At 47.6% G+C, this 72,089-nt stretch overlaps 2 protein-coding genes and 1 pseudogene across 2 annotated transcripts; 2 read left to right on the forward strand and 1 right to left on the reverse strand.

The window, feature by feature from the left end:
• The first annotated feature begins 3,073 nt into the window (after window positions 1-3,073).
• LOC136538901 (cortical cell-delineating protein-like) lies at window positions 3,074-3,807 on the forward strand. Its single transcript, XM_066530830.1, has one exon. The coding sequence runs from the start codon at window positions 3,117-3,119 to the stop codon at window positions 3,588-3,590; it is 474 nt and encodes a 157-aa protein (XP_066386927.1). The 5' UTR covers window positions 3,074-3,116; the 3' UTR covers window positions 3,591-3,807.
• Window positions 3,808-4,912: 1,105 nt separating this feature from the next.
• LOC136538902 (pentatricopeptide repeat-containing protein At4g21705, mitochondrial-like) lies at window positions 4,913-12,972 on the reverse strand (annotated as a pseudogene).
• A 155-nt stretch (window positions 12,973-13,127) lies between these two features.
• Window positions 13,128-14,175, forward strand: LOC136536596 (pentatricopeptide repeat-containing protein At2g20710, mitochondrial-like). Its single transcript, XM_066528837.1, has 2 exons — window positions 13,128-13,447; window positions 13,923-14,175. Exons 1-2 carry the CDS (start codon window positions 13,128-13,130, stop codon window positions 14,173-14,175), a joined length of 573 nt encoding a protein of 190 aa, XP_066384934.1.
• Window positions 14,176-72,089: the final 57,914 nt, after the last annotated feature.

Raw genomic sequence — 72,089 nt, forward strand, 5'->3', positions numbered from 1 at the left:
CGTGTTCAACATACTCTTCCTCCCAGTAACAGCCTGAACATCCAGTGCTATCCCACTGAAATTAAAATAAAAAATTAGAACTTTAATCACAATCAACATGAAATAAGTATAAATTAACCATAATCATCAAATGTGACAAAATAACTCACATTGCGATCCGGACACTTGTAGAAGATACGACCCTTGTTGGGACACTTCTTCCTCACCCGGTACTCCATCACAATCTTCTCCTCACACTTGCCGCATGCAATGAGAGGGAGGTCCGGCCTCAGTCGCTTTGGAACCCGATGAGAGGCCGAGGATCCGGAAGCAGTTGCCATCTACTCTCTATACTCATTTTTAATATAATATAATTTTCTCATTTTATAAATAGATAAAATTAAAAAAAAAACTCTAAAATTCTCTATATCTCTAAACCATGAAGTGTGCTATGCATGCTAGAAATGAAAGCTGAATACTAGTTTTGAATAACTACTTTAACCTTCCTTCATCCAAATATGCAAACTTTAAAGTGATTTTGAGCTTAAATGACTTACAAATAAAAAATTAAAATTTCACTATAAAAAACCACATATATCTAGTCCACAAAATAAGATATGCTACTGATGAAATATGAGAGTATAAAGTTGGTAACCTTTAGAACCAAAGAATCGATGGAGGAATCAAAGAAATTCTTGTGATTACCGGTGATGAGGAAGAAGAGAGGCCGGCGATGAAGCAAGAACACTAAGCTCGAAGTGGCTTGGACTCGGGGAGGAAGAAGGGCTATATATAGGAGGGGAACTATAGTCCCGGTTGGAGACAGCAACCGGGACTAAAGGTCCCTTTCTAGTCCCGGACGGAGCCTCCAGCCGGGAGTAGACTTTTACTCCCGGTTGGAGGGATCAACCGGGAGTAAAAGTTAACCTTTAGTCCCGGTTGGTAGCTCCAACTAGGACTAAAGGTCACCTACAGCAAAAGCCTGCCACAATAGCCGTTGGGCAGGGACCTTTAGTCCCGGTTAGAGCTAACAACCAGGACTAAAGGTCTCTCTAGTCCCGGGCGCGAAAAATACAGGGACTAAAGCCAAATTTCGAGGTGGGATCAAAGGTCGAGATGCCAATGAGTTAGCTGCTGCAAAGACTCTTCGGGAGAAAGAGCACATCCGTACGGCGAAACTAAGGGAAGAGTCCCTTAAAGTTGTGGCATACATTGCCCTGGCTTTCAAAACTCTCCAACAACACTCTACTATATGGCTACCATACAACTTTGAGTAAGTTCAACTCTATACTTAAAGCTTTGTTCCATATATTTTATTCGATGCAAAAGAGCTTATCTAGTTCTATGATTAAATCCATGCAGCAACCACTGGATTTGTATAGCCGTCGATGTCGCGAGGAGCATGGCATGGGTCTTTGATTCAATAGATAGGGACCCGGTGACATACAAAGACTTCATATCGATTCTCAAGACGTATACATATCGACAATCCTCATTAGCTTATATGTTTGTATACATACTTGTAATGTTCACTTTTGGATACTAATAAGTTGTATTTGCTAAAATAATTCGAACAGGGTATTTAGGTTCTATGTCACTAATCATCAAGGAAGGCATTATCCAGTAAGGAAGGAAAAGCTGGCTATAAAAACATTATGTGCGGTAAGTGTAACTTACTTCTTCAGTACTTCATTACATGGCTATCAAAAGCATTACTTAACATTTTCATATGTAAAACACAGTGCCCCAAGCAGAAGCCTGGGAGTGTACATTGTGGATACTATATATATTCTATGATGAGTAACACCGGTGCCTACAGGAGACACCGCTTAAGGGTAAGTTTGAACCTCTTCACCCGTAGTATAAAAACTTCGTACATGATATGAAATACTAAATCGAAACGTGTTCTCTTGTAGTGGAAAGAAGAGAAATGATTGAAAAGAGACCCATACAAGGATGACCAACTCTTAGAGCTCGTCGGGGACCTTTGCAACTTCATATTGGACCAGATTGTACACGTCAAAGGCGCCTACCATGACCGAGTCTGACTTAGGTAGAAATCCTTAGTACCAAAACCTTCGTGAGACTGAAAGGCTAGCTCTAGTACGTTGATAACAATGTTTATGGAATTTGTATATTTAATGACGGATTGTATATATTCTTGTGAATTGGACTTGTAATTGTAGTTTATATAATACTCTTGTGCTTGTAGTCTAAGGGGTTCGGAACGCTGGTCGTGGGGCGTTCGGCAACGCGAACGCGGTTCAGAACGCTGGTTGCGGGGCGTTCGGCAACACGAACGCGGTTTGGAACGTTGGTCGCGGGGATGGAATACGCGGAAACAAACAGTGTTTTGGTCGAATTTGAATTATAAATTTGAATTTTTTTGACGGAAAAACGTACTGTAGGGACGGTTCTAGATTGAACCGCCCCTACAAACAGGTATTATAGAGGCGGCTGGTACTACAGTCGCCTCTACAAATCGATTTGTAAGGGCGGAACCGCCCATACAAATGCATGATTTGTAGAGACGGTTGGGTAGGGGCGGCTGGCCAAACCGTCCCTACAAAAGGTTACAAGCCGCCCCTAAAAAGCGTTTATGCAGTAGTGGCTTTGAGTCTTATTTTTGGAAAATGTTTGATCAGAGGTCTATTTGTAAAAAAAGTTTTTAAAAAGGATCAAAATGCAAAATTTAAGCACGGTCACCAGCAAGTAGTACAACGATCCAAATAAATATCCATGCATATGCATATGCATAGCATGTGCATGCATGCAACTTGGTCATCACGCACGGTCACGGGCATGCAAAACTCCAAAACACCACAAAATATGCTAGATTCTTTGCTTCCCGTGAATCGATGTGTGGGCATGGAATGAAATTAAAATGTATAATGCATGCAGACATGCAGTGCAGTGCCAGCTCGATCGATTCCTAGCTCTCGTGGAACTGATCGAGAGCTCCTCTCATCCATGCATCGTAGCATTTCACGTGGTGTGGTGAGGCCCTCGTGTTCCTTCCTGGTTCGTTGAAATGCTTGCTTCCCCTGCAGCCAGCCAGCCACTACCTAGCTACCCTAGCCCCGGCCCCCTGATGTACTGTATATAGAGCGATCGATGTACCTCTCTCGAAAATATGTATGCCGGCCCAAAATAAGTGTGCACCAGCTGAGCATATAAGATATATAATGGCGGCGTCGGCGTCGAGAGGAGCGGCGGCGGCGGCGGCTCTGGTGGTGGTGCTCGCCGTAGTCAACTGCTTTGCGCTCTTAGCGTCGGCGCACTACACCAACTGCCCGCCGCCGCCTCCACCGCCATGCCCTCCGGCCCCAAGCAGCGGCGGCGGCGGGGTGGGGTGCCCCCGGGACGCGCTGAAGCTGGGCGTGTGCGCCAACGTGCTGGGCCTCATCAAGGCCAAGGTGGGGCTGCCGCCCACGGAGCCTTGCTGCCCGCTGCTGGACGGCCTCGTCGATCTGGAGGCCGCCGTCTGCCTCTGCACCGCTATCAAGGCTAACGTCCTGGGCATCCACCTCAACCTCCCCATCGACCTCACCCTCCTCCTCAACCACTGCGGCAAGACCGCCCCCAAAGCCTTCTACTGTGGCACCGCCTAATAATACTACATTACATGCATGCATGCTTCACTTCTAGGAGTACTTACATTCATCTCATCTATCGACGTCGACCAACCATGCATGCACACGCACGAATAACTCTGCAGCTTGCCCAATGCAATCGCATGCAATTCTTGTTTCTTTCTTTCTTTCATTCTTTTGTGTTTGTGTAAGTGTAGCTGATGGTCCTAGCCTGGCTAGCTTTATTATTACTACCCTATTATTGTTTGATAAAATCTGCTTCTCCAAATCAAATTGTTTTTCGTATATACCAACATAAATTATTTTTCACTAGCAAACGTGCCCATACGTTGCAACGGAACCCAATACATATTAGAATCGGACTCTATATCATCGCTAAACGCGAGTTGTTCCAACTTTTATGAGCATGGTTCATGAGTCCGGATCACATACATGGTCCAATAATACGTCAGACTCTGTATCGCGCTAGACGCGAACTGTTCTAACTCGTATGTGCACAGGTTATATATATAAGTCCGGGCGGAAGAAACTCTTCATTGTCTTGGTAGCTAGAGGGAGGTGGACGAAAAAATAGGAGGGGAGAAATTTTGCCTATTTAATATTAGGTATAGATGTGCTCATCGATCCATGTGGAACTTAATTTGTAGCTTGAAACAATTGATTTCAGGACTTAAATAAAGCACCAATCTAGGTGTCTTCTTAATTCGAACATTCGCTATCGTCCAAAATCAAGGTACTAAATAGCGTATAGCGGCGGATTGGTGTCGAGGTAGCAGATCGCGGATGGCGGGCGCTATTGCGGACGCTAAGTTCCAATAGCGACATATGATAATTACATTTAAATTTAAGTGTATATATCCGAATAATCGGTATAAATATACATTTAACTATACACAACTCAAAGAACTGATGTCTCACATACTTAAATTAAGAAAAAGCATAGTGTTCCACAACTTATATAAGTCATTGTATATCAGAGTTTATAAAAAAATAGATTATGATAGCCATAAATATTTTGAAGACCATTCGTTATCATTGTTAAAAAAGTAGCTTGTTATTCTCATGGTCACTTAATTAAACCATCTGTGCATCTTAAGTGAACTAGAATTATTTATTTATTGCATACCATACCATGCTATTACGGCTGCTACGAAGAATTGCGGAGTGCTATAGCGGCCCGCTAACTTAAATAGCGGCGGCTAAGTTCCAACTTGCTAAAATAATAATTAATAAAAACAACGAACTATCAAAGGAAGGGTTGTAGCTAACTACTAATTAATCTACTACTAGTATATAGGATCAGACAGCAGTCCAGAAACACCGTTTCATTAACAATCAGCTCAGGCAATATTATCCTCGTGAGGAGCTTCCGTTGCCTCTTCAGCTTTCTGTTCTCTCGAACGAGCCCTCGACAAAGCCTCGGTCATATCAGAGTTCAATGGCACAACAACTTTCAGCAGACTAATGAAAGCTTCTGTTAGATAATCCACTGAACACAGCAAGGGAAGACGGCGCCGAAAAGGCCCCCTGCTGTGATACTGTAGCCGCTGCAGGTGCAGATGCCGCATGGCTCACCTGCAGCACTGTAGGCACATGCAGTGGCCGGCGCAGAGTCAGCCCTTTATGTTATCTAGTTCCTGTTGCAGCATGCCAGCTGTACAAAGACTAGAAAGATAGAGTTGTATAAATAGGATACCACAGCAACTCGGTAAAAAGAGTTCAGATTTGCCATCTCACAGACAGGGCTTCGGCCAACGCTGGTGTCTTGTATTGTGCGTACTTGCTCTGTTCTCCCTTCTTCTAGCTCCAGCCATAGTGTGTGGGGACGGACAACGCTTGTTCGTGGTCGGCACGGCTAGTGGGTGCTCGGCAACACTAGCGGGTGCTCGGTAAGACCGGCGAGTGGTTCACTCGCCTAAGCCGGTGATCCTATGGGCCAACAAGTGGTATCAGAGCTATACAAGCGCCGTCGCCAGACTAACCGCTGGTGATGACGGATGGTTCGGAGATGGGCGACAGCAGTGCCACTACTATGGCTGCCCAGCCACGACCGGAGGTCGTTGTTCGTACGGTGCGGGAGGTCAGCGGCACCAGTTGGCCGACGCTGACTCGCACCAACTATGGAGAGTGGTCGATGACCATGAAGGTCTAGCTCAGAGCCCGATGGCTCTGGAATGCGGTTGACAAGGGCACCGACAATGAAGAAGATGACATGTCAGCGCTGGAGGCTATCCTCGCTGCTGTACCGACGGAGTACAGGGAGCCGTTAGGGGCGAAGAGCTCGGCTAAGGAGGCGTGGGAGGTTATTGCGGCGATGCGCGTCGGTTCCAACTACGCAAAGAAGGCAACGGCCCAGCTTCTGAAGCAGGAGTACGCCAACCTCAAGTTCAAAGATGGTAAAATGGTGGAGGACTTTACCCTCTGCCTGCAGACGCTCATCAGCAAGCTGAAGAGCCACGGCGTCACCATCGACGAAGAGGAGGCAGTCTCCAAGTACCTCCACTCCATGCCGACAAAGTGCATCCAGATCGCTCTCTCCATAGAGACGGTGCTGGACTTGTCCACCCTCACCATTGAGGATGTGACAGGCCGTCTGCGGACAGTGGACGAGCGCCTGGAGCAGGCGACAACAATGAAGGACAGCGGGAAACTCCTGCTGACGGAAGAGGAGTGTGCTGCTCGGAGGAACTCTAGGAAGGCAGCCTCCTCCAGCCGCGGTGGCGAAGGCAAGCGCCGCGGCAAGGCTTCTTCGGAGAAGAAGTAGGTCGACCCCAACGCCTGCCGACGTTGTGGGAAGATGGGCCATTGGACACGGGAGTGCCCAAACCGCAAGTAGGAGAAGAAGACTCAGACTCACTTGGCGCAAGCCGATGATGAGGATGAGGCCACTATCCTGATGGCGACGTTCTGTGCACTGCACGATGTCGAGGACGAGGAGAGGGAAGAGGCGACGATGGTGGAAGAACCTGGGAAGACCCTAAAGACTATCAACCTCGACGAACCACGCGCCCAAGTTCACCTCGGACGTGTGGGCGCCGACCATGAGCAGCGGTGATATCTGGACTCTGGTGCCAGTAACCACATGATGGGCTCCAAGGCATCCTTCTCCGAGTTCGACGGTGATGTTACCGGTACAGTGAAGTTTGGTGACGGCTCAAGGGTGGCTATCCAAGGACGTGGCACCATTATCTTCAGATGCCAGAACAGGGAGCACCGCGCGCTAACGGATGTATATTACATCCCGCAGCTGCGTTCCAGCATCATCAGCATTGGTTAGCTGGATGAGCGCGGTAGCGAGGTACTGATCAAGGACGGAGTCCTTAGGATCAGGGATTGGGAGCAACGACTTCTTGCCAAGGTGAAGAGGTCCCTGAACCGGTTGTACCTGCTTGACCTGAAGGTAGAGTAGCCGGTGTGCCTGGCGGCAAGGCACTCCGAGGAACCGTGGATGTGGCATGCCCGGTTCGAACATCTTAGCTTCGACTCGCTTGGTCGGCTGGAGAAGATGGTCCGAGGGCTACCCCATATCAAGCACGGAGGCAAGCTGTGTGACAGCTGCCTAGCCGGGAAGCAGAGGAGGCTACCTTTCCCAAAGGCGGCCAAGTATCACGCAAAGGAAGCTCTTGAACTCGTCCACGGCGACCTCTGCGGGCCGATCACGCCTGCTACATGCGGTGGTCGACAGTACTTCCTCCTACTCGTGGACGATTGCAGTCGCTACATGTGGCTGTAACTCTTGACGAGCAAGGATGAAGCGGCGGCGGCGATCAAGAAGTTCAAGACGCGCGCGGAGGCCGAGAGCGACAAGAAGCTCCGTGTGCTGAGGACTGATCGCGGCGGTGAATTCACTTCGGTCGAATTTGCCGCATATTGCGCGGATCAGGGTGTGGGGCAACACCACACCGTGCCATACTTGCCACAACAGAATGGCGTGGTGGAGCGACGGAACCAGACAGTGGTCGGCATGGCCCGATCCATGATGAAGGCCAAAGGCATGCCGGCAAGGTTCTGGGGGAGGCGGTGACCACGGCGGTGTTCATCCTCAACCGCGCTCCGACCAAGGCCCTGACGGGCAAGACGCCGTTCGAAGCTTGGTATAGGCGCAAGCCGAGCGTGTCCTTCCTTCGGACATTTAGCTGCATCGGCCACGTCAGGAAGACAAAGCCGAACCTCATCAAGCTGGAGGACAGGAGCACACCCAGGGTCCTCCTAGGCTACGCGGAGGGTACCAAGGCGTACCAGCTCTACGACCCACACAGAGACAAGGTCCTTGTCTCGCGCGACGTCGTGTTCGAAGAGGAGACGGCTTGGGACTAGAGCAGTCCGAGCACGGGGGAAGCTGGCAGCTTCACCAGCACCTTCGTCGTTGAACACTTGGTCATCCATGATGGTGGAGACGCTGGGGAACAGGTGCCGAGCACTCCGGGAGGAGTGCCAAGCACTCTGGCAGTAGAGTCGAGCACTCCTAGGGCAGTGTCGAGCACTTCAAGAGGGATGCCGAGCACTCCGAGAGGAGTGTCGTGCACTCCTGGAGGGATGCCGAGCACGCCAGGAGTGGTGCTAGGAGGTTCTGCAGTGGTCGCGACCACTCTAGGTCGGGTGCCAAGCACTCCCATGGCGGAGCCAAGATGTCTTACAGTGGTGTCCACCACTCTAAAACTAAGGCAGGACACTCCTACAGTGTGGCCAAACACTGTAGGAGTTATGACGAGCTATCCAGAAGTAGTGCCGAGCACTCAAGGTGCTATGCCAAGCACTCTAGCGGAACAGGGAACTCCATCGACGCCGATCGAGTTCGCCTGACCTCCCGGTGATATCACTGAGTTCGTGGATGCCTTCCACGAAGGTGAGGAGGTGCGGTTCCACAGGCTGGACGACATCGTCGGCGGCACAGGTCCCACGGGTCTGGCGGGCAGGCTGCTCAACGACGTAGAGCTGCTACTCATCAGTGTAGAGGAACCTTCCACGTTCCCACTAGCCGAGGGCGATGGAAACTGGCGACAGACGATGCTGGAGGAGATGAAGGCGATCGAGGAAAATGAGACGTGGCAGCTCGTCGATCCACCTCCAGGATGCCGTCCGATCAGCCTGAAGTGGGTGTACAAGGTCAAGCGGGACGAGCACGGCGCTGTTGTCAAGCACAAGGCGCGCCTCGTCGCCCGAGGTTTTGTACAGCGCGAGGGCATCGACTTCGAGGAGGTCTTTGCACCAGTAGCGCGCATGGAGTCGGTTCGTTTGCTACTAGCCTTGACAGTAGCAAAGGACTGGCGCGTCCATCACTTGGACGTTAAATCGGCCTTCCTCAACTGCGAACTGGCAGAAACAGTCTTCGTTAGGCAACCTCCAGGGTTCACTGTCAAGGGAGAGGAGCACAGGATGCTCCAACTGCGTAAGGCGCTCTACGGGCTGCGGCAGGCCCCTCGAGCATGGAACGCCAAGCTTGACGCCACGCTGGGCGAGCTTGGGTTTCAATGGTGCGCAACTGAGCACGCGCTCTACACGCGGCGACGGGGGAAGGAGGAGCTCATCGTCAGCGTGTATGTGGACGACTTGATCGTCGCCGGCGCGCGTGCGGAGGACATAAGCAGCTTCAAGCGTGAGATGGCGGCTCGTTTCCGAATAAGCGATCTCAGGGCGCTCACCTACTACCTTAGCATCGAGGTGAGACAGGGGAGGGAGGCACTTACGCTCGGGTAGAGCGCGTACGCCTCGAAGCTGTTGGAACGAAGCGGTATGGCTGAGTGGAAGCCATGCGTGACTCCGATGGAGGAGCGGCTGAAGCTTACGAAGGCCAGTACCGCGACGAAGGTGGATGCGACACTCTACCGATGCATCGTCGGCGGTCTGCGCTACCTAGTCCACACGAGGCCGGACATTTCGTTCGCCGTGGGCTACGTCAGTCGCTTCATGGAGGATCTCAGAGAGGATCACTAGGCTACGGTGAAGCGGCTACTACGCTACATCAAGGGGACGGTAGATCATGTGATCATCTTCCCAAAGACCAGCGAGAGTAGGCTGCAGCTCACTGTGTTCAGCAATGCAGACATGGCGGGGGACATTGATGGACGACGGAGCACCTCTGGTGTGCCTGTCTTCCTCGGGTCGGCCCTAATTTCATGGCTGTCGCTAAAACAAAAGGTGGTGGCGCTATCTACGTGCGAGACAGAGTACGTAGCGACGGCCACAGTGGCGTGCCAAGTTGTGTGGCTACGCTGGCTGCTGGGCGAGCTGACCGGCGTGGAAACTCACCCACCAGCACTGATGGTGGACAACCAGCCCGCCACCGCCCTCGTGAAGAATCCGGTTCTGCACGACCGGAGCAAGCACATCGACGTGAAGTTTCACTTTCTTAGGGACTATGTCGATGGAGGGCAAATCGTCATCAAGTTCGTCGAAACTGGTCGGCAACTCGCGGACGTCCTCACCAAGCTGCTCGGACGTCTTCGACTCACGGAGCTGAAGGAGATGATCGGCATAGAGGGGGTACAAGGGTTAGCAGTAGGATTAGGGGAAGATTGTTAGATAATCCACTGTTACCTTGTGTGAACACAGCAAGGGAAGACGGCGCCGAAAAGGCCCCCTGCTATGATACTGTGGCTGCTGCAGGTGCAGGCGCCGCACGGCTCACCTACAACACTGTAGGCACATGCAGTGGCCGGCGCAGAGTCAGCCTTGTATGTTATCTAGTTCCTGTAGCAGCATGGCAGCTGTACAAGGACTAGAAAGATAGAGTTGTATAAATAGGATACCATGTCAACTCAGTAAAGAGAGTTCAGATTTGCCATCTCACAAACAGGGCTTCAGCCACGCTGGTATCTTGTATTATGTGTACTTGCTCTGTTCTCCCTTCTTCTAGCTCCAGCCATAGTGTGTGGGGACGGACAATGCTTGTTTGTGGTCGGCACGGCTAGTGAGTGCTCGGCAACACTAGCGGGTGCTCAGCAAGACCGACGAGTGGTTCACTCGCCTGAGCCGGTGATCCTGTGGGCCAACAGCTTCGATATCCTTGACCTCCCATTCATCTCCAAGATACTTAAGTATCATCTCAATCATTGAAGGCCTAGGGATCCAGCCGGTATTGGGGACGTACATAGAGAGGGCATTTTTGGTCAGCTCATAAGCTTTCGCGACATCACCTTTCTCCGCATAGCCAATCGCCACAATCCCCCAGCTGGTTGAAGTAGGCATCTTTCCCTTTTTCAAGAAGCCATCGAGCAGCGTCTCAGCCTTGTCCGGCAAGCCCTTTTGGCGGTACCCTGTGAGCAGGGCATTTGGAACTTGGAAGTCAAATGCATTTTTGCTAGACTCCCACTCTTTCAGCAAGTCTTCAGCTTCTGTGATCTCATCAAGCTTCACAAGCACGGCAAGCATATTGGTGTAGTCCTTGTTTATATACCGCTTACAGTTCAACATTTGCAGCGCCCATAGCCTCTTGACTTCTGATTTGTCCCCAAGGTAGCCATACAAGGAAATCAAGTGGCCATAGGCACCCGCATCCTTTTTATCCATTTTTGCCTCTGCTTTCCTTAAGGCAGAGTATGCCTTCTCCCTTAGGTCACCCTTAATGTAGTTGCTTGCCACAACAGCATAGGTATTCCAGTCAACAACAATTTGAGGCTCACATTCCATCGCCTCCAGGGTGTTCTCCAACCCAAAAAAGTCAGCTCTTGTGCCATAAGAATTTATGCATATTCTGTAATCTAAAATTATCAGGAACAATCCCATCGCTCTTCATTTGTGCCATCACCGAAGGTACCCTCTCATGCTGCCCTATGTTGGTATAGAGGCCCATGAGGTTATTGTAGGGGAGCGTGGAGAACACAAAACCCAGCTCTTTCATATTCTGAAAATGGGCCAACGCTTTGTCAACCAAGAGTTCTCGTGTGTAGCAGTTGAGAAGTGCACCATAGGGTTTCTCTGTCTTATCTTTGTCAAACAGGTTATTGAAGTAGGTCTCTGCTGCTCCAACTCCATGGACTTGACCAATTAAATCCAGGTGAATAGCATGATCCTTTGGCAGAAATTTGACGTGATCCTTGAGATTCATCCACTCAGAGACCTGTGCAAAGTGAAAAAAGATAATGATCGATAAGGGATCCAAGAATACATACAAAACTGTGCATACAACGTCTGCGGCGCTAAGTCCTAGAACATATATGCTTCTAGAGGGTATGTATTCACTAATCATGTGCTATGAAGCAATGATGGCCAAACTTGTACTGAATCCTATATGTTGGCCAGCATTGCGGACACATACAGATTGGTCAGCAAATAAGTAGACCTATGACTGAAGAGCAGGCCAAAATCTCCTAGACTCCTCGATTCCTAACGATAACTCAAGTTGCCCTCTTTGTATCAATCCTATCCATGTTGCTCACAGAAGAAAAAGGTATTAACAAAAAATATTTCACGTGATCAGCATTGTACCGATAAGTTGCCCATTGCATTTCAGAAATTTCTGCATTACATCATACAGATACATCTCAAATGCAAATACGAAGACACAGATGATACGGACATGTACAGCATCAACAAGAAAAACATAACCATCCCCCCATATTATTTCATCGAACACCTTCCATGCGCAATCACAGCAAGCAACCTACTAGAATGAAAAGAGGGCATGAGGAGCGCCGTATCTACCTCGAGGGCCTGGTGGTGGCGGCGGCGCTTGCAGAGCTCCTTGACGATGTGTTGGAGCTCAACGGCTCGGAGGCAGTTTCTGGACCGCGCCGCCCACAGTTCGATCTCCGGCACAAGGAGTGTGCCCGGGTGGCCCAGCGGCCACAGCGTGGACTGCAGGCTCTGCGGCCGCGCCGGCGGCGGTCGCTCCTTCTTGCTGTTGCTGCGAGATGAGGTGGCAACGGCGCGAGAGGGGGGCACGGGGAGGAGTCCTCCGCGGCGGCCAAGGCTGAGCAGGCGGCGCGCCGCGACGAAGAGAGAGGCCATGGCGAAAGGCGTGGCCGTTGGCGGCTTGGCGCTGGCTTTGCCGTAGCCCGTGGGGCCTTTGGGCTTTTGGCCATTTCGGCCCAATTCTCGTCGGCTTCCCTTCTTCCCCTTCCCCCGAAACCCTCGCACTCTAGCGGCCCGCACAAAGCCGCCGGAGCGCCGCGCCACCATGTACCGGCTTCTCCTCCGCCGCTTCTCCACGGCTGCCGAGGGTGCTGCCACCGCCTCTCCCTCCCCCTCTCCCTCTCCCTCCCCCTCCACCTCCATGTCCCCGACCCTGCGGCAACCTCTGCCGGACGACCTGTACCGCCGCATCATGAATGTCGGGCGCCCATCCATCCCGCTATCCCCCGTCCTGGAGCAATGGGAACAAGAAGGCCATACCGTCAAGAAGTTCGTCATCCAGGCCATCGTCAAGAAGCTCGTCGGCCTCCGCCGCTTCGCCCACGCACTCGAGGTCCCAGGCAAACCCTCCTCCCCCAGTCCCCCTAAACGAATTGCTTCCTTTTTTTTTTTGTGTGCGTGTGTAGATTCTTGCTCATTTCCCATGCACATTCCGCTCGCTGAGTCAGGCGTTTCGTTGCGTTCTTGCAGCTATCGTTCTGGATGACCGACCGGAGGCACCTCCACCTGTCGGCCGGTGACGCCGCGTACCGGCTGGACCTAATCAGCAAGGTGCACGGTCTTGAGAAAGCTGTCGAGTACTTTGGCATGTTACCGAAGCAGCTGAGGAAACCGCAGTGCTATGGCTCCCTCCTGAAATGCTATGTGGAGGCGAAGGCCGTCGACAAGGATGAGGAGCACTTCGCTAAGATGCAGGAGATGGGGATGAAGAGTTCTTATGCATACACTTCGATGATGAAGCTTTACTTACAGACTGGGCAGCTTGAAAGGGTGCACGCCATGTTCCAGGACATGGAAGAGAGGTGTGAAACCTGATACGTTCAGTGTGGAGAGTATGTTAGCTGCGTACATTGCTGCTGAAGATGTCGAGGGGGTTGGTAAGGTGCTCGACAAGGCCAATCCACACGAGAAGCTTGTGAGTTGGCATGGACATGCTTTGGCAGCGAGCTTGTTCATGAAATCTGGGATGCAGGTGAGGGCTGTCATGGCTCTCCTGGAAGCCGAGAGGCGGATATCTCCAAAGAGTAGTAGGATTGCATACGCTTTCTTACTCAAGACCTATACTGATCTGGGGATGTATCCTGAGGTTGGACGCATTTGAAGTGTCTACAAATCCAAAGTGCCACCGTGCAACACGATGTACTTGTCGAGGATAAGTGCGTTACTCAAGATGAACGACATTGATGGGGTGGAGGCAACATTGAAAGAGTGGGAAACGGTCTGTCTTTGTTATCATGATTTCAGATTAATCAACTTGATGGTTGATGCTTATTGCAGAGACGGTCTTGTGGAGAAGGCAGTAGCTCTTGTGGATGACGCCATCAAGAAAGGGAGGACACCTTACGCTAATACTTGGTATAAGTTGGCTGGTGGATTTTTTAAAACTGGTGAGGTACCAAAAGCAGTGGACATGACAAGGGAGGCTCTTGATTCTGTGACTCCTCCATGGAAACCTTACCTTACAAATGTGCTAACGAGCCTGGAGCACTGTCGGGGACCAATACTAGGGTACCCGAAGAGGAGGGGCTGATGGTCGTTATACGTTAATCCATCCAGACAGTCCAAGGTGCGACTACAGCTCCAACCGACACCGAGGCCACGGGTTCCGCCTCGCCCGACCTCTAAAGGCGGGTTCCGCCTCGCCCGACCTCAGAGGGCTGGCTCCGCCTCACCCGATCCATCGAGGGCAGGCTCCGCCTCGCCCGACGTCTGAGGGCTGGCTCCGCCTCGCCTAACCCCCGAGGGCGGGCTCCGCCTCACCCGACGTTTGAGGGCTGGCTCCGCCTCGCCCGACCCCTAAGGGCGGGCTTCGCCTCGCCCGGCGTCTGAGGGCTGGCTCCGCCTCGCCCGATCCCTCGGGCACGTCTCCTAACGGAGGCTCACGTCGCCGCCAACCACTACGGGCCAGAAAGTACAACCCAAGTTCAATCTTCTGGCATTGTGCAGGGAGTGCTCACATCTCAACACGACCTGTCCTCGCGACATGTCATTCTAGGGGACCCACATCGTCCACAGTGACGGATGCCTGGTCACTATACTGTCTACTCCCTGTATGACTGCTGATCAGCACGCTGGGTTGTCGCCCCGCCCGGCGGGGCAGGATGGGACGTCACGACCCGCTGACAACGCCTGGGCATGGCATCATCAAGCGGACAGACGCTCGACGTGGGGCTGTCCCTGTCACCACCGGCCATGTCGGCGGGGCCCGCACAAAGGAAAGGAAAGGCCCAGCGACCCTGAAGGACTTCCTCTCCCTCTCGTCCTTCTCTTTTGTCCTGTTGTAATCCGTGCCTTCCCTTGGCCTATAAAAGGGAAAGCAAGGCGTCCCTTAGAGGGGCATCGGACTCATAATCACATGAGATCGCAACCCATCACACCACATCAGATCAGAACCACTAGCATCGAACCTCGAACACATAGCCAAGCAGCGACTGAGCTCTTGGTACCCATTTGTTCTTTCCATTAGAGACTTGGGACTTGTCCCTCACTTGATCGTTTGTAACCCCTATTACGAACTTTTTAGTGCTAGTAACACGAGCAGCAGCAACGAACTGGACGTAGGGACATTCAGCCCGAACCAGTATAAATCCCGTGTCCTTTAAGCACACCATCCGAGCCAGACACGCAATAATACAAATTTACTTGTTGGTGTTTACTCAAAACATCGACAGTTGGCACGCTAGGTAGGGACCTTTTGCGTGTCTCGACATCAACACCAGACCTCGGATGGCTAGTCACAACATCACCTAGGTCCCGGACGCGCACGTGCGCTTCGGGGACTTAGACTTCATCATCACGACAGAGGGAGAGCTGGCGCGAGCACCCGTCATCATTCAGCCTCTCCACTCCGTCGGCCTCGACACAATCGTCGAGGCGCTTAAGGAGCTGCGGCTGCACGCACCGAAGGCCCACGCCCCCGGGAGCAGCTAGCTCCTCGACTTCGACTATGGAAGGCTAGAGTGCCAGCTTGGCGTCTTCTTGGGACCCCGACCGTCTTGGGAGGACCTGCGCCACCTCACCTTCTCGTTCACCAACGTCATGGCATGGCTCGTCGAGCGAGAGCCCCTCCCCCTGGAATACCTCATTCGGAGTGCTCCGATAGTGCTCCCGTTCGGTCTCCGCAACACCGCAGAGAGCGTTGGCCACTTTGTGGCGTCACGCATTCCTCCATCCCCCGCGAACGACGAGTTCGTGGGGTGACCAAATACGTCGCGGAGTCTTTCCACGACCTCCTCGTAGAGGAGTCGAAGTCGCCCTTCAGCTCTAACTCCAGTAGGGGAAGCCATCACCCCTCTTGTGAATGTTTCATGGCAGGTACCTTCGAAGGACACGTCGAAAGCATCCACGAGGAAGAGGCCACCCCGACGAACGACCTCGACAACGAGGTCAAGGATGATGCAGGGGTCCCACCCCCTGCGGTTGGAGCAGCTGAAGGCCTGACACCGAGAGCTCGAGGAGGCGCGACTCTAGCTCGAGCAGGAACGCGCGAAGCTCGATCGAGAGCCACGGGGACGATGGGTGCGCACGCGCCATGGCCCGTGACGTGAACCGGAGGATCATCGAGGATGATGAAGCCCTCCCACACTTCGCCCGGACGAGCCAGAACATCGCTGCTGCGGCGGCCTTGCTCCGTGGGCTTTCGGGGGCCACGACGCCCTATGAACGTCGGGCCCATCATAAGATTCGCACGCTGCTCGAGTGCGCGGCGGTGCAGCAGGCCAAGAGCTCGCTGTCTCGGCGACGCGAGCTCGACGCTAGCCAACGCACGCCCTCAGAGTGACCTGACAAGGACGCATCAGTCCACCAGGCACGGCAAAGCGGTAGGCCACGCATCACGGTTCCAGTGCATGAGCGCCTCGATTGCAACCGTGACGCGCGCGACACCCTCGACGTCCGCAGGCGTACCCATGGCGATACGGGGGAGGGGGCCAGCCGCGGCTACCACCCATGACGTGGCAGACGCTACGACAGTGGCAAGGACCGAAGCCCGAGCCTTGGCCTACCGGGACCTCAGACCTTCGGGCGACACATCCTCAACGCAGCCTTCCCGCCAAGGTACCGACCACCAACCAACATCCCGAAATACTCTGGGGAAACGAATCTTGGACTATGGCTTGAGGATTATCGGCTTGCCTGCCAAGCCAGTGGGGCAGATAATGATGATTTCATTATCCGTAGCCTTCCATTGTTCCTGGCCGACTCGGCGTGGACATGGTTGGAACACCTTTCGTCCAACAGAATCCAAAGTTGGGCGGACCTGAAAGAGATCTTCATGGGGAACTTTCAGGGCACGTACAAGCATCCTGGGAACCCATGGGATCTCAAGAACTACCGGCAGAAGGCCGGAGAAACCCTCCGTGGGTACATCCGGCGCTTCTCCCGACAGTGCAACGAGCTGCTTAACGTCGCCGACGCCGATGTTATAGTAGCTTTCCTGTCCAGGACCACCTACGAGTCCCTAGTTCACAAGCTGGGACGTAAGGGTCCGTGACTCACCAAGGAACTCCTTGACATCGCCACTAGCCATGCCTCAGGAGAGGAAGCGGTCGAAGCGCTCTTGACCGCCTCAAAGGCAAGGCAAAGCGGGACGAGGATGTCAGGGAGGGCGCCTCCAACCGTCCCATCAAAAAAAGAACAAGCAGCGGCGCGAGGGCTCGCTCGTGGCCGCCGTCGACCACAGAAGGGGTCAGAAGCCCATGGAGGGTACTCCGAACCACTTTGAGAAGCTGCTCGAGGGGCCATGCCCGAACCATGCCTTCCCCGTCAAGCATTTGTACAAGGACTGCAGCCTCATGAAGCGGTTCTTGTCCGGAGGCTCCAACAAGGGGGAGCACAGGAAGGATCCCGACCCAACCGCGGACGACGTCGAGGGGAAGGACAGTAGTTTTTCCAACACCGAAAGGATGCCTCATGATCTTTGGAGGGTCGGCAGCCTATGACTCCAAGCACCGTCAGAAGCTCACGCGCCGCGAGGTCTATACGGCCGAGCTAGCCGCACCTACTTTCCTCCAGTGGTCGGAGTCCACCATAACCTTTGATCGGACCGACCACCCGGAGAGCGTCCCGCAGCTGGGGATATATTCACTCGTCGTCAACCCAATCATCAGCATGAAGCAACTCTCCAAGGTACTGATGCATTTAGGCAGCGACCTCAACATCATGTACGTCGAGACGCTCGACGCCATGGGCATCGATCGATAGCGCATCCGGCCGATCGGAGTGCATTTCCACGGCATCGTACCTGGAAAGCAGGCCATGCCACTTGGGTAGATTAATCTACCCGTCACCTTTGGTGATCCGTCCAATTATAGGACGGAGACCCTCACCTTCAAGGTGGTGGGGTTCCATGGAACCTACCACGCCATCCTGGGATGTCCATGCTACGCGAAGTTCATGGCCGTCCCCAACTACACCTACCGAAAGCTGAAGATGCAGGGCCCAGGTGGGGTCATCACCGTCGACACCTCCTTCCAGCATGCCTACGAGTGCGAGGTCGAGTGTTGCGGTCACGCCACGGCAATCATCGCCTCCAAGGAGCTTCCATCCATCAGGAAGGAGGTCGCCGAAGAAGGACTCGACCCCAAGCGATCGATCGGGTCTTTTTCGGTGGAGGGCGCTAAGGAGGTCCTCACAGACCCAGTAGCTCTAGGAGCAAGGTGGTGCGCATTGGCACTGCGCTTTCCTCCGAATAGAAAAGCGCGTTCGTCGACTTCCTCCACGTCAACAAAGACATCTTTGCGTGAAAGCCCTCGGACATGCCAGGCATTCCGAGGGAAGTTGCCAAGCATACCCTGAAGATCAAGCCAGGCTCCAAGCCGGTGAAACAGCGCCTATGTCGCTTCGATGAGGGGAAGCGTAGGGCCATTGGCGAGGAGATCGCGAAGCTTTTGGCGGCCAGTTTCATCAAGGAAGTACACCACCCAGAATGGTTAGCCAATCCCGTTCTTGTATGAAAGAAGAGTGTGAAATGGAGGATGTGTGTTGACTACACAGGCCTCAACAAAGCGTGTCCAAAGGATCCATTTCCTTTGCCACGCATAGACCAAGTAGTCGACTCTACCTCAGGGTGTGAAACCCTTTGCTTCCTTGATGCGTAGTCCGGGTACCATCAGATCACGATGAAAGAGTCCGACTAGCTCACGACGTCTTTCATCACCCCGTTCAGATCGTTCTGCTACGTGACGATGTCGTTCGGTCTAAAGAACGCTGGGGCCACGTACCAGCATTATATGCTCAAGTGTTTCGGGGACCTCATCGGGCGGACCGTTGAGGCCTACATGGACGATATCATGGTCAAGTCCAAATGGGCTGACCAACTCATAGCCGACCTGGATCAGACCTTCTCAAGACTTCGAGCAAACGACATGAAGCTCAACCCAAAGAAATGCGTTTTCAGGGTCCCGAGGGGTATGCTGCTTAGTTTCATTGTCTCCGAGCATGGCATCAAAGCCAACCTGGAGAAGATCTCGGCCATCACAAGGATGGGCCCAATTCAGAACATAAAGGGGGTACAACGAGTTATCGGGTGCCTCGCCGCGCTCAACCACTTCATTTCATGCCTCAACGAATGAGGTCTCCCCGTTTATCAACTTTTGAAGAAGGCCAACCACTTCGAATGGACGCCCAAGGCCCAGGAGGCGCTTAATACGGTTAAGCAGCTCCTGACGAAGGCCCCAATCTTGGTCCCTCTGACCGATGGAGAACCGCATCTGCTCTACATTACGGCCACCACGTAAGTGGTCAGCATCGCCTTGGTGGTGGAGCGAGAAGAAGAGGGGCACACCCTCAAAGTACAGTGCCCCGTGTACTTCATTAGCGAGGTCTTGTCCGATTCCAAGACCCGCTACCCCCAAATCCAGAAGCTCCTGTATGCCATCCTCATCGCCAAAAGGAAGTTGCGCCACTACATCGAGTCACATCCAGTGATGGTCATGACGTCCTTTCCCCTCGACGAGGTTGTCCAAAACCAGGACGCCATGGGAAGGATCACGAAGTGGGCGCTCGAGCTGATGGGCTAGGGCATTTCATATGCCTCCCGAACGGCCATCAAGTCCCAGGTGCTGGCTGATTTCGTTGCGGAGTGGACCAAGGTCCAAATGCCGTCAGCAGTCGTCGACCAGGAGTACTGGACGATGTACTTCTATGGATCGCTGATGAAGAAAGGCGTCAGCGCAGGGCTAGTCTTCGTTTCACCCCTTGGGGTACGCATGAGGTAAGTTCTATCCCATCGGGTCATACAAGCCAACCGGACGGCTTAACCACTGTCGGGGGAAGGGTAGGGAGCAGCAGGATGCCCCACGCGGGTCATGTCGACCCCATCACAAATGATAGACTTGGATTCCGCTCGAACATATCCGGTAAGAACTCTACAGACCCGTCACTCGTGCCATCGAGGTAAGCCCTATGCCAGCGGGTCGCCCAAGTCAATCAAATGATTCGGGCCGCTGTTGAGAGACGGGTCACCCTTACTTTAACACACATTTATTTCTCTATCGAGCCCTTGACCCCAGCAACGGCAAGGGGTCGGGCCTCTCTCGGGGGCTGGCAAGAATATCTGTTCGCTAGACATTCTTTATGTTCGACCCCTTCTCACATTAAAAAACTAGAAGCAAGGTATGCGGAGACAAACACTGAGTGAAACTGGTCGGACCGTTAGAAGCCTATGCCCTAGTGGCTATGACGTTTTTGCTCACCAGCGTGATCGGAGTTTTTGTCCCCGCATCCTGAGCTTTAGCCTCCACCTCCCCCGAAAGGATTTGGAGAGGCCCACCTGCGGAGTCTCCATCGAAGAGAGGTCGGTAGGTCGCTCGAGGCCAATCGGACGGCTCGGGTCATGGCCGAGATACGGGCAAAGGGCAGTAGGATACCTCATGCAGGTTACGCCAACTCCATCACGAACGATGGACCTAGACCCCACACGGACATATCTGATAAGAGCTCCCCGAACCCGTCCCTCAAGCTGTCAAGGTAACTTTACCGACTGCCACTTTTCTTTTCCAGTGCATAAACATTCATTCATTCATTCATTCATTCATTCATTCATTCATTCATCCATTCATCATACATTCATCCCATATGTCCAAGCATTGCATATGCAATTGCTACATTATAACGCTTCGCATCGCGCCACGAAGCGGTAGTCATCTCATTTGACATGAGCGGCAACCGACCGAGGTTCGAAGGCCGGCCCGCGAAGGGCTCAAGGTCACCTCACGTCAAACAAAGCTAGGGGAGAAAAACTTAGATGAGCCCCAGTGGCCTTGCCCGACCCCGCTCAGAAGCGAACAGGGACATCTAGACCTTTCTCGTTCGATCCTAACCTCGAGCCAAGCCCACAGAATCTCCATCAAGGAGAGGCCAGCGGGCCACCTGAGTCGCTCCGAAGCGACACAGGCATCTACCGGGAGGCAGGTTAAGGAGCAGTGGAATGCCATATGAGGGCTATGCCAACCCCATCAGCGGATGATGGACCTGAATTCCACTCAGATGTGCCCATTAGCGAGCTCACCGAGCATGACACTCAAGCCATCGAGGCAAGTGTCGTTAGGTTAGCCCCTCCGGTTGTGAAAACCGAGGATGGGGTGACGCATGAAATCTGGCCGACCCCTAACGACACCCAAGGGGCTCAGGGGCTCGAGCCACCCGACCCAAAATTGGGAGACCATGGTTCGAAGGCCAGCCCACAAAGGGCCCGAGGCCGCCTCACGTCGAACAGAGCTAGGGGAGAAAATGCAGATGAGCCCCAATGGCCTTTGCCCGACCCACATGGAAGCAGACAGGGTCATCTCAATCTTCTCGTTCGATCCTAACCTTGAGCCAAGCCCGCAGAATCCCCACTGAGGGGAGGCCATCGGGTCACCGGAGCTGCTCTCCGGAACGGCTCGGGCATCTATCGGGAGGCGAGTTAAGGAGCAGTGGATTGCCATGCAAGGGCCATGCTGACCCTATCACAAACGATGGACTCGGATTCCACTCGAACATGCCCGTTAGCAAGCTCACCGAGCGCGTCACTCGAGCCATCGAGGCAAGTGACGTTAGCTCAACACCTCCGGTTGTGGAAACCGCGGACGGGGTGACGATCACAAAGACGAGACGACCCTCGATTGGGCCCCTACTACGCGCGAGGGCTCGAGGCAAGTTGGGCTCACAAGGAGACCAAACGCGTGGTCGTAGAATGATGGCTCAGAACCTTGCGAGGGGGTACGTGCGAAAACAAGAGATGTTTTCTCCTACTAATTTCGCTATCCTCTCCTCGATCTTTAGTGACACCTAACCCCAACAATGGCAAGGGGTCGGATATGACTCGAGGGTAGATAAGGGTAGTCACCACGCCCAACACCCTTCCTCATGTTAAACCTAGTAGGCAAGGTCTGCGGGAACAAATGCTGAGTAAAACTGGTCGAACTGCGAGAGACCTACGCCTCGGCGGCTACAGCATCTTTGCTCACCAGCATGATCAGAGGTTTTTGTCCTATACCTCGAGCTCTATGGTCTTAACAAATGAAAGGGTCGGAATGCATTAACCCCTTTTCACACATAAAAAGGGAGAAAAAACAAATTCGATCAAACGAAACAAAAATGATAAGTTTGTTCAGATAGTACAGAGGGGTCGGAGCTTGTCCGCTTGTTACATGAATGATTGCCCAACCTATCTGACTAAATAACCCCTCTAGGGGAGAACTATGCTCTCTAGTCTATCTGCCAGGTCCTGCGAAAGGGGAGCCACCGCCGTCTCCATCTCCTCTAGCTCGTGGGCTTGATAGCCAGGTGCGAAGCCATGGCTCATCGCCTCTAGGTCGATGCTATCCCCGTAATGAGAACGAGCAATCGTGAAGGTTTGATTCACCCTAGCATGAAGGGCATTCTTCTTAAGCTGGCGCACCCGCGCCGTGATCTCGACAGCATGGGCCGCGAGCGACCTGGTCCCCTCCAACCACACCACCTCAAGGTCGTCGCAGACCACACTGAGGGCGACGCTCAGGATACCGAGGTCGTCACTCTCTGCCTAAAGATTCCTCCTTGCCTCGGCGAGGTCCACGACCAGCCCGATAGAAACGCTCTTGGCCTCCAGCTTCTGGGCCATCGTGTTTCCAAGCTCGGTGAAGGGGACCATGACGCCTAAGAGGGGGGTGAATTAGGCAACTTAAATGTCTACTTCTAAACTATGGCCTCTTTATCTAACCCTAGCAAAACCTATGCAATAGATAATCTATCTAAATGTGCTACTACGGTTTTGCTAGTGTGTTGCTATCTCTAGCGCAAAAGAAGTAATACAATCAATATAAATGCGGAAGCTAAAGAGTAAGGTAGAGATATGCAAACTCCCATCGACGACTCTGGTATTTTTATCGAGGTATCGAGAAGCGCGCAAGCTTCCTCCTAGTCCTCGTTGGAGCCCCTCACAAGGAATCCCTCACAAGGGCCAAGCTCCCAGTCGGGTAACTACGTGGATAGCCTTGGGCCTTCCCCACGCGTAAGTCGGTCTCCAACGTGCCTTCCGGCAAGCCTCTTTCGGATGCTCCCCACTGTCTTCACTATCAAGCTTCTGGCCGAAATGCCGTGGGCCTTGTTCCCTCCGGTACACGGTGGCAACCACACCACAAACACGGTTGGTGTGATCTCGCAAGACTACAAGCCCCTCCGATGTACAACAATGGTGCGCACAAGCACCGAGTGGTAAGAGGTATGCAAACCTCACTAAACACTAGGCCTAAACCTAGAGCAAGCGCATAAGCGGTGGTCTAATCAACCTAAGCACTTCGCAAAGCACCTACGCTAATCACCTAATAAAACACTAAGCACTATGCAAGTGAAGATCACTAAAATGGTGTATCAACACCCTTGATGTGTTTCCTCAGCTCCACACATCTCAAATGGCTGATTGGGGGGTCTATTTATAAGCCCTACTGAGAAAGTAGCCGTTGGGGTCGAAATCCCGCTTTTCTGCTACTGACCAGACGCTGATCGCGTCCTGACCGGACATGTCTGGTCGTCCCGATCGTTGGAGCCGCGAACAACTGATCGAACGCTGCTAGCGTCTGGTCACATGCCACCGGATGTGTCTGGTCGCATTTTCACCGCTCTAGAACCTCTCTGTACTCGACCAGACTCTGTTGTCCTACATCCGGTCGATCTGCCACCAGCGTCCAGTCACTGCTGCTGCCGAGCCTTTTGATCGGGCATCCGATCACTGTGCTACCAGCGTCCGGTCTAGCGTCCGGTCACTTCTGTGAGCTCGTTTCTTCGCGATCTTGCATACGGCTTGGTTCCTATCTTCGTGCTTAGACTTTGCTTGATATCTTGGGTCTTCTCTTGTGCTTCTAAGGTCTTGCTTATGGTGTTGATCATCGGATCATCATGTTGCCTTCGTCTAAGTCACATCTTGCACCCTATTGAACTACAAAACAATCACTTGCAAATTCATTAGTCCAATTTGGTTGTGTTGGTCATCAAACACCAAAATCCAAAGTAAATGGGCCTCGGGTCCATTTTCCTTACAATCTCCCCCTTTTTGATGATTAATGACAACACGACCAAAGCAAGCATATAATAGAATTTTGAAATTTGAAAACTATCTACTTGCTAGGATGCAATGCAAGGGGCAAGGTTATATGATACTAAAAGATACTACTTGTAAGACTAAAGGATACTACATAACAACTTATCTTGCCCTTGCAAATGTCCCCATGTGGCATTATGGATTTAAGCCTTGCTTCCTACAAATTCTTCCCATTACATAGGCAATCCATAATCTACTATTCTCCCTTTCTCGGACCATTACCACTTGTAGACCATTACCACTTGTAAATTATTATGATCTAGCTTTTGGTCCTACAAATTAGTGCTTGTTTTTGGTCCTCTAAATTCTCTCCCTTTGGAATCAAACACCGAAAAGGAAGACATTAGTAGCACAAGGGAGGATCAAACTTTGTGAACATTTATGTGTAGAGTGAAATAGGTCATAAAATTTGACTCTCACATTATATAGATTAAGCTTCCCCAAAATATATGCATACATATGGTAGAAGGCAAAGTATATGCATAATTAGCAAATTATTGCTCAAGGGAATTTTAATCTATATAATGCATGGAGAAAGCATATAAATATCAAAATGAAATCAACATGATGATATCGGTTTAGAAATACCACATGTGGAAACCAATTTGATTTCTACCACTTGCAATAGGTGGTGAATATTTGAAGTATGATGCTTAACTCCGGAGACTCCATTTTCCTTGCAATAAGACTACTACACACATGATAAGCTTAAAAAGGTGTTAGTCTCAAAGCATCCAACTTGTAGAGTAACCTCCCCCTAAATTTGTGCACACAAGTGTGGGACACTTGTAGACGTCAAGCACATTGATTTTAGAATCAATAATACCACTTGAAAGATGACATCTCATGAATGTGAGAATCATTTGCGAAGATGATATTTGGGAGAAATTATCTACAATTTAGACTTTGACACATATTGGGTAAACATTCAAAAGACAAGCTATGTGTCGTGCTCCTAAACACTTTTAAACCATGTAGGTTTGCTCCAAGGGTTAAGAATGAAACCGAGCAAACCTACCATAAGATATACCAAGTGTATGCATGACAAAAGATATAAGCATACAAATGCAAACATAGGCATGATAAGTAACTAGATGCTTAAAGATACCAATTTGTAAGAAATACCACTTGTAGGAAATACAAATTGATACTACTTAAAGGAAATTGAATCTAGTTACCTAACATGGGAAGGGGAATTTGGGTCCATAGTATTCACTAACCCACTTGGCAATAATTTTGTCCATCATGATGCACCCCATGAAATGCACCCATACTTTGCCAAGTCTCTAAATTCCTCGACGTCCATTGGACTTCTCACTTTTCTTTCGGTATCCAAACCTTCTTGGTGCTCTTCATGTTGGAAATGATTTCCTTTGGCACCCAGAAGCGTTTGACCCTATTATTGGCTTGCTTGTTCACCTTGATAGCTACCACCTTGTCATTTTTCTTCTTCTTTAACAAGTATGGTGTAGATGCCTTCTTGTCCACCTTATTGGTGTAGGTGTTGGAGAGCTTGCTTGTTTGCTTCTTCTCTTTCTTCTTTGCTCGTTTCTTTGTGATCTTGCGTATGGCTTGGTTCCTATCTTTGTGCTTGGACTTTGCTTGGTATCTTGGGTCTTCTCTTGTGCTTCTAAGGTCTTGCTTATGGTGTTGATCATCGAATCATCACGTTGCCTTCGTCCAAGTCACATCTTGCATCCTATGGAACTATAAAACAATCACTTGCAAATTCATTAGTCCAATTTGGTTGTGTTGGTCATCAAACACCAAAATCCAAAGTAAATGGGCCTAGGGTCCATTTTCCTTACACTCGGCCTAGAGGGAGCTGACCCTCTGCTACACATCATCGCGATCTTGGTAGGCCTAGTCATGCTCTCGGAGGGCCTGGTCATGCTCCGAGCGAGCCACGCCACGCTCTGAGCGGAGCCTCTTCGTGGTTTGAAGCAGCTCGTCCCACTCCTTTCATAGCCGGGCGACCGCCTCAGCATCCAGGTTCGCGCTATTCTCTAGGGCGGTGAGCTTCTCCTTGGCTCCTAGCTTCAACTCCCTTTCCCACTCAACCATGGCCAGAAGGTCGAGGATCTGCTCATCCCGCTCCTTCCTGACCCTGGCCTCCTTGTCATCCCTCCATGACCTCGCCGACAGGGCCTCGAATGCCCTCTTGGCCTCATCATCATGCCGATAGGCCTCGGCCACCTACGACCGAAGACTGCCTGCCTCTTCAGCAAGTGGAGTCAGCTCAGCCACCTTTCTGCTAGCGTGGTAGCAAGCTGAGCCGTCACCTCCCTGCATAGTCACGCCTCCTCGACGAGACAGCCCTAGGTTCCCTTCTGCTCATGAAGGAACCGTGACTTCCCCCGGCTACGAGCGATGAGGGACTGAAAGAAGACGATGGTCAGATTACAAAAATATGTGGAGAAAGGAAACAGCAAGAAGCAGGATCAAGCAAATACCCAGTCAGCGGGAATGATAACATCGGCCAAGGCACCTCGGGCATGGTTTAGAGCTTCGAGCACGGAGGCAATTCCCACGTTGAGGCTCTCCCGCTCCATGCTCTTGGCGGTGGCATTGAGGGTGAAGAACGTCGACGCCGGGTCCTCTAGATTTGTCCACCGGAGCAGGGGTTCGCCCCGCATAGGCAAGTCGCCACCCATCGACGTCAGGGCCTGAGACGACTCCCCATCGAGATGCCCCCTTCGGTCATGGAAGGGGTCAGCGGTATGGGCACCGACCTCTCTCCCATAACCACGACATCCGGGGACCCCTTGGTCGTGTCCTCCTCAGTCTGGCCCATGCCAAACCCCATTGCCTAGGCTACCGATGGCGCGGGTCGCCCCAGTACCTCAGGCGCCACCACGATAGGGTCCGGCTGTGACCCACCTGTTACAGCCGCCGCCACCTCCACCTGCATTGGTGGGGTCACGACCGGCTGCGTCGCACCCATCGCGGTCGGTGCCACGAGCGTGGTCGGTAGCCCCATCCGCCCTGTCATTGGCAGCGGTGTCGCCACCATCATCGGCTGCTCGGCGGTCTCCGAAGGCGCCTCTTTGGCCCCCATGTCCGCTTGTCCCGCCAAGGGCATGGGCGCCACCATGGGCAGGGCCTGACCAGCCGGCGATGCAGTCACACTGGTGTCGCTCCTGCCCAAAATGAGCGCGACACCAGCCGACGGCTGCCGCCTCGCTCGAAGGGCGACGCTCTTCTTTGGCGCCAACACCAACAGATTACGCCGTCTCTCGACGTTGCAAGAAATGAAAAACATAAGTCATAATGAAATCCACCCAAAATAGAGGAAGCAGGGGAGCTGATGCTCATGTTGACGCTGTTGGGCGGCAGATACGTTTGGGGGGTGAACCCCCAGACCTCTACTCCGCCTCGTCAGGGCGAGGCCGATTCGAGCCCGCCCCCTGCTCTCGGGTAGAGGGGATCGCTCCCCTTAGATCTTGGGGCACGATGACGAAGCCACCCACCTCCGCTGGCACCTCGGGCGTGGTAGCAGAGCCGCCCACCCTGTTGGATGCTAGGGCGGGCCGATGGTCCGACCCGTCTCCGCCTGCTACATAGACGTGCCCCCCTCCTCTATGGAACGGGAAGGGTCCCGACTCCTGCAAGGACAAGCTGATACCTATCACCACATCCTCGCTCTCCAGATCATCCCACTTGATATCATCGACTACCTCATCGCCGTATTCCTCCTCATCATCATCCTCATTGTCGGTGTCCTCCCCTCACTCCCACGCCTATAGCTTCCGCTGCCTTTTCTTCCTCTTGTCCTCCTTCGCCTTCCTCAGCTGCTCACCCTTGGCACGATTCACCACCCTCATGGACAAATGCCTCGGTAATGGAGCTGGGTGATCCATGAGGACGAGGTCCCTTGGCTTGTCCCACCCCTCTCAATGTTAGTATCAAGAGGTCAAGAAATCAATTGAAGAGAAGACGTGAGGAGGGGAAACTTACAAAGATGACATAGCCTGGTTCTGGTCGCATCGGAGGATGTCCTGGCACCGGGTAGACAAAATCGAGGGGGCGCCCACGTTGTTCGACGAAGGCTCCATCGCCTCCTTAATGCGCTGCGTGACCTCAGAGTGGGAGAGTGCTCCCTCGGCAAGCGCCATCCTATCGAATGATGCCTCAGGCGCCATCGCATACAGCGGGAGCGCGTGCCTCATCAACGGCGCCACCCTCCTTGCGTAGTAGGCCCCGATGATGCCCGACCCCTTCAGGCCACTCTCCTTTAGGATGCGGATGGCAGCGAGGTGGTCCCAGATCTTCTTCTTGTCCTTCTCTGAGACACCCCACTTCCTCCACGACTCTAGGGACTCTTCAATTAGGTGCCCGGTGAACTCTGGCAGGGGGGCGGCGTCGTTCTTGAGATAGAACCACTATGAATGCCACCCCTTATTGGGGGTCGATAGCCGCATCGATGGGTACTCACCAACCTGGTTGTTTTAGAGGTGGATGCCGACGCATCCCATCGGCGTATGCATCTCTTGCCTGCCACTCTTCTCCCTCTTCTTCTAGAGGGTGACAGCGAAGAAATGCCGCCACAGATCGAAGTGGGGACTGATCCCCAGGAATCCCTCGCACAGGGCGACGAATGCCGCCATATGCTGAATCTCGTTGGGATTAAGGTGCTGCAGCTCGATCTTGTAGTAATGAAGCAGTCCCCAAAGAAATCTATGGGTGGGGGTGGCGAACCCTCATGGAGGTGCGCGACTAACACCACATAGCCATCGGGCGGCGACGTCACATCCTCCTCGTCGGGCAGCCGCCACTCATGGAGGTCCATGCGCGGAGAAGGCCCTCCATGCACAGGAAGGTGATGTCAGAGTGGCACCATGGATCCATTGGAAGATGAGGGCTTGTGGATGCGAGCTCGACGGCAGTGGGGACGCGGATGTAGGAAGCCTAGGCGATTAGCGGTGGTGGCTGTAGATGCAAAGGCAAGGTATGAAACCCAGGGGGCGAATCCTTTGGTTTTATAGGGGCGACGGGCGCGAGGAAACCAACCGCCCACCTATATCTCCATGCCTACCATGATCTGCCACAATGTCATGCCACGAGATATGCGCACGCAATCTCTATCCATTTCCTCAAAAAACTCGCCGGACATTTTGCCTCTCCAGACGGGTCACGACTTGTTACAAGTGCGAGGAATACGGATCTAAAAACACCTCTACGGCCCATCTGGGCCCAGGAGCTCAAAGGTTGGCCCATCGATGGGTTCAACAACCGTTCTAGGAACCTTCAAGGTAAGGAAGTTGAAAGGGGTGGGTCCGCTAGCGACCAGCACCCAGGCGCACAAGCGCTGTGGGCATCCTGGCCCACATTCAAGTCTCAGCCAGATATGATCCATGGTTTTTTCCTAAAGAAGGCAAAGATCCCTCAGGACTGGTCGAACGGACCCGAGAACTATATGGATTAACCGCTGAGAATCTAGAGTCGATCACCAGTTGGCTTTAGCTGGATCCCCGCGAACGGGATACCAGGGCTCCAGTTAGGAAAGACCTTTTCCAAACCACCAAATCTCATGGCCATACCTGCTGGAACATCCTCAATTTTCCTTGAAGGGAAAATCCACAGAATGAATTTTAATATGATAAAACCAAGAACTGATTCCATCATATTATCATATTTCAGTCAATGTCACAGTCATACATCGTAAGATTACAAGAATACAAGATATTACCTCACTAGGGAACACACCTGTTACAGAGTGAATCTAGCGGAAGACTATCGAGTGAAGGCTCCTCCACGGGCATCATTAGAGTTGGCGTAGGGCAGCATAGACTCCATCTCCGAACCAAACTTGAGCGTAGGCACGAGACCTCCTAATCCTTCTAAAGTCAGCATCTCTGAGAAACAGGAAATCTGCACACCGCTAGATGTGTGCAGGCCATGGTCAGCACCGATGAGCTTTAGTGGAAAAGATAAAACAAGGGATCTGGCGATCCTATAATTTGGCTGTGGTTTGCATCCTTAGCGCATGCGAAGAGATAAATAATATAATAATTATCAAGTTTTAACGCATTCCCTAAACCACACACATCCACATCCATCCACCAACCCATCTATCCCAAACCATCTCCACACCACCACACCATATCTCGTCTCACACACTTGGGTCGACAGGCCAACTCCCTCTCGGCCTTGTCTCAATGGCCCACAGCCCCAAAGCTCATGATCGGAAAATACCCCAACCCTAGAGGGAGGAAAGAAGGACTCATCTCCTATCTAGTTTAAGCGAAACCCAGGAAATGTCCATAGCCGACAAGTCGGCATATGTATCGATCGATCAACCAAACACTCTACAGAGGTTTTACATACCCACAAGATTAGCCATCCTCGGAGCCATGTATCTCCTAGGTAGAATTCTAGTCGCTTGCTAGCCTAGAACGATGCCACCCTACCTCTCAGCCCTGGAATATCCTAAGTCTAGTCTGGGATGGCTGATACTGTGAGTCGTAGACAAAGCCGAGGCCCTCTGGATGTCAAGAGCCAGGTCCACAAGGCCTCCTGAAGTCTCAGAAGGGTGTGGGGGAAACTACGCGCCCCGTACCTCCTTGCACACGTTTGCCTAGCAGTAGTGGCGTCATTCGACCAAGTAGTCCGACCATCGCGCACCATATAGGGCGAGTGGGATGTAAATGATTCCCGGTGAGTCTGAGTACTAGTAAGTCCTTAGGGATTGACCAAGCCATAATGTCTTCATCAGGGTTTCCATTTTACGTGCCACCACAGCACCTCTACCCCAGGCTCCACCTCTCCGAGGTTCACACCCAAGGACACCTCCAATTACCATTTACCCGCCACAGGTATTCCATATCCAAGTGTCCAGGTAGCACCACATGGCAAGACTCGCCCTAGGCTCATCGTTATTCTAGCTCGGTCGACACAACCCTCACTCTCCACGCACCCAAGACACACGCAGCACGCTCACACACCACCAAGTCCGACACCCATAGCCAAACCATTCCCAGGGGGGTTCACCACCAGCATCACATCCCCGATATAATGCGAAGTGGAGTTAATAATAAGTATAGTGGTGTAATATGCAAGCAAGCAGGCAAGTAAGCATATATAAGCAAGCGAATGCGCAAAGTAGGGTGACGTGGTAGAGTGGGTTGCATCAGGGCAATAATGGCTCAGGTAGTAGCATGCATCAAAGTATTATCAAAGGAATAATTATAAAGCACTAGCAGTTCTAGATATCATGCAATGTCTAATAGGATTCTCTAAAAGAGGGTGCTGCCATGACACCTGCGATGTAGAGGTAGTAGTGGTACAATTCTCCATTCGTTGGTGTTCCATTAGCGGGGTCACCTCCTCCTGCGTTGACTCCATTCCATAGTCCTTGTCGTCATCCATGTTCTCTTGGTCCGATCATCAGCTACTCCACGAAGCGACATGCAAGGCAAGAGAGCACTCAACACTCAAAAAGACGACGAGACGCAGGAAAATCCAATAACACCAGCGAGACAATAAGAGATACACGGCTTAGCCCTCTCGGTGGTTGTCCGATTTCCTTGGGCCAAAGAATCACAAGTGGTGGTTTGCTGAGCACAAGCTTAAGTCATGGCCAAGCCAGTGTGGCTTTATGATAAACGGTTTAAGCCAGAGCTTATCCAGAGCAAACACCACGGCTCACGATCTTTCGATCCAGCATCATGGAGTTGACGGGGATTGGAAGTCAGGCCCCCAAGAAGAAGAACGATGGGGCTCAGCTCTTATAGCCTTATCCCGCAAGTCACAATTGGACACGAGTAGCAAACAAGAATGATTAACACTATTGTAACTTGGCTCCAACGTACTTCGGCTCGCCCGCTATGGTAGAAAGCGGTAGCGCAAAGAGATGGGACATCAACGGTTCCCCTCGATCCACACGACACAATAACGTCGGGAGCCAAGAAGAGGGTCGCTCAACACGGCAAAAGATGCGGGGGTTAGCTAGGCACATCCATGTCATGTTCTTAGACACATCTTCGGGAAAGATGGTTTTAGACGGTCGATCGGGTTGACACGCACGGGTCCAAGGTATGACTTAGACCATAGCTTCGCTAACCCAAAGGGAATAGTCCGGTCTTTGATCCAATCGTCATGGGCAAGACGGAATCAAACAGAGCAGGTTAACGGTGCAACAAGAGCAAGAACAACAAGGGACAATGTCTACTTCTTCCAACACTCACGCCACGACGAAAGATGGGGCATTGGAAGGAAGCGACAAACACCAAGTGCGCAAACCACTAGTAGGGTACCCGACTTAGGTGCACTAGCACTAAGACATCTCTCTAATTCATAGTGGTGCGGTTGTCACCGTGGGAATCAAAGAAATGCGATGGTCATACAAGGTACAAGCATACGGGGGTTTGAGCACGAAGAGGCAAGTAAAAGCAAAAGAGTGGCGTAGCTCCATGGTCATGGTGAGGCAAACTCGCGGCCACAAGCTACACCAACGAGTTGGCATCCATCGTTCCATGATTGTTATCTCCCAGGTCATCTCCCACAGGACTTGGTCATGGAGGGCTCAAAGCGTGCGGGTGATATCCACATCGATGTTAGTATCGACATCGAATCCATCACGACCATGTTCTAGGGCCGAAGATAGGAGCTAACACTCGTGGTACTATGAAGTCAGCTAAAAAGCGAGGGGTCGAGTTACACTCGGCATCACGGTCATGGCGAGACGGATCCCGCGATCGTAACGTCCGAACAAGGTACGATCCCTCAGCCAGCTCGAAGGCTCGGCACACAGGCAACAACACCAACAACCAGCGATAAGAACCAAACACGACCGAAAGATGCAACAACTCGACACGACTGCGGAGTAGCACATTCCCTAGCTGGGTGATAGATGAATTCCTGCGATGACGAGAAAGTAGTGGTACGCATCTCTGGAAGTTGGGGTCGTCCACCATCAGGGTCCATCACCTCCGGATGCGTTGTAGGACCCATCTTGAGCTCGAGTCATCACTTGGATGAGCGGCGGCGAGAGATGAATGGGGGGCTAAATAGCTGCCTCGACCGTGGCATGCGTCTCATGGGCGAGCGGCTTTCGCTTCTAGGCTTCGACGGTGTGGCAACTCAGCAAGGCAGGGTCTGGGGCTGGGGCTGCTCACAACGTGCGCGTCTGTGGCTAGGCGGAGGTGCGCGGCGACTGTGAGGCGATGGCCAGGAGCTGTGAACGATGAGGCGGGTGGCAAGGCAAAAGGCATGGCCTTGACCATGATCCCTGGGCGACGGCGACAGGGCAACGTGCTCATGCCGGTGGCCAGGTGGGTGGACTACAAAGCAGTGGCCTAGCCGCTACTGTGCTGCGCGTGTGCACTGTGGGTTTGGCGTTCCGTGTTCTTCCGCTGGCTAGGCAAGGTCTGGGGGTTCCTAGCGCTGAGCAGGACGACAGGGCTCAAGGGCGCGGCGGGCAGAGCAGAGCCGAGTACCACGGCACGTGCGGAGGCGCTGGGTCGCGGGTGTGTGCAAGGCTATGCCTTGGCCATGAGGGCAGCGAGGCAAGCACGGTGTGGCGGCGCTGAGGTCGTGCGGCGGCCGTGGGTGGCTACCGGCATGGATGCGCTGTGCGTGTATGGCCCCGGTGGTGTGTGGCGCCTTCAGGGCGGGTGTCCGTGTGTGTGTGGCTATGCCTGTGTAGGTGCCACGGCCGGGGCGATCTTGCCCTCGCGTCGTGGCTCGATCGGCACGCGGGGCGCAGGGGCGTCGCGGATACATGGTGACCGGCTGTCGCGACACGATCAGAGCAGCGCGATGGTTGGACAAAGGAGAACGGCACGAAGGACGGGCAGGCAGGCGGTGAAACAGGGGATGCTCACCGGGGGCTTGTCGGTGGAAGGTCGCGTGGTGCAGGTCAGGCCCGGTGCAGGTAGCGCTGAGGTCGCGTCGATGCCGTACGCGCATGCTCACAGTTCAGCACAGGGCTTTTGGTCGGTGATGAGGGGCTCTGAGGGGTCGTTCCGGCGTGCAGGAAGTCGTGTGGTGCGGGTGGCTCCGAGATGGTTTCGTGTCGTGGCCGCGGTGACTCCTGGTGCGGCTCAAGGAGATGGCGCGGGCAGGGAGGAAGCTCGCTGCATTTCGGTGGTTCAGGGTGCTATAGTCCGAGTGACGCAGGGAGAGGTTGACGCGGCGAAGGCTCTGTGTCACGGCGGCGGCGTGGTTGGCGCCATCGCGACCTTAGGGTGGCAAGGCCATGGCGTTCTGGTACTAGGAATGGAGGCAGAGAGGAGACGGGAAGAAGCGGTGGCGGGGGTAGGAGGGCCTAGGGCTCCGCGCTCTGGGCTCTTTATAGGATGAGCTCGGCCATGGGGCTCGGTGAACGGTGGATGCAGGGATTTGGTCACGCAGAGGGCTAGGATGTGTCCGGGGGTAGGGCTTGGGGCATCGTGGTTCGATCGTGGGTGTCTTGGCGACTCCAATTTGGAGCGGCGGCCGGTAAAAAGTGGAGGCGGGTGGCGTCAGCGGGCATGGGCCACGGCGACGACGTCACGCGAGGCGTGACGCGACCTAGGGCAGGGCGTGGTGCCGCGGTTCACTTGTGTGGCCGCATCCGGGCGTGCGCGGGGGTTGGTGGTCAGGTCCGGACGGTTGGGATGCAGGGCGTGGCCTTGTGTGCTCCTTGCCCGGTGCGCGCCGGTGCTCTACTGTGTGCCAGAACAGAGGAGGCGAGGGGGGACCTGGGAGAGGGATGACGAGGGTGTCCCACCCATCAGCGGCACAAGGCGAGGAAGGGAGAGGCAGGTGTGGGCGAGCTGGGCCGCGGCTTGCTGGCCAGCCGGCTAGCTGTGCGCGTGAGCAGGCCTGGTGGGGATGTTGGGTAGGCTTGGCCCGCGAACGCCGGGGAGTGCTGGGCCAAGCAGGCCATGCGGGTGAGGACACGAACAGGCCAGCAGATTGGAGAGCTGGGCCGTCTACGGTGCTTGTCTTGGGCCAAAAGGAGGAGGGGGCTCGGCTGGGCCAGCTGAGAGAGTAGGACGAGCTGGGCTAACTTGGCACCATGGGCCAAAATGGCTTTCCTGTGTTCCTCCCCTTTTCTAATTTCTTTTCTATTTCTTGCTCCATTATATTTACTTCCGAGAGCTCTAGGTTGGTATACATGTGTCGCCTATCACGTGTTCACCTAGGTGGGGTCCATTACGGGTCTCGGAATCCAATGCCAAGGGTTGGCATCGATGGGCATTGATTTACAAGGAAGGTCGATTGACTTTATGAATTAGATCAAGGGATTTGAATGAGGTTCAAAAGCAAAAAGATGAATTGAGAGAGAGGAAAAGGGATTCATAAGATATTCTAGAAGGGATCAAAAGGATTTGCTACGGACTTGTGCTCTCTAACACAAAACACTAAACCAACAAAAGAACTCTGGCAAACTCCTACAAGTAATTCTATATGCATGCAACAATTTATTTATAAATTGTTCTTAGTTTGACCTAGCATCTACATGCTTCACACATTGCAGGAAAATTTTTAAAAAGTTTGTATTTTTGGCTTCTCCAAAAACCCGGGTTGTTACACCTACGAAGGCTCCGGTCTCGACGAGAGGGAACCACCATTCCTAGGTTACGTCATCGGCTACAGAAGAAGGCCAAAGCCCTCAGAGTCCTCCCGTTCGGAAGAGCCTCCGAATGAGTATTCTACTCCTCCGAAGGCTTAGAGGCTACTGTCGGGGACAAATACTAGGGTACCCAAAGAGGAGGAGTTGATGGTCGTTATATGTTTATCCATCTAGGCAGTCTAAGGTGCGACTACAGCTCCAACCGACACCGAGGCCGCGGGCTCCGCCTCGCCCGACCTCTAAGGGCGGGTTCCGCCTCGCTCGACGTCTGAGGGCTAGCTCCGCCTCGCCCAACCCATTGAGGGCAGGCTCCGCCAAGCCCGACGTCTGAGGGCTGGCTCTGCCTCGCTCGACGTCTGTAGGCTGCCTCCGCCTCGCTCGACGTCTGAGGGCTGGCTCTGCCTCGCCCGACGGCTGAGGGCTGGCTCCGCCTCGCCCGACGTCTGCAGGCTGGCTCCGCCTTGCTCGATCCCTCGGGCACGACTCCTAGCGGAAGCTCACGTCGCCGCCAACCACTACGGGCCAGAAAGTACAACCCAAGGTTAAACTTCTGGCATCGTGCAGGGAGCGGTCATGTCTCAACACGATGTGTCCTCGCAACATGTCATTCCAGGGGACTCACATCGCCCACAGTGAAGGACGCCTGGTCACTATGCTGCCTACTCCCTGTACGGCCGCTGATCAGCACGCTGGGTCGCCGCGCCGCCCGCCGAGGCGGGATGGGACGTCACGACCCGCTGACGACGCCAGGGCATGGCATCATCAGGCGGACAGGCGCCTGGCATGGGGCTGTCCCTGTCACCACCGGCCATGTCGGCAGGGCCCGCACAAAGGAAAGGAAAGGAAAGGCCCAGCGACCCTAAAGGACTTCCTCTCCCTCTCGTCCTTCTCTTTTCTCCTGTTGTAATCCGTGCTTTCCCTTGGCCTATAAAAAGGAAAGCAGGACATCCCTTGGCATCGGACTCAAAATCACATGAGATCGCAACCCATCACACCGCATCAGATCAGAACCACTAGCATCGAACCTCGAACACATAGCCAAACAGCGACCGAGCTCTTGGCACCCATTCGTTCTTTCCATCAGAGACTTGGGATCTGTCCCTCCCTCGACCGTTTGTAACCTCTACTACGAACTTTTCAGTGCTAGTAACACGAGCTGCAGCAACGAACTGGACGTAGGGACATTCAGCCCGAACCAGTATAAATCTCTGTCCTCTTAGCACACCATCCGAGCCAGACGCGCAATAATACGAATTTACTCGTTGGTGTTTACTCGAAACACCGACAAGCACTTCAAGAAACAGAAGGATGTAGAAGCAGCTGAGGAGATGGCGAGTATGCTACAGAAGCTGGATCCTTTGACTAGGGATGTTTACCATTGTTTACTGAAGACATATGTCCGTGTGGGAAAGCCGGTGTCCGATTTGCTCGAGCGAATGAAGAAAGATGGCCTTGAGGCTGATGAGGAAACAGAGAGAATCCTCACAGGAGAATGCGAGTAGATATATGCACCCGTGATCGATCACTAAATATTCCCTTTTCTCTGTTCATCTGTTCCTTCTTTGTTCTTGAGCTCTTCTCATTAGTTTGACACATGGCCACTCCTTGCATAAAACAGCACAATCCTTTCTTGTGTATGTGATGGCCTCACAGGTCAGCGGTGATGTGAGTGATAGGGTTGAGAAAGCATTTAAAGAGTGGGAAACAGTGACTCTTTTCTTTTGTGGTTCCAAATTAGTGAAATTAGTGATCAATGCTTGCTGCAGAGTCTTGTAGAAAACCAGTAGCTCCTGCAGATGATCCCATAAAGACAGGGAGGAAAAATAAAGACAGGGAGGAAATCTGGCGCTAATATTTGGTATAAGTTGGCTGATGGGTACTTCAGGAATGGTGAGGTGCTGATGGCAGTGATTACGACAAGGAGTGCTCTTGCTTCCACAATTTATCCACGGGAATCTAACCTGAGATATGTAAACTGAACCAGAGACATAAATTCTGGTGACGTGTGCAAAAATCCCATGAACAAGTGTCATGGAAATACATAGCGCATGTATTTGCATTCTAATCAATCTCTGCTTGAGTTTGTTTGTTTTGTTTTTTAGTTGAGCCTGACATTTAGTAGCTGTGCTGCCAAGGTGAAGTCTGGGAAATGTTTGGATTGAGTCGGGGTGTTGGTGCTAAGTATAAGTGCATAACATGGCCTGCCGCCAGCGTAGTATGTTTGGTCCAGCATGGTGGAATAGTGATTTCTGGGGAACGGCCATTTTAAGCCCTTATTGGAACGCGGGGATATGAGAAATTCGTGTGGAGTTCCTCCATTCTGAATCAAGCCAGCTTCACCGATCCGTCTTTGAAACTTCATTTGCAGAATGCAGATGTTGGAGCCCCACACTGGCGTGTGTGCCACAGCATCATCATCTCCGGCTCCGCATTGGGCCGTGCCTGGCTATCGCAATCTTTGTTGGACAGGGCCGTTATGGTGTTTCTCCTGTAGATCCGACCAAAGCCAGGGTATTTTGTTAAAAAAAAATCTCTACTACCAGGGTATTCGACCCAAAGCGCAATCTTTTCTTCCTCATATATGCCGCACAGGTTCTTGTAGGATAGTGACGTTGGTATTGTTAAAAAAAAATACTCAACTGCCAACCAGATGATGTTTTTTTTAGACGAAAGGTTTCTCCTGCTTTATTGGCATAAAGCAATTCAAAACATCTCAGCACAGCGTAACGGCGCGCCCGCCAAAGTTTACAAGCCAGAAGAAAACTAAACGGGGCCTAAAGGCCGAAAGTCGTCATCAACACCAACTCCCACAAGCGAATGACAATTCTCAGCCTGGGCCATAACATCAAACTGAATCGCAGCGACGTAGCTCTGCTCCGAAGACTGAGAAGCCGACGTTTCCCACCTTGATCTGATCCCCCCATTCCAACATATTCTTGGAGGTTGGTTTGCTTTGTCCTCCAGCATCTGGATCGCCGTGTCTACCATGATCCCTAGGTCTTGCTCGTACAGCGGCCTCCACCTTCTCAGAATCTTGGCAATCTCAATTAACACCATTTTTTCGCCTGTCCATGTAAGTCCCTGAAAACACTTCTTATTACGAAGATTCCAAAGGGACCAGATAACAGCTGAACTCATAATGTTAGTGAAAACATGTTTCTTGTTTGCTAGCCAGAACGTAGCAAGGAATTCAAAATTCCAGTCACTTCTCAAATTCAAAATCCCAGCTATTACTGGCCATGTCCTCTTAGCTACACAGCAGTCAAAAAACAAATGAGTCACAGACTCCAACTCGCTACATAAGAGGCAAGTTTTATCAGACACTTCCCTTCTTTTTGATAGATTGTCCCTGGTAAGAATCTTGTTTTTAGCTAATAACCAAAGAAAAATTTGTAATCTAGGAGGGACTTTTAGTTTCCATACAACTGAAACATATACTGGCACAACACCCCTGTGACTTATAACCGCATAAAGAGACTGGACAGAAATTTTACCATTTGAGCTAAAGCTCCAAATGATCTGATCGTTTTCTTCTCTCAGATTTAGGTTTTCCACTATACTTAAAAGGTCATACCACATATTCATTAAATTCTCCGACACAGAACGTCTAAAAGTCAGTCTTAAGACATGACCATCCCAGACCTGATCTATAGTCTTACCGTGTTGTTCATTAATGACATACAGAGGCCAAAATTGAATCGCTAGACTTGAATTGCCAAACCAATGGTCCTCCCAAAATCTAACTCTTTTTCCATCACCTACTAACCATTTGATCCCCATTCTAGCCGCTTGTAGAGCCCACATAACGCCTTTCCAAAAAGGTGAAGCTGTAGGGCTATTACTGCACATGAAGTTTGGTTTGTTGGTATTGTATTTGTGGTTGTGGTCTACAATCTTAACCCAAATGGATTCAGATTGTAGACCATATCTAAAGATCCAAGAGCTGAGTAAAGAGAGATTCAGATTTCTCATATCTGGGATACCAAAGCCCCCCACCTCTTTCTTTTGAGCCACCAGCTGCCAATTAGCAAGATGGTATTTGTGACTTTCCTCATTATTATTCCACAAGAAGTGTGACATCTGAGAATTAATCATGGCAATTGCCCATTTAGGAAACTTTATTATAGACATGAGGTAAATTGGGACACTAGCAAGACAGGCTTTCAGAAATGTTAACTTACCAGCATAGGAGAGTAATCTCCCTTTCCAACCCGCTATCCTTTTAATAATCTTGTCAATGATAGGCTGCAGGTCTTCTTTTCTCAGATTTGTAAAATGCAGAGGCACTCCTAAATATTTTATTGGGAACTCCCCTTTCTTACAACAGAATTTTTTTTAGTACTCATTCACCCTAGACTCTTCAATCCCAATAGTTAGGAGATCACTTTTGTCAAAATTGATTCTCATACCAGTCATTTGTTCATAACATAGAAGGAGCCATTTTAGATTGTTTGCTTTTTCTAAGTCATCTTCCAAGAAAAGTAAGGTATCATCTGCATATTGCAGACTGATCACCCCACCCTCTAAGACTTGTGGCAAAAGACCAAAAATAAGATTGTTTGCAGCAGCTTTCATAAGCATTCTGGTAAAAATATCCACCACAAGATTAAACAGCGAGGGAGATAAAAGGGTCTCCCTGCCTAAGTACTTTTCCAGGTTTGAAGTAAGTGCTATTTTCATCATTAATTCTCACACAAATTGAACCACCCTTAACTATTTTCATAACCCATTTCACCCAAGTTTCTCCAAAACCCCTTGAAAGGAGCATGTCTTCTAAGAAAGACCAACTCGCTCTATCATATGCCTTTTCATAGTCCAGTTTCAACACAACCCCACTCTCTTTATTTTTATGTATATCATGCAAGATTTAAATGAGCAGCCACCACACTTTCAAGAATGAACCTACCTTTTATGAAGGCAGTCTGGTTTTTGGAAATTAATCTATCAGCAACTCTAATGAGCCTATTATTTATAGCTTTGCCAAAGATCTTAAAACTGCAATTTAGTAAACTAATAGGTCTAAACTTCTTAACAAGTTTAGCCTCTGGTTCTTTAGGGATCAAAGTAATAACTGCATAATTCAATCTATCTAGATTTAACTTGCCAATTTCAAAGTCCTTAACAACCTTCATAAAATCAGATTTAATCAAGTCCCAGACTGATGATAGAACCAGAGGCATAAGATTCGAAAATAGCGGTTTTAATTTCTTCCTCAGAGAAAGATGCTTCCAACAGCTCATTCTCTTGTGAGGTTACCTTATCTTCCTCTCCCCAGAAATCTTCATCTAGTTTCACTCCACTCTCAGGTTCTGACCCAAAAAGGTTTTTATAGAAATCCACGGCATGTGTTAACATTAAATCATTATCCTCTACCTCACCCTCTGGAGTCTCCAAACAAGTAATTCTCTTCTTTCTGTTCCTTTGATTTGCCACTGCCTGGAAATAGGCAGTGTTTCTATCTCCTTCTCTAATATTCCTATCTCTAGACCTTTGGCGCGCTTTAATTTCTTCCATATTCCAAATACCTTCTAATTCTACCAGAATGGTGTCCATCCTTTCTTTCTGACCTGGCAACAGGCTTCCCAACTCATATTTGGCATCTAAAAGATCAAACTCCTTAAGAAGTTCATTCTTAATTTTCCTAATTTCAACATTAATATTCCTGGCCCATCCTTTGATTTTCTTTCTAAGAAGCCTAATCTTGAATTGCTAAATTTCAATAGGTTCAGTAAAAATACATTCAGTCTGCCATACCTTTGTGACAAATTCTTTAAACCCAGGGTGATTTAACCACCATTTCTCAAACCTGAACATACTAGGTTTCTTTCGTTCCTCAACCCCAAAGTTAAGAACCAGAGGCACATGATCACTCCCAGCTCTTGATTTAGAAGTAACAAAGGCTAGAGGATATTTTTGTTCAAGACTATTATTACATAAGAATTTATCCATAGCAGCCATAATAGGCTGTTCTTGATTGTTGGTCCAAGTAAAAGATCTAGACGAACTTTTTAATTCTACTAAACCATGACAGTTTGTCCAATCTTTAAAAAGATCCACCCCAACCAGATGATGTTATAGGAGTATATATTGGTTTGTCTTCATGAGCAAATACTCGTCATGATGATAAGACTGCCGAGCGCCGACTGCGAGCCAGAGGATGGGATGAATGTGCACGTGTTGTTTAGGTAGTGTTTAGTTCCCAAAATTTTGCAAATTTTTTCAAGATTCTCCGTCACATCGAATCTTTGGACGCATGCATGAAGCATTAAATATAAATAAAAAATAAAACTAATTACACAGTTTAGACGAAATTCACGAGACAAATCTTTTAAGCCTAATTAGACTATGATTGGACACTAATTGTCAAATAACAACAAAAGTGCTACAGTACTATTTCGCCAAAAAATTTGCCGACTAAACAAGGCCTTACCAATTGTTTGGCCAGCTTTCAGATAAAACCCAGGCTGCAGTACAGTCTCTCTCTCTCTCTCTTGGGTCGGTACGGTGGCCCTTTTTCTTTTGTGAGATGTGATGTGGCCCCGTTCGTTTATCTTAAATTTGGCTTGTTCGGCTTGTTTTTTCAATCGGAACAGTGTTTTTCTCTCACAACAATTCAGCCGGAACAGTGTTTTTCAGCCAGTTTCAGCCAAAGTTCAGACCAGCGAACGGGGCCATGCGGATGCTCTAGTTGCTTGCTTCGATTATTGGACGGTCAGATGGTGGAAACTTTACATGTCTGGCTGTGGTTCGACTGGAATAATGATCGGACCTGGTGCGGCCGCCCGATGAAGGAAATCCACAGTTTGCCTAGTATTTTACTCGCTCGGTTGCTCTGCCATGGCCTGATGCCCGGCCGGCCACGGGCCACACCACACAGCCTGATATGATGCAGCCTGAATACCTGCCGCCTGCCAGCGGCCGGGCGTGATCCGATGCAGAATACTCGGCTACTCCTTGTTAGGTGGCGTCAGGCTCCGGCCCGGCCAGCCACCACAGGAGTCAAGAGGTGGAGAGGCCTGAGAGCGTGAAGCGCAACGCCAGCTGCCGGCCGACAGGTCAGGAGCCTCATATACATGTCCGGCCGGTTGCCGTGTCAGTTGTGAGAACTACGTGTGATGGTCGATATGGCTAGACAAGAACAACTATATGCCGCACGCGAAAGGCAACAGACATCGGTCGGGCACCACTACTTGGTACTGTAACAGATTTCATAATAATTTAATCTACTACTGTATTACTTTTTTTTAAGAGCGCGCCACCTTGTCGCGGCCTTCCTGGAGGCCAGGTGCGGTGCGGGGGGTCGAAACCCCACCGGCTGCTTTCCACCCTCGGGAGCTTGCCACTAGGCCACTGGGCCGTCAGCGCTACTGTATTACTTATCGTATCAAGTATAATAAATAATTTTTTTGGTTAACATTAATCAGATTTGGGATTAACTGACCTCTCGCTCTCGGAAAACGACAGGAAGCGATGGGAGACGACAAAATGTAGGCAACTGAGCTAGGTGTGTTTGTTGTATCGCTAGCAGTGGGACCCATATATTATCCATAGAGTTCCTAGGTTCATTAATTTTCGGTAGCGTGTCATCTAGGTCCATTAACTTTTAAATTGTATTTTTAGGTCCATTAACTTTTGGTGATGTGTCATTTAGATCATCAACTTTTAAATTATATTTTTGGGTCTCTAAACTTTTTAACTGGTTCAACGTAGGTCTATACACCTTTGTTTAGCGAAAAGATCTGACATGGCACGCCAAAAAAACAGCCACCATAGAGTACAGTACGAGATCACCATCCGGAGACAATCTTCAATACGAAGAACCTGATGGGATCACCATCTAGGGTTTCTCGAGCGGCGGCTCAACGAGGAATAAACTCCACAATAAAATCCAGTCTAATCTACCTGATACAAGGCTGAAGTCCATAGGTATAGGCACGTAGGCCACCTGACCCAAACAAAACTCGAACTCCACCAGCCCAACTATGACCGATTGACCCTGAGTCCCTGATTCGGCTAACATGCATGGCACGTCCAAACGCAACCACCAATTTGATTCACGTAAAAAGATGCACGCAGACACTAAAAGCTAGATGCTACATAAAAGATCGTGTGGATAGGAAACTAATGCATAAAAATAATAAAATACTATGGCAAGGATGCTAATCACATTGGGAAAATTCCATTGGTGATCTCCACCTCTTTAGAATTAGTACTGATGTATTTTGTTGGCTTTATTTTCTCCTCCTTTCCACACAATAATAAGGCACCTCTATAAAATATCTTTGATGACAGTCCAGCAGTTGTAGATTTCTCTATGTCCACAATATATTTATCCTTAAAAATAATAATCCTAAATTTAAGACCAGAGGATATTAACGAATTACCAGTTGCTACATTTGAATTATTACTAGACAAGTTTCCATGAATATCTTGAGGAGCTATGGACTCATCATTGTGGCAGAACCGCCTAATCTAATGCTATATCAAGGATACTTGTCTTCCACTAGACACTAAGTATCCAAGCGAGGACACAAAATTATGTAGTTTTGTCGAGCACACCCCGAGAGAGAACTCGAAAATCCATATTTTCCATCAGGATCATAAATGAGAGAATAAAGCTTACAACATTCTTAACCATTTCTTACATCACTTTATTACAACATTAGAGTACTTAAACAAGTTTTACATGTAAAAGAGTTCATACATTTTAGGTTTACATTTTTATCGTGCAACGAAGAACAACATATGATCAGAGTTACAACAGAAATAAAGATTAATGTTGAATCATTAACATAGTGAATATTTATAAATCAGATATGATGGCAGATCATAAAACTTTTCTTCTAAAATTTTTAGTGAGGGTTATAAATAAACACTACGACCATAGTGTGAAAGGAATTCTCTCTGAGCCCACCAGGAGGTTTCCACACACAAAAGTCATCTACCATCCATCGGTCACTTGCAATAGAGAGAATAAAACCCTAAGTACTCGATTGTACTCATCAAGACTTACCCAATAAGAGAAAAATAAAAGACTCTAAGGATATGCAAGGCTATCTGGCTTGTAGGTTATTGCATCTGCAGGAAGCATTAGTAAACGTGTGTCCTTATATTCAATTTTATTAGCAGTCATCATTAATTCATTAACTAACCATTCTATGTAAGCACCTATGCTACTTTTCAAGCTAGTGGTAAGCAATCAGAACCATTTTATCATTTTTCATATTTTAGTTCTTACTATGATGCTAGACCATAGCCAAGTCGGTACCGTCTCAGAGAAACGACGATTCGTGAATCAATGTATCACAGCTGGGTACCCTGAAATACACGCCACACTTGTACACCAGGCACAAACGGAACTAACTCGTCCCACTCCTATCAAGGGGTCTAGGTCTCCGTCCAAACTTGGACTCCAAGCCCCCACACTTGGGACACGATCTCAGTGTGGTGCTTAGACCTCCACCTTTCCCCATCTCCAATCAGTCGGTCTGGCTCTGACAAGAGCGTAATGAGCCTTCTTGCTCCCATAAGCAAGTATGTGCTCAGAATAATAAGTCTGTGACCTGACTACCATCCACAACAACGGACGGTCCTCAATCGACACAGGCGGAACAAACATAATCCGAGCCTCGCTCGAATGCCTAACCAAGTCCAGATCTAAAGTACCATTCCGCTCGGTCTCCAATTATCCTCCATATATATTCCATGGAATAGTAATATAATAATAACAATAATATCTTTTCTATCTCTCGCGAGTGACAGATAATCACTCGACTTCTACAGGAATCCTTTAGCATAACAATCTACACGATCCTGACATACTAGTAGGACTCATAGGGTAAGGATATATATATATATATATGTAAGTGGTTTTCATTCAACTCCTTAAAACGTAATGCACAAGCATAAAATAAAGTGTAGAATAATACGGGTTATGCACCGGGGCTTGCCTAAGTAAGATATAACCAAGGGTTAGCACTCCATCGTGTTGACACGATCATCAAGGCACCATCTTTTCTGCTACCCCAAATAACTTTGTGATCCATCGTTGTTCCTATTATGATATACGTGGATGTAACACAGAGACATAATTAATCAACGGCAACCGTAACTCTAAGAATACAATTAAGCCCCGCAAGCTAACGAGATAGTTCTAATAAATAACATGCTATGATAGGCGTCGTTCCCCAAAAAATATTTTAGCTCTAAAACTCTAAAATCCAAGATGTTTTGGCATTATATATATATATATATATATATATATATATATATATATATATATATATATATTTGAACTAGGGCTCATTTAACTACTTTAGCAAACTAATTATTATGAAGCTACAAAAATTACAGATGGCACCTAATAATGTGAGGAATTTACTGTAAAATTTGTAAAACCAACACTATTACCAATTTATCACAATAATTCCTATAAATTTATATTTTAACTATATTAAGCACCTCAAATTAATTAGATCACTCTTGAAAATACTATGAAACTATGTGAACAAAATATACTAGTAGATAGATCATGATTTTAGGAACTGAACAAAATTAGTTTCATATTTTTTGGTTAATTATACCAATTTATATCGAATTTAAAAGCTAGTCTTAGAAACCAAATCAGAAATGCCTTAGAAAAAGAAAAAGGGCTGGTGGCCATCCATTCGGCCCAGCGACCCGGCTTGGCCCAACGCGGGGCGCGGGCGCGCAGCAGGCCGGCTCAGCAACGGCCCAAGGCGGGGAGCCCGCGCGCGACGGTGGCTTTGCAGAAAAGCCTCCGAGCTTCTAGGTAATAGTTCAACTACCATGCACACTATTCCTACCGGCAACGACTTTGCAAACAAGCCCTCGGGTGTTTTCACTTTTACCATGGGAAGGTCCCTAGGGATCCCCGCGCTCGCCGGCGCTGTAGCCGACGGCATAGGGTGATTACGCTGGGCAACCTAGGCACGCTACGATGGAAGTAAGGGGCCGACCACCATCTATGGCTAAACACGTAAGGATGGGTGGCGGTTAGGAACTCAGAGATGTACTGGCGCGAGCGGTAGCGGCGGTGGCACGGCCGTTCCGACGACCTAGGGAACTAACGGAGAGGTTGAGAAGGCGGGGAAGCACCAGAAACTCACCGAGGATAGAGCTGCAGTGACGGTTGAAATTGGGAAGTGCTAAGGTGGTTCGGCCACATGCGCCCACACCACGCGGCGGTGCTCCAAGCGTGGCATGGGCGTGTCATCGCACCCACGATGGAAACTCGGGCCAACCTAACATGAGCACCACCTAGAGGAGATCAACACGAGTCCAGAAACACCACCAATTAGGTTCTCTCCCCATGGATTGGGACTTACCCCCAACCCACTGGCTACGGCGGCGCTCATGGCCGACGGCGGGCAAAACCCAAAATTGGCCGCAGCCAGACCACTGCTGGACCCTACGAGAATGGGGCGTCTAGTTAACTCCCCATGCTACTCACTAGTATAAGGAATTGGGCTGGGAAGTCTTGAGCTGGTGATTATGAAGGGGAGAGAGAGCGGTGCATCGCCACTGCTACATCGCGTGAAGCGGCCCCGGTAGAGGTGACCTGGCCACGACTCGATAGGGTACGACAACGCAAGGATAGGGCCACATGAGCAAGGGCAAGAGGCGCTTCGGTTAGTGCTTGGACGAAGCCAAGCGGGGTCACCGGTGTCAGCTAGTAGGACAGAGCGAGTAGAGAGGCATCACCGTCACCCTGTGGCTGGGGTCAGTTGACCTAGACATGGCGAGCAGCGACATAGGCCCATGGTAGGTGAATCGTAGGGTGGGGCGACCACCACGCAAGCATGGCAATGATGGTAACAGCCTCGGCTCAACCCCACACATGGTTCAGCGTTCAAGGTGGCGCGCGCATGCGGCGGCAGCAGGGAACAAGCAACAACGGCATCACGACAACGCCTCACAGCGTGGTCGCACAGCAACATCACCAACGCAGCGCGGCGGCGCAGTGCTTGTGCGCACGCAAGGCCTAGGCACAGCTCGACCGGCTCAACAACGATAGCCGTGGCTAGCTTAGCCCGACACGTAGCACGGGGCGGTGACGAGACGACCACCGACAAAGCCACGCGTGATGTGGTGCCCGCGTGCGGCGATGGGTGCACCAACACACAACGTCACACCCTGAGTGCGGTGACCATGCACACTCGGCCAGCCAGCCTGAGGCGATGTCGTGCACAGATCTTAAAGCATGAAAATCAACCGATTAGAGCTCGGTTGAGATTAAAACAAAAGGTCAAGACTCTAGTAGACCCTAAGGGCTTCGTATCCGAGCAACAAGCATGGCCGGAGGGTGACCAGCAAGGAAGATAGAGAGGTGCTAATGTTGGTTCATCACGCTGAGTGCTGGCCCATGAACAGAGCGCCAATAGCATGGCCACAACACGTTCTTAGGATGTTAGGGCAATTTTTGCGACGCCATGACAACTCCAACTCAACCGTGGACTACACCATGCGAAAGTACTCACTTAGAGGCAACCAACAATACGAGAACATGAAGTTAGTGTTTAAACAATTTGGTTAGAATTTGAGTGTCAAAACGCCATTTTCTACTATCATTTCCAGACTTAGAAGAGGGCAAGGTTTGGTTAGAACTAACAACCATTAGCACTTTTGTTGTAATTTTTAATATGTCTAAACCTGATTAATTTCAACTAATGAATATTTCACTCAATAGCCCATACTACATGCTAACCCATAGGAGCAAAACATTTAAGCACCTTTTAACTATTTTGCTCAATATAATTCACCAAAATTGACATTCGTAACCTAAATTCAATTTCTTGTCGATTCAACGAAAAGTTCTAGTTTAATTTTTGGACTCGATGTTTGAGCTCCCAAAACACTAGTTAACACTATTCTCTTTCCAAACCTAAAGTTGCATTCTTATCTACACTATTTGCTCATCATTTTTACATAAGCACTATACACAAGTTATATTTTGTTTTTGTTTACAGAAATTGTTTTTCGTTGATCTTAACCTAGGTGCTAAGCAAGCTCTAACACCAGAGGTGTTACAATCACCTACTCCATGGTGGCAACTTATTTGGCATGCCATGTCAGATCTATTCGCTAAACGAAGGGGTATGGACCTACGGTGAACCAGTTAAAAAGTTTAGGGACCCAAAAGTGCAATTTGAAAGTTGATGGACCTGGATGATGCACCACCAAAAATTAATGAACCCAAGTTGATGGACCTAGATGGCACACCACCAAAAGTTAATGGACCCAAAAATATAGTTTAAAAGTGGTGGACCTAGATGACACACCACCAAAAGTTAATGGGCCTATGGTGCATTTAACTCTTATCCATATGATCATATGCATGCATCAATCCCTGTATATATGCTCGCTTATTGGATGGGTCATCGTAACTTGGATGCCAAGGCAAACATCTAATTCTTCCTTTGATTCTTATATAAATCAAAGTGACATTAGAGTTTTAGAGGTCGAGGGTGAAGGGTAATCAAAGACCAGGAGGGGTCTTAAGAGAAAAGCCTGCAGTGGTAGCCAATCCAATAAGGGTACATTATCAGTGTTTTAAATCACCATTTAGCGATCTAACTTCTGAAACAGCAAATAGCCAGTTATAGTGACTGCTAATAGCTAAATTGTACATCGCAAAAAATACCTAAATCGTCCTCCAAATAGCTATACACAGAGATAGCGGCAGCTATAGCTGTAGATTCAGAACCTTGGTGCTTATACGCAAGGACAAGAGTGCCAGTAGTTATAGGAAACGAAGCAAATCAAAGGACCACTAGTTAGATAATAGCCCCTCCATCCCAAATTGTATGTCAATTCTAATTTTTCTATGACATAAGCTTTTGTTATATATCTAGATATACTTTATGTCTAAATATATAACTTTTACTATATATCTAGAAAAATTAGAACGACTTATAATTTGGAACAGAGAAAATACTAAAAGGGGAGCAAAAATGCTATGGCACCCTACCGAAACCAAGTTATTGTGGTGAACACATACGACGACATGGTGCTAATAATTCAAGAGTAAAGTCACGAACTTTAGCATAACTCGGTTAGTTACATTACTTGTGGTGGAACTTGTACACCTAGATTAAATTCTCAACTTGACGCAGGTGTCGGGTGTCACACCCAATTTTAAGGATAAAATGGGATGTATAATCTTATGTGCGCCTAGAGATCAGTCACACACATAAGCCGACAAATTATAAATAGTATCATCACAAGTGTTTATTACATCACGTATAATAAGATGGAGTCTTCACATAAATTTTGCGGAAGTATAAAGAAAAAATCTTTCGCAGAAGCTTCATATCACAGAGACGTCAACTAGTTGACCCCAAGTCTAGTAATCCTCAGGAAAGTCATCATTGCCATAGTCATCTGTTATCTATCCAGGATTTTTATCCAAATAATAAAAATAAACAAGCATAAGTATGTGTCGTACTCAACAAATGTAACATGGAGTTCATGAGGCTCAAAAGGTTTGACACAGGTTTAACAGTATTCAACTTTTAATTGTCACAATTTTAGCATCAGAGTAGCAACAAGTTGTTTAAATCCAATAATAAACACATGATCAATGTAAACATGAACAATGAATAGCATAAATGGATAATTCTTAGAGTTCATCTATTCCATAAGAGTTCCAAGGCCACTCGTGACCGTGAGCACGGCAGATATACCAGTTTTACGCTCTACAGAGGTTGTACAATTTCACTATGAGTAGTGATACTCTTATGTCTGGGTTAATTACTCCCAAAACACTTCCAAGGTGAGTAGGTAGGGTTCACTATGAAGCCTTTCAAAGATTCGTCTAACAAGTTAGGGCCATTAGATTCACTCAGCAAATAGATGTAGAGCCTATACACATGGGGACAGAGGCCGCACTATACCCGATTCGGCAAGCCATTCTTACGCCAATAAAAGTAACCTCTAACAAGCTAGAAAAGATCCTCATACTGAGCTAAAGCTAGAGCCATGTAGCCCTCACAGCTGTACTGTAAGTCCCGGATGATCACTTACAGATAAGTCCTTAGGGAGAGGAATCTAAAATATTTCGAAAGTAGCTAAACACTCTAGCCCCCTGTTTATAAGTTGCTAAAAAGTCATGTTTTAATGTTTATTGCATATACCGTTAGTCAAGTTACAAGATCATAATTTAGTTGAGCACTAGCAAAGCTACCCAATGCATATCCCATAGGAGACAAGGCATAAGTACAATTCTATGAAATCCTTATCAAGATGACACATGCAAAAATGGATTGATTATTAAAGTGAATTGGTATCAAGGATGACCCCATACTATACTTGCCTTGAACAAAGTGCTCCTGCTGATCCTGCTCGTTAGAGTAGTACTCTTGATCACCCACGAATTGCTCACCGTCTATACTGGATAATCACAACAACATACAAGCATCTAGAAGCAATCATGCATAGCAAACAAAAGCTATAGATTAGAATAGTACACCAATCAGCATAAGATCAAGATGAAAGTTTGTAAAATGAATCTATGCCTCGCTACGAATACACAGACACGAAGATCATGAAAATCAGAGCTAAAACGAAGAAGTTATGAATTAAACTAGATTTCCTTTATTAAAATAATAGATTAAATCTAACCTCAAATTTTAAAAGTTGAAAACATACTTAGCAGTAGTATGAACATGTAGATTACGCAATTATGAATCTAATGCAACTTGAACGGATCAAATCAGAGCTAAAACGAAGATTTTATGGCTAAAACAAGATCAGTGACACTTTTGTAAATATCTGGAACTTGATTTTAGAATTTAAATTAATAAAATTAGATTTTAAACTGAGCCAGGGATGGTGGGTTCTATACTAGAAAACTTCAGGGGCTCTTTTGCAAAACATCCGGCCAAAGAGGTATCGGCGAATATCGGCCGCTGGATTAAGATCTAACGACGCATATCAGACAGGAGGGGGAAAGACACGCCGATGAGGTCAACGGCAAGCTCCGACGGCAGCGCCATGGTCGGAGTGGGCAGCACACATGGAATATGACCTATGCACCATGGCTGGACGAACTGAAGGCACCAGGAGATAGAGGAAGAAGCGACGAACTCACCAAGGCGATTTACCGTGGTGAAGACAACACGGAAAGCAACGCTCGGCGACGGTAGCGACGGTGATGGTGGCGGCGCTAGGGCTTGGCATGGCGTGGCATCTCAGCGAGGTGGATGTGGCTCAGAAACTTGGGATGGGAGTGGCATGATGTGGGCACCCGATATTTATGGCCGGGAGCAGCTTGGGGTGCAAGGCAAGGACGAGGCGTGGCGCCGACGGAGTCAGAAGCGGCGTGGTGGAGTCCGAATGCGGATACACGTGGGAGGAAGAAGGCGTCGCTAATGCATGGGGCTGGCTATCAGTGGCACAAGTTGTGGGAGGAGAGAAGCGTGGCATGGCTTGCTAGGCCGGTCTACCAATGCGGGCCACGAGAGAGAGAAGAGCGCGGGCGACGCTGTGGGAGATTGGGCCGCTTGCTGGGCCACCGCGGGAGAAGAGCAGAGGCATAGTTGGAAAGCAGGCCGAGTAGGAGGAGTGGGAAGATGGGCCAAGCAGGGAAAGCTAGGCCACTCAGGCCAAGAGAAGAAGGAGAGGAAGAAATTCTTCTTCTTTTTTCAATTTCATTTTCAAATCCAAATTCCAACCAAATTCAAATTCTTTTGCAAATTTTGATCAAACCCAATCATCTCAAAATAAATATGCACCAGCATGAATGCATAAACATATATGTAGACCTTATATTTAGTTTTAATTTTAACAAAGTTTTTATTTTTCTAAATTTAAATGCTCATAAAATGCATAAATAAATCATTTTCTTCTATTTTAAAATCATGCAAATTTTAGGATGTTACAATTCTACCCTCCTTAAAATGAATCTTGTCCTCGAGATTCGGACGATGCTTACTTTCAGGCAATTCTAACTGATAAACTACTTCTCCTCATCTCTCTAAGATCTTGAAAGGCCCAATATACCTTGGTGCTAACTTTCCTTTTATGCTAAACCTTCTCACACTTCTCATTGGTGCTACTTTTAGGTAAACACAATCCCCTATTTTGAAAACCAATTCTCTTCTCCAAGTGCTAGCATAACTCTTCTGTCGAGATTGTGCCACTCTCAAGTTATCTATAATCATCCTTACTTGCTCTTCTATGTCTCTTAAAATATTCGGTCCAAACACTTGAGTTTCTCCCATTTGATTCCAAAAGAATAGGGTTCTACACTTTTGTCCATACAAAACTTCGAAAGGTGTCATATTGAGACTCTTCTTATAACTGTTGTTATACGAGAACTCTGCATAAGGCAAACTCTTGTCCCAACTTGTATCGTACTGCAACGCACAAGCTCTCAACATGTCCTCTAAAATCAGATTAGTTCTCTCAGTTTGTCCATCTGTCTGAGGATCATATGTTGTACTAAAATTCAACTTCATTCCCAATGAACTATGCACTTGCTACAAAAAATGAGATGTAAATTGAGTACCCTGATCAGACACAATTTTCTTGGAAACTCTATGTAGACACACTATCTTCTCCATATATAATTGGGCCAACCTCGGTTCATTATAAGTAGTCTTGACCGATATAAAGTGGGCAACTTTAGTTAACCGATCCACTATCACCCATATTGAATCATAACCTCCCTGAGTGCGCGGTAACCCAACAATAAAATACATACCAACTTCTTTCCACTTCCACTCAGGTATCTTTATTGGTTGTAATAATCCTATTGGTCTTTAATGTTTAGCTTTGACTCTCTAACATGTATTATATAAAGCAACATATTCAGCCACATCCCTCTTAAGTCCATACCACTAATACTTCTCCTTCAGATCCAAATACATCTTAGTACTCCTAGGATGTATAGAGTAAGCAGACTCATGTGCCTCACAAAGAATTGCATCTCATATAGCCTTATTCTCAGGCACACATAGTCTTTTCCCAAACCACAGAGTTCCATTATCATCCATACGGAAACCTGGTGCCTTACCAATCACTATGTTCTCTACGATTTCCTTTAACCTCTTATCATGTAACTGACCCTTGCATATCTCTAGCTCCAATGTAGGCTCTATCACCAACTCTACTGCATTAGTGACAAAACCCAAGTTTAGTTGCTTAAGTTCAGCACACAACTCACTTGACATAGATGCCACTTGCACCTCATTAGCATAACTCTTCCTGCTAAGAGCATCGGCAACAACATTCGCCTTCCCAGATGATAGTGCACTTCTAGATCATAATCCTTAATCAACTCCAACCATCGACGTTGTCTCATTCAAATCTATCTAAGCGAAAATATACTTCAGACTCTTGTGATCAGTATAGATATCACTCTTATGTCTGATAAGATAGTGCCTCCATATTTTCAAAGCATGAACCACTGTTGCTAACTCCAAATCATGAGTAGGATAGTTTAGCTCATGCTTTCTCAACTGTCGGGATGCATAGGCCACTACTCTTCCTTCCTGCATAAGAACACATCCAAGACCTTGACAAGATGCATCACAATAGATAGAAAAGTTCTTGCTCAAATCTGGCAAAACCAATACTGGGGTTGTAGTCAACCTCTTCTTCAATTCTTCAAAGTTAGCCTAGCACTTCTCAGACCACGCAAACTTAGTATTTTTCTCCAACAGAGCTATCATAGGCTTGGCAAGTTTAGGAAACCCTTCTATGAACCTACTATAGTATCTAGCCAATCCCAAGAAACTACGAATCTCTCCCACATCAGTTGGTGGTTTCCAATTCAATACATCTCTCACCTTGCTTGGATCTACTGCTATTACACCATTAGAGACAACATGGCCTAGGAAAGAAACTTTCTTCAACCAGAACTCACACTTGCTTCGCTTAGCATACAACTTGTGTTCTCTAAGCTTTTGCAAGACCAACCATAGATGTTCAACGTGCTCTTCTTCTATTTTGGAGAATACCAATATATCATCGATAAATACCACCACAAACTTATCCAAAAACTCCATGAACACCTTATTCATCAAGTACATAAAGTATGCAGGTGCATTGGTCAAACCAAAGGACATAACAGTGTACTCACACAAACCACACCTCATAGTAAAAGCTGTCTTGGGTAGTCAGTTGCACGAATCTTCAACTGATGATAACCAGAATGAAGATCAGTCTTAGAGAAAACACAAGCACCTCTCAACTGATTAAACAAGTCATCAATTCTAGGTAGCAGGTACTTGTTCTTGATAGTAACCTCATTTAGTGACCAATAATCAACACACATTCTCTGGGTACCATCCTTCTTGTCAACAAATATAACCGGTGCTCCCTATGGTGATGAACTAGGATAAATGAAACCTTTCTCCTGTAACTCCTTTATTTATTTTTTAAGTTCCTCTAGTTCATTAACCCCCATTCTATATGGACGCTTAGCTATAGGTACAGTTCCAGGTAATAATTCAATAATAAACTCAATGTCACGGTCAGGTGGCATACCTGGTAAGTCATCGGGGAACACATCCGGAAACTCATCCACTACTGGGTACTCCTTGTTGACGTGATCATCAAGCTAATTCACTATGGTTGTCGGCTGCTTCTGCACTACAACATCGATACTGATTCTGTCCCCATTTAGTGTGGTCACAACAACTACCTTCTCCTGACACTGAATTACTGCCCGGTTTTGCTTCATTCAATCCATACCTAGAATCACATCAATGCTAGATGTTCTCAACACAATGGAGCTCACTTTGAACTCTACCCCTTAAGGATAGACTAGTTGGAAGACAATGATAAGAAGCTTGCATACTACCTCCTGGTGAGTTTACTAATATGGGATCTTTCATGGCACATAAGGGTATGCTATGTGTTCTAACAAATGCTTATGATATGAAAGAATGTGAAGCTCTAGAATCCAAAAGAACAGTGGCAGGAGTGGAATTAACATCAAACGTACCGGGCATGACTTCTGGTTCTACAAGCGTTGTCTCTATAGACACATGATTCACCTTTCCTGTGTTCGGTGCTGACTTCTGATGACTATTCTGCCTCTGTGGAGTCTACTAGTTTGGCTTCTCAGGGCAATTATATGACAGATGACCCTCTTTTCCACAATGGAAACACTTGTTGGGAGTGCTAGGGGCACTGGTCTTCATGGGAGTGTTGTTAGGCGCTCCCTGGCATGGTGTCTGTGGGCCACCCTGCTGCTGACTCTACTGACGATGTTCGAACTAGTTGCACTAAGGGTATTGACCATGATTCCACTGATTGGGTGGTCCCTAGTACCTCTGCTAGAAGCCTACTGAGGATTGGTGCACGGATGAGTATTGCTTCCAGAAGCCTATCCCTGAAGCCTCCTCTTCTTAGCCTCTATCTCCAAGCTTATTGTCAATAACAATAGCGTGGTTCACCAATGTCTGGAAATTGAGGTATGTATTGGACATAAGCTAGAGTTGTAGACCATCATACAGACCCTTGAGAAAGCGGCGTTGCTTATCAGCATCATCAGCCACCTCATTCAGAGCGTAACATGACAACTGAGTGAATTTGTCACGATACCCAGCCACAGACATAGATCCCTATTTCAGAGCCCTAAATTCCTCTTACTTTAGCTCTATCAATCCTTTAGGTATGTGGTAGGATCTAAAATTCTCTCTAAGTTCCTTCGAGGTGATAGGAGGAGCATTATTGGGACATCCATACTCAAATGCCTCCCACCAGTCTTGAGCTTCTCCCCGGAGTTGTCCTGATGCGTACAACACCTTCTGCTGGTCGTCGCACTACGCTATGTTGAGTTGCTTTTCCACTGCCCAAAGCCAATCATCTGCTTCTAGTGGATCAGTGGCTTGAGAAAACACCAGGGGGCGGCCCTTCAAGAATTCATCACGCTTGTCATGAGGTGCTCCATGAATTGGTTGATTCTGCTAATTCTGCACTAGAGCTTGCATAAGCTGTGCCTGCACCGCCAGAAGCTGCTCAATAGTAGGTGGCGGTGGTGGTGGTGGATGTGGGGGAACACCTCCATGACCTCGGCCTCTTCCTCTTCTAGACATCTGACATCCAACACAAATATTCAAAATTTAGAGATTTTCATGTTATAGACACTTACAAAGATATAGAATACATTCTTAAATTTTTTTGGACGAGTTCCAACATCAGCATCTCAATAAAACAGTCATATGTCGCGTTCTAGACATCCAAAAGAGACATTCTTTATATGGTTGGAAAGATTAAGAAATTATCTAGAACTTTTATTCAGATCGCATGCCCAGATTCTATCGTTAGGTTACTCAAAAACAGAACACAACCGAATCTGTTCCAGATTCTAGACTGCGCAGAAACTTCAACTTGAAACAGCTATATCTCTCAAACCAGATCAGATATAGGGGTGATTCAAGAGGCATTAGGAAGATACTTAAGTCTAATTGTTCCTATAAAAATTTTATAATTTTTTGGTCGAGAAGATTTAGATTGGCATTGAGATAAGGGCAGATTGCTCCAAAAAAACAAATCCAAGAGAACAAGATGTACCAAACCCAACTATTTATTTATTGACTCAAACTTTAATATTCTTATCTATGGAACTTGCGTACATGCCCAAAAAGTTTCAGCACTCATTACAAAAATCTAACTCACATATAAACATAATAATAAATCAACTAGCCACACCAAAGTTCACACCACACTACTAGACTCGACTTGACTCAACTTGACCCGTGCTACTAACGTCTTATTACATAGAAAGGAACTCCAACACCTATGGGTGAGGTTTATGGGGAAGCTTCTCATAAATCCTTCGTAGGCTGAGGCACTTCTTTTGGTCATCTATCATTCGTTGGTACCTCTTAAGAGTCTTATGTTGTGCCTTTAACTAATCTTCTAGTCATCGAATCTTCCCTACTAACTCACAACCAAAGTGTACCATCACTTGAGTAGTTGGATCCATGCCCTGAGGGTCCGTCATTGCCCATTCCAATTCAGGGTGTTGGCGAGGGAGGAATTAATATTGGTCCTCCTTCATATCCTCAAAACGGCGACCATGGAGACCCATGCAGACTTCAGCGGCTGCATCTTCTATGCCATCTTCCATGGTGGCACGACGAGCATGATGTGAATAGCTTGTGTCCAGCTGATATGCTTCCTTGTCTTCATCCCTAATAGAGATGCATGTCCTAGTCTTCCAATAAGTGTCCTCCAGAGGGTGTGTATGTTCTTCGCAGACATATTCCACAGCTGTGTCCCAATCAGCGTAGTAGGTCTGGAGAATCCCCATAAGTCAGTGGTGCGAAATAGAGGATTCACACCATGGCTTGTACCAGATCTTTGTAGTCCATCCCACGGCAGGGGTAGGCTAATCTTCTTGAATAGCGTCCCCTTCCTCCTCATCATCAGACAATACAACGACCTCCACTTCTTCAGGTTCTTCTTCTTCAAGCTCTTCCTGGAATGTCTTAGGTGTAGGTACAGGTGCTGGCAAGTGAAAGGTCCTAATATGGCTAGAGGGGGGGTGAATAGCCTATTTAAAAATATACAAATCAACTAGAGCAATTTGATTAGTATAACAAATAGCAAAAAGCAAACTTGCTCTAGCTCTACAAGGGTTGCAAGCCACCTATCCAACAATTCTAGTTGCAATGATTCCTAGGCACACAACTTGCAAAGTTACTACTCACTAAGAGCTCTCAATCTTGCTACTCTAAAGAGCTCCACTAGATGAACTTAAAATAACAAAGCAAGCTCCCAATTCTAATTACACTAAAGAGCTTGTCACAACTAGTTTGTAAGAATATAAATGAGTGAGTAGGGTGATTATACCGCCGTGTGGAGGAGTGAACCAATAACAAGGTGAATATTAAATCAATCACCAGGAGATTACCAAATGGCAAGAGACAACCGATTTTCTCCCGAGGTTCACGTGCTTGCCAACATGCTACATCCCCATTGTGTCGACCAACACTTGGTGGTTTGGTGGCTAAGAGGTGTTGCACAAACCTCGTGCACATGATTGGACACCGCAAGAACCTACCCACAAGTGAGGTAACTCAATAACACGAGCAATCCACTAGAGTTACCTTTCGGCGCTCCGCCGGGGAAGGTACAAATCCCCTCACAATCATCGAAGATGGCCACGAACAATCACCAACTCGTGCCAATCCTCCACCGTTGCACCAAGCCGTCTAGGTGGTGGCAACCACCAAGAGCAACAAGCGAAATCCACAGCAAAACACGAATACCAAGTGCCTCTAGATGCAATCACTCAAGCAATGCACTTGGATCCTCTCCCAATCTCACAAAGATGATGAATCAATGATGAAGATGTGTCAGAGGGCTTTGGCTAAGCTCACAAGGTTGCTATGTCAATGCAAATGGCCAAGAGAGTGAGCTTGAGCCGACCATGGGTCTTAAATAGAAGCCCCCATGAAATAGAGCCATTGGGCCCCACACTACACTGAACACGGGCCGACCAGACGCTCTGGTCATATTGATCAGACGCTGGACCTCAGTGTCCGATCGTGCGATGTGCGCCACATGTCATCGGCTTCAAACGCCGATCACCCGATTTCAACGGTCAAGAGATGACCGGACGCGTCAGTTAGAAAGTGATTGGACGCTGGACATCAGCGTCCGATCGTTTCTAGTAAGGTTTCAAACATGAATTTTGCTGACTAGACTCGTCCGGTCATGTTTGACCGGACCCTGCCAGCATCCGGTCAGATGACGTCTCCTCTGTGCGTCTCACATTAGCATACGTCAGCACTGACTGGACACACCCTGCCAGCGTCCAGTCGCAGAGCGATCCAGCGTCCGGTCGTTTGACCAATGCCAGCATCTTCACTGATACATCTGATCGGACACGCCGGTCCAGCCGTGGCTAGCGTCCGGTCACTCCTAGTGACCTCTGTCTTTTCTATCTAGGGCGTCGGTGGAGTTTCTTGCCCTTGCTCCCAAACTTCACTACCCTTGATCAAATGTGCGAACCACCAAGTGTATCACCTTGTGCACATGTGTTAGCATATTTTCACAAACATTTTCAAGGGTGTTAGCACTCCACTAGATCCTAAATGCATATGCAATGAGTTAGAGCATCTAGTGGCACTTTGATAACCGCATTTCAATACGAGTTTCACCCCTCTTAATAGTATAGCTATCTAACCTAAATGTGATCACACTCGCTAAGTGTCTTGATCACCAAAACAAAATGGCTCTCACTATTTATACCTTTGCCTTGAGCCTTTTGTTTTTCTCTTTCTTCTTTTCCAAGTTCAAGCATTTGATCATCACCATGCCATCACCATTGTCATGATCTTCGCCATTGCTTCATCACTTGGAGTAGTGCTACCTATCTCATAATCACTTTGATAAACTAGGTTAGCACTTAGGGTTTCATCAATTAACCAAAACCAAACTAGAGCTTTCAATCTCCCCCTTTTTGGTAATTGATGGCAACCCTTTCACAAAGATATGAGTTGAAATTTAATTGAATCCATGTTGCTTACCCAAGCATATTTACCATGTGTAAATGATATGGACAAGTTTCATGAATCCCAAATGGTAGCAATTTCTCCCCCTACATATGTGCTAAGAGTTTGGATTGTAGCTTGCACATATGCTTAGATAGGAAATATAGGAGACAATGTCTACCAAATGATGCTAAGGTATAATAGATGGACCTTTGATGCGTGATACCAATCGGAGTGCACCAATATACCATCCTTAGCACCAATAGTAACTAGACATATACAAAAACTAGAATACCCCATGAGATCAATATTACAAGCAAGGGTCTAGTTTCCATAGAATGAACATAGGTCTAGTTACTTTAGCCTATGCATGCTATTTTTTCCTTTCAACATTTAAACCTACAACTAGCATACACCACACAAGCATGGATATTGAAATTGAGAACTTGTACCATGCAAGCAAATATATGAAATGCACATTCAAATGCATCATACAAGTTTATGAGCTTGCTCCCCTTACTTGTGTGCAATTTTGATTGATCCCCTTACAATGTCATTTCATTTGTTTGCTCCCCCTATCTATCTTACTATCTTTGTGCATTTCTCTCCCCCTTTGTCAACAATTAGCACAAAAAGAGGGCTCAAATTTTAGATAGGTTGGGGTGAAACCATGTGAAGTGAGGATTATTTTCCCAAATTGGTTCAATCTAGATTACTTGCAAAAGTTATTTAACTCAGTTTGATCCAAGGACAAGCTTCTTCACACCTCCAAATAAGGGTTATCTTGTACCATGTTGAGTTAGACACTTATAGCTTATTTTATAGATCAAACACTAGGTTTACAAGCCCACAAACATGTCATATGGTACCACTAGATCATTTCAAGCATACAAGCAATAGTTGTACCATACAAGCATGAAATTCATTTGATTTTCATGAATGAGCCTAGGACATGATAGGAATGACTAGATGCACTAAACAAGTCCTTAGCAATGGATGGATGGATGACATGTCAATCAATTTTACCTTGCTTTGCTCGAAGGAGAGGCATGTCATATAGTGGGGGTGCATCAACACATATCGGAGAAGTCAAGTATGTTCAATTCATTCCTTAGCTTGCAAAACCTCTTCTCATCAAGTGGCTTGGTGAATATGTCGGCAAGTTGATCTTCGGTGCCCACACTCTATGCATATGTCCCCATTTTGTTGGTGATCTCTTATGAAGTGATGACGGACATCTATATGCTTTGTTCTTGAGTGTTGAACCGGGTTGTTGGTGAGCTTTACGTCACTTTCGTTGTCACATAGCAATGGCACTTGCTTGAGCTTGATTCCAAAATCACTCAAAGTGGCCTACATCCAAAGTAATTGTGCACAACAACTACCGGCCGAAATGTACTCCGCTTCGGCGGTTGAAAGTGCTACACTATTTTTCTTCTTTGATGACCAAGACACAAGTGATCTTCCCAATAGTTGACATGTGCCCGATGTGCTCTTTCTCTCAACTTTGCATCCCGCATAATCGGAGTCCGAATATCCAATCAACTCAAATCTTGCTCCTTTGGGATACCATAATCCAACATGTTGTGTATGCTTCAAGTACCTCAATATTCTCTTAGTTGCCTTCAAATGACTTTCTCTTGGTGAGGCTTGAAATCTAGCACACATGCATCCACTAAACATCACATCCGGCCTTGATGCAGTCACATAGAGTAGACTTCCAGTCATGGACTGATACATCTTTTGATCCACCATGTTGCCACTAGCATCACTATCCAAGCTTCCACTTGTCCCTATTGGTGTACTAATAGCTTTAGCATCATCCATTCCAAACTTCTTGAGCATGTCCTTGATATACTTGCCTTGACTCACAAATGTGACATACTTCATTTGCTTGATTTGAAGACCAAGGAAGTAACTAAGCTCTCCAATCATAGACATTTCAAACTCATTAGCCATCATTTTGCCAAACTCCTCACAAAATTCTTGATTAGTTGACCCAAAAATGATATCATCAACATAGATTTGCATCACAAACAAGTCCTTTCTAAGCTTCTTAGTGAAGAGAGTGGTGTCAACCTTTCCCATCTTGAATCCCTTAGAAAGTAGGAAGTCCCTCAATCTCTCATACCATGCTCTAGGTGCTTGCTTCAATCCATACAAAGCCTTTCTCAACTTGTACACATGGTTGGGTTTCTTTTCATCCTCAAAACCGGGAGGTTGCTCAACATACACAAGCTCATTGATGTACCTATTTAGAAATGCACTTTTCACATCCATTTGGTACAACTTGATGTTGTGGGCATAAGCATAAGCTAGTAAGATCCTAATTGCTTTCAATCTTGCACGGGGCATATATTTCTCCAAAGTCAAGACCTTCAACTTGAGTGTAACCTTGAGCCACTAATCTTGCTTTGTTCCTTATTACTATCCTATCTTGATCTTGCTTGTTCTGAAAGACCCACTTGGTTCTAATCACATTATAATCCTTAGGCCTCTCAACTAACTCCCATACTTGGTTTCTTGTAAAGCTATTTAGCTCTTCATGCATAGCATTGACCCAATCAACATCCTTCAAAGCTTCATCTATCTTCTTAGGTTCAATGGATGACACAAATGAGAAATGCTCACAAAATGAAGCCAATCTTGATCTTGTTTGCACACCTCTTGAAATATCACCAATGATAGAGTCCAATGGATGATCTCTTGCAACATTAGTTGGTTGAAGCACTTGCACTTGATTGCTAGCATTTGATTTATCACTTGGTTGAGATGATGTATTAGCCATTTGTTGATCTTGCACATTGCCATCACCAGTGCTTGCTTGGATTTGATCATGAGAACCACTAGCTTGCACATTTGAGTTAGAGAACACTTGATTCTTGTCATCTTCAATATCAATCACCACTCTAGGCCTTAACTCACCAATGTCCATATTTCTCATTGCCTTGACCAATTGAGTGCCTTTCACATCATCTAGATTCTCATCTTCCTCTTGGGAACCATTTATTTCATCAAACTCCACATCATGAACCTCCTCAAGAGTACCACTAGCCAAATTCCAAACTCTATAAGCCTTGCTAGTAGTGGAGTAACCAAGCAAGAAACCTTCATCACATTTCTTTTCAAACTTGCTCAATCTAGTATCTTTCTTCAATATGTAGCATTTACAACCAAAAACTCGGAAATATGCTATGTTGGGCTTTCTTCCATTCAAAAGCTCATAAGGTGTCTTCTCTAGCATGGGGTGATAACAGAGTCGGTTGCTATAATAGCAAGCCATGTTGATTGCTTCGGCCCAAAATGAATGACTCACATTGTACTCACTCAACATTGATCTTGCCATATCAATTAAGGTTCTATTCTTCCTTTCAACAAGCCCATTTGATTGAGGAGTATAATTGGCCGAGAATTGATGTCTAATTCCAAATTCATCACATAACTCATCAATTCTAGTGTTCTTAAACTCACTTTCATTGTCACTTCTAACTTTCTTGATTGTTGTTTCAAACTCATTGTGAATACCCTTGACAAAAGATTTGAATGTTGCAAACACATCACTCTTGTCACCAAGAAAGAAGACCCATGTATATCTAGGGAAATCATCCACAATCATAAATCCATATTTGTTTCCTCCAATGCTAGTGTATGTGGTTGGTCTAAACAAGTCCATATGCATTAGCACAAATGCCTTAGATGTGCTCATCATACTCTTCTTAGGATATGTGTTACCAACTTGCTTTCTGGCTTGACATGCACTACATAGCTTATCCTTCTCAAATGTAACATCTTTCAAGCCTCTAACTAAGTCATGCTTAATCAACTTATTCAATTGTTTTATTCCAACATGACCAAGCCTTCTATGCCATAACCAACCCATGCTAGACTTAGTGATCAAACATGTTGACAATTGAGCTTCTCTAGCATTGAAATCAACCAAGTATAGATTCTCATATCTAAATCCTTTGAATATCAAGTTAGAGCCATCTACACTTATAATCTCTACATCATCGACATCAAATATACACTTGAAACCAAGATCACACAATTGAGCTACCAACAATAGGTTGAAGTTCAAGCTCTCTACTAATAGCACATTGGAAATGCTCAAGTCATTGGATATTGCAATCTTACCAAGCCATTTGACCTTGCCTTTGCCATTGTCACCAAATGTGATACTATCAATCCCATTTCTCTTGTTTTCATTGATTGAATTGAACATTCTTGGATCACCGGTCATGTGTTGTGTGCACCCACTATCAAGCACCTAATACCTTCCTCTGGCTTTATAATTTACCTATAAAAGAAGATTAATTCTTTTTAGGTACCCAAACTTGCTTGGGTCCTTATAGGTTAGTTACCAAGGTCTTTGGTACCCAAATGGCCTTCTTCTTTAGGCCCATAATTAGTGTACCAATGAACTTAGCCTTCACATCATTGGCACCCTTAAAAAGCATGTAACAAGAATCAAATTTAATTGCGGATACATTAGGTAGCTTGTTCTTGTTAATCTTGCAATTTTGCTCTATATGCCCAACTTGCTTGCATCTATTGCAAAACCGACCATTGCCCTTTACAAAGCTAACTTTGAGAGTAACAAAGGCCGCCTTGCCTTTCTTGGGGGTATAGCCTAATCCCTTTTTGTTGAGAGAAAACCTTTGACTATCCAAGCACTTTAGCAAGCGGGCTTCTCCACCATAGGCATTTCCTAAGGCACGAGTGAGCTCATTCACCTCCTTCTTGAGGGTCTTATTTTCCACTATTAGTGAGTTTTCACAAGTGAGACCATCACTCAAGGGTGAAGTGGAAGTGGTAGTGCTACAAGAAGTGTTAGTGGGAGCAACAAAAATAGATTCATCAATAAGATCACATGTTAGTCCCACATCACATGATATGATCACTTGCTCCTTCTTGGCTTCCTCCACTTTGACTTGCTCAATGAGAGAGGAGTGAGCCTTTTCAAGCTTAGAGTGAGCTTTGCCAAGCTTCTCATGGGCTTCCATTAGCCTCTCATGAGTAGCATTGAGCTCATCAAAGGATTGCTCAAGAAATTTTACTTTCTTGCGCAATTCTTTGCACTCCTTTCTCTTCATCTCATTGCAAGCGTGCACTTGTTCACACATGTCCAAGAGCTTCTCCTTGGTGTACTCCTCATCTCATCATCATCATCATTATCATTCCTACAAGAGTCACTTTCACATTCATCATCATCACTCTCATCATATTTTACCTTGGTAGGCTTTGCCATGAGACATGTCGATGGAGTGTCGAAGATGGAGAGCTTCTTGTTGATGGCGATGCTTGCTAGTGCTCTCTTGATAGATTTCTTGTCATTATCACTAGACCTATCACCATCCAAGGAACCATCACTATCCCAAGTGACTACATAGCCTCCACACTTCTTCTTCTTTTGGAAGATCATTCTCTTCTCCTTCTTCTCCTTCTTTTTATTCTTATCTTTCTTATGCTTCTTCTTCTCATCTTCATCATTATCACTATTGTAGGGACAATTTGCTACAACATGATTGTGGCTCTTGCAATTGTAGCATCTTCTCACATACTCTTTGCTCTTGGTGTGATCTCTTCTCTTTCTTGCACCATAGCCCTTCTTCATGAATTTGCCCATCTTACGCACAAATAGAGCCATGGCTTCATCATCAATGTCACTAAGATCATCATCATCACTTGATTCTTTCTTTGACTTGCCCTTGTTCTTGGATGATGATGAGCTAGCCTTAAATGCTACACTCTTCTTCTTCTTGTCCTCTTCTTCCTTCTTGTCCTCCTTGTCATCCCCCTCCCTTTCCACATGGTATGTCTCTTGTGTCATGACATCACCTAGTACTTGGTTGGGGGTAATCTCCTTCAATCCTCCTCTTATGATGAGCAATCTCAACATCTCAAATCTTGGAGGTAGGCACATCAAGAATCGATGAGCGACATCATCATCCTTGATCTTCTCTCACAATGCCTTCAAATCATTGACAATGACTTGCAATTGATGAAACATCTCCGGAATGCTCTCATCATCCTTCATCTTGAAGCTTGTCAACTTGTCCTTGAAGATATATAACTTGGCACTCTTCACCGCCGGTGTGCCCTCATATGTTTTCTCCAATCTCTTCCACACCTCATTTGCTCTTTCACAATCCTTGATTTGCTCAAACACCTTGGAATCAATGGCATTGTATATGGTGTTGAGAGCCATTGTATTGCATTGCTTGTTGATCTTATCTTGGTTGGTGGGATCATCGGGATCAATGATAGCATAGTCATTCTCGGTCACTTCCCATACCTGATCATTGATTGAACCAAGATACATCCTCATCTTTCTCTTCCAATAATCATAGCATGTGCCATCAAAGAACGGTGGTTTGCCCCCCACATGGTTGAACACAACTTGAGCCATAATTTGACACCGAGGTTATTAAGCCTTCGATCAAACGGTGACCACGGCTCCGATACCACTTGAAAGGTCCTAATATGGCTAGAGGGGGCGATGAATAGCCTATTTAAAAATCTACAAATCAACTAGAGCAATTTGATTAGTATGACAAATAGCAAAAAGCAAACTTGCTCTAGCTCTACAAGGGGTGCAAGCCACCTATCCAACAATTCTAGTTGCAATGATTCCTAGGCACACAACTTGCAAAGTTACTACTCACTAAGAGCTCTCAATCTTGCTACTCTAAAGAGCTCCACTAGATTAACTTAAAATAACAAAGCAAGCTCTCAATTCTAATTACACTAAAGAGCTTGCCACAACTAGTTTGCAAGAATATAAATGAGTGAGTAGGGTGATTATACCGCTGTGTGGAGGAGTGAACCAATAACAAGGTGAATATTAAATCAATCACCGGGAGAATACCAAATGGCAAGAGAACTGATTTTCTCCTGAGGTTCACGTGCTTGCCAACATGCTACGTCCCCATTGTGTCAACCAACACTTGGTGGTTCGGTGGGTAAGAGGTATTACACAAACCTCGTCCACACGATTAGACACCACAAGAACCTACCCACAAGTGAGGTAACTCAATGACACTAGCAATCCACTAGAGTTACCTTTTGGCGCTCCGTCGGGGAAGGTACAAATCCCCTCATAATCACCGGAGATGGCCACGAACAATCACCAAATCGTTGGTACCTCTTAAGAGTCTTATGTTGCCTCTAGATGCAATCACTCAAGCGAAATCCATAGCAAAACACAAATACCAAGTGCCTCTAGATGCAATCACTCAAGCAATGCACTTGGATCCTCTCCCAATCTCACAAAGATGATGAATCAATGATGAAGATGTGTGGGTGAGCTTTGGCTAAGCTCACAAGGTTGCTATATCAATGCAAATGGCCAAGAGAGTGAGCTTGAGCTGGCCATGGGGCTTAAATAAAAGCCCCCATGAAATAGAGCCATTGGGCACCACACTACACTAAACACGGGCCGACAGGACACTCTGGTCATATTGACTGGACGCTGGACCACAGCGTCCGGTCGTGCGATGTGCGCCACATGTCATCGGCTTCAAACGCCGATCGCCTGATTTCAACGGTCAAGAGATGACCGGATGCATCAGTTAGAAAGTGACCGGACGCTAGACCTCAGCGTCCAGTCGTTTCTAGTAAGGTTCCAAACATGAATTTTGTCGACCGGACTCGTCCGGTCATGCTTGACCGGACCCTGCCAGCGTCCGGTCAGACAACGTCTCCTCTGTGCGTCTCACATCAGCGTACGTCAGCACTGACCGAACGCACCCTGCCAGCGTCCGGTCATAGAGCGATCTAGCATCCGATCGTTTGACCAATGCCAGCATCTTCACTGATACATCTGATCGGACGTGCCGGTCCAGCCGTGGCCAGCGTCCGGTCACTCATAGTGACCTCTGTCTTTTCTATCTAGGGCGCCGATGGAGTTTCTTGCCCTTGCTCCCAAACTTCACTACCCTTGATCAAATGTGCCAACCACCAAGTGTATCACCTTGTGCACATGTGTTAGCATATTTTCACAAACATTTTCAAGGGTGTTAGCACTCTACTAGATCCTAAATGCATATGCAATGAGTTAGAGCATCTAGTGGCACTTTGATAACCGCATTTCAATATGAGTTTCACCCCTCTTAATAGTACGGCTATCTAACCTAAATGTGATCACACTCGCTAAGTGTCTTGATCACCGAAACAAAATGGCTCCTACTATTTATACCTTTGCCTTGAGCCTTTTGTTTTTTCTCTTTCTTCTTTTCCAAGTTCAAGCATTTAATCATCACCATGCCATCACCATCATCATGATCTTCGCCATTGCTTCATCACTTGGAGTAGTGCTACCTATCTCATAATCACTTTGATAAACTAGGTTAGCACTTAGGGTTTCATCAATTAACCAAAACCAAACTAGAGCTTTCAGCGAGTCAACTTCTTGCTCCTGGGGTTCTTCCTCCTCACGTGGCTCCATGGACTCATATAAGCCATGAGGCGGGTAGTAGCCTCCGGTACTGATGTGAGCGGTCTTATTGGCATGCAGCATCAACAAAATTAGATTTAGTCAGATCAGAAGCTATAATTTTCATAACAGAGTGAGGCAAAAGAAGCATAAAATTTAGCAATTAACAAGAGTGAGATGGGAAGCATGAAATAAGTGAAGCAAAAAAGGCTAAAATGACATTGGCTAACTAGGCTTGCATCCTACAGTCAACACGGCTCTGATACCAATCTATCATATCCAATTTTAAGGACAAAATGGGATGCATAATCTTATGTGTGCCCAGAGATCAGTCACACACATAAGCCGATAAATTATAAATAGTATCATCACAAGTGTTTATTACATCACGTATAATAAGACAGAGTCTTCACATAAATGTAGCGGAAGTATAAAGAAAAAATCTCTCATAGAAGCTCCATATCACAAGGACGTCAACTGGTTGACCCCAAGTCTAGTAATCCTTAGGAAAGTTGTAATTACCATAGCCATCTGTTACCCATCTAGGATTTTTATCCAAATAATGAAAATAAACAAGCGTAAGTACGTGTCATACTCAACAAGTATAACATGGGGTTCATGAGGCACAAAAGGCTTGACACAGGTTTAACATCATCCAGCTTTTAATTGTCATAATTTTAGCATCAGAGTAGCAACAAGTTGTTTAAATCCCATAATAAACACATGATCAATGTAAACATGAACAATGAATAGCATAAATGGATAATTCTTAGAGTTCATCTATTCCATAAGGGTTCCAAGGCCACTTGTGACCATGAGCAAGGCTGATATACCAGTTTTACGCTCTGCAGAGGTTGTACACTTTCACTGTGAGTCGTGATACCCATATGCCCAGGTTAATTACTCCCAAAACCCTTCCAAGGTGAGCAGGCAGGGTTCACTATGAAGCCTTGCAAAGGTTCGTCTAACAAGTTAGGGCTATTAGATTCACTCAGCAAACAGATGTAGAGCCCCTCTTCCCAATGGCATATTGAGGCACAACCTATACACATGGGGATAGAGGCCGCACTATACCCGATTCAGCAAGCCATTCTTACGCCAATAAAGGTAACCTCTAACAAGCTAGAAAAGGTCCTCATACTGAGCTAAAGCCAGAGCCATGTAGCCCTCACAGCTGTACTATAAGTCCCGAATGATCACTTATAGATAAGTCCTTAGATAGAGGAATCTAAAGTATTTTGAAAGTAGTAAAACACTCTAGCCCCCTGTTTCTAAGTTGCTAAAAAGTCATGTTTTAATGTTTATTGTATATACCATTAGTCAAGTTACAAGGTCATGATTTAGTTGAGCACTAGCAAAGCTACCCAATACATATCCCATAGGAGACAAGGCATAAGTATAATTCTAGGAAATCCTTATCAAGATGACACATGCAAATATGGATTGATTATTAAAGTGAATAGGTATCAAGGATGACCCCATGCTATACTTGCCTTGAACAAAATGCTCCTGCTAATCCTGCTCATCAAAGTAGTACTCTTGATCACCAATGAATTGCTCACCGTCTATACTCGATAATCACAGCAACATACAAGCATCCAGAAGCAATCATGCATATCAAACAAAAGCTATAGATTAGAACAGAACACCAATCAGCATAAAATCAAGATAAAAAGTTTGTAAAATGAATCTATGTCTCGCTACGAATACACAGACGTGAAGATCACAAAAATCAGAGCTAAAACGAAAAAGTTATGAATTAAACTAGATTTTCTTTATTAAAATAATAGATTAAATCTAACCTTGAATGTTAAAAGTTGAAAACATACTTAACAGTAGTATGAACATGTAGATTACGCAATTACAAATCTAACGCAACTTGAACGGATCAAATCGGAGCTAAAATGGAGATTTTATGGCTAAAACAAGATCAATGACACTTCTGTAAATATCTGGAACTTGATTTTAGAATTTAAATTAATAAAATCAGATTTTAAACTGAGCCAGGGATGGTGGGTTCTATAGTGGAAAACTTTAGGGGCTCTTTTGCAGAACATCCAGCCGAAGAGGTATCAGCGAATATCGACCGTTGGATTAAGATCTAACGGCGCAGATCCGACGGGAGGGGGAAAGAGACACCGATGAGGTCAGCGGCGAGCTCCGATGGAGGCGCCATGGCCGGAGCGGGCGACACACATAGACTATGACCTATGGACCATGGCTAGACGAACTGAAAGCACCGGGAGATAGAGGAAGAAGCGACGAACTCACCAAGGCGATTTACCATGGTGAAGACGACACAGAAAGTAGCGCTCGACGATGGCAGCGGCGGTGATGGCGGCGGCGCTAGGGCTTGGTGTGGCACGGCGTCTCGGCGAGGCGGCTGCGGCTCGAAAACTTGGGATGGGAGCGGCACGATGCGGGCACCCAGTATTTATGGCTAGGAGCAGCTTGGGGCGTAAGGCAAGGACGAGGCGTGGCGCCTGCGGAGTCGGAAGCGGCGTGGCAGAGTCCAACGTGGATACACGTGGGAGGAAGAAGGCGCCGCTGACGTGTGGGGCTGGCTGTCAGTGGCACAAGGCGCGGGAGGAGAGAAGCGCGGCGCGGCTTGCTGGGCTAGTCTGCCAATGCGGGCCGCAGGAGAGAGAAGAGCGCGGGCGACGCTGCGGGAGATTGGGCCGCCTGCTGGGCCACCGCGGGAGAAGAGCGGAGGCGCGGCGGGAAAGCAGGCCGAGCGGGAAGATGGGCCGAGCAGGGAAAGCTAGGCCGCTCAGGCCAAGAGAAGAAGGAGAGGAAGAAATTCTTCTTCTTTTTTCAATTTCATTTTTAAATCCAAATTCCAACCAAATTCAAATTCTTTTGCAAATTTTGATCAAACTCATGCATCTCAAAATAAATATGCACCCGCATGAATACACAAACATGTATGTAGACCTTATATTTAGTTTTAATTTTAACAAAGTTTTTATTTTTCTAAATTTAAATACTCACAAAATGCATAAATAAATCATTTTCTCCTATTTTCGAATCATGCAAAATTTAGGGTGTTACACCGGGTTAGTCTTTCATATGTGTTCATAAAGGTAGCATGTGTACGCGTATTCGTAAAGGTGGGTGTGCTTACATATATATATAAGCATCTACATTTGTACTGTGATTCAAAACAAATTCAAGAGGAAGTCAAGTTACCATGGTGACAACATGGTAGGCATAAGATAGGGAAGGAGGATGAAACATGACTAATATCATATTACTCCATTTGTTATAAATTATAAGTCGTTTTGACTTTTTAGATTCATATATTTTACTATGTATATAGACATATTATTATATCTAGATGCATAGCAAAATAGATGTAAAAAAGTCAAAGCGATTTATAATTTCGAACGAGGGAGCAGCTTGTATGCGTCGACCA

This window comes from Miscanthus floridulus, chromosome 2, assembly GCF_019320115.1.
Source record: "Miscanthus floridulus cultivar M001 chromosome 2, ASM1932011v1, whole genome shotgun sequence".
Classification (NCBI taxonomy): Eukaryota; Viridiplantae; Streptophyta; class Magnoliopsida; order Poales; family Poaceae; genus Miscanthus; species Miscanthus floridulus.

Excerpts from the sequence above, each read along its gene's own strand:
- LOC136538901 (XM_066530830.1), top strand. The coding sequence starts at position 3,117 with ATGCCGGCCCAAAATAAGTGTGCACCAGCTGAGCATATAAGATATATA.
- LOC136536596 (XM_066528837.1), top strand. The coding sequence starts at position 13,128 with ATGACCGACCGGAGGCACCTCCACCTGTCGGCCGGTGACGCCGCGTAC. Across the intron at positions 13,448-13,922 it reads TTCCAGGACATGGAAGAGAG|AGACGGTCTTGTGGAGAAGG; the intron begins GTGTGAAACCTG and ends TGCTTATTGCAG.